Source organism: Perca flavescens, chromosome 19, assembly GCF_004354835.1.
Source record: "Perca flavescens isolate YP-PL-M2 chromosome 19, PFLA_1.0, whole genome shotgun sequence".
Classification (NCBI taxonomy): domain Eukaryota; kingdom Metazoa; phylum Chordata; class Actinopteri; order Perciformes; family Percidae; genus Perca; species Perca flavescens.
In genome coordinates, this window is record NC_041349.1 from 9,465,404 (window position 1) to 9,521,518 (window position 56,115).

Consider the following 56,115-nt stretch of genomic DNA (forward strand, 5'->3'; position numbering starts at 1 on the left):
TATGTTGTATATGGTTTTTAAGCTGCGTACTTAAATTATCCCAAATGTTTTCAACAATGTTCAACCCCTGAGAAACTTGTCGTCAATTTTCACTGACGATTAATCTGTTGATTATTTTATATTAGTTGTTTGGTCTCTCAAATGTCAGAAAATGGTGAAAAATGTGGATCAGTGTTTCCCAAAAAAGCCCCAAGATGACATCCTCAAATGTCTTGTTTTATCCACAATATATTAATATATTATTAATATAATAATATTCAGTTTACTGTCACAGAGGAGCACTAGAACAATATTCACATTTAACAAGCTGGAATTAGGGGACATTTTATTTTTATTTATGTATATTTTATGCCACATTTCTACGGTTTTTAACTCGGGATGAAGGACTTATTGCTGCGTTCCAGACACAATCGTTAGCCCGTAAGTTACGACTTCAAGTCACGACTCACGACTTGGTAGTGTTCCAGGCAAAGCCACGTCAAACCCTTCTAGCTAGCGTTAGCGAGCGGCTACCTAACGTTGACGTTAGCTATCTGCTAGCTGATACTAGCGATTTCCAGTCGGCGACATATTTTGGGCTTCCTTTAATAAACATAACCTGTAGTGGTACACAGTCGTATGGGTATTGTTTTGTTTACAATGTGCAGAATTACTTTACGTTGCCTATTTATGTCTATTTATGCCTATTATTATTATTATTATTATTATTATTATATTTTTTTTAATACAATCATATGATTTATATTTTAATCACAGCCTGATGTACAGATATTCCTCAGCTTTGTTAGTGAAGTTAAAAGGTGCAGAATCAAAATTTAGGACATATAATAATTAAGTTTTTTTTAATGATGCGTTCCAGACACAATTGTTAGCCCGTAAGTTACGACTTCAAGTCACGACTCACGACTTGGTAAGCGCTCCAGGCAAAGTCACGACAAACCCTTCTAGCCAGCGTTAGCGTTAGCAAGCGGCTACTTATCGTTGACGTTAGCTAGCGGCTACCTAACGTTGACGTTAGCTAGCTGCTAGCTGATACTAGTGATTTCTAGTCGGCGACATATTTTGGGCTTCATTGAATAAACATAACCTGTAGTAGTACACAGTGGTATGTGTATTGTTTTGATTACAATATTCGTAATTACTTCACGTTGTCTATTTATGTCTATTTATTTCTATTTCTCACCGTTAATCACCGGCGTCTGTACAGCATCAACAGGGGGCGCCATTGTTGTTTGTGTGTGTGACGTCAAAAACTGTAACTGGGAGTACAACGATCTGTTACGAGTTCACGGGGAGTAAGTTACCGGTTTGACTGCCGTTCCAGGACACTTTCACCGGTAGAAGGTTGTGAAAATACGAGTTACGAGTTGCCTTGAACGCAGCATTAGTCTGGAGGAGACGGGGAAACACACCGCAGAAACCCACAGCTTTTTAATCCAAAATCTCCTTGCACGTTTATGAATGCTGACATTTCTCTCGTTTCCTAGATCTCACCTCGAAAAAACGTCAAATTTGACCCATTTTCAAAAAGTTTTTATATCTATGTATTGAATTTGGGTGTGTTATTCAATTTTATAGCGTTTGAAATAAAAATATGATCACAGAACGTTGGAAAAAAGTAAAAAAAAAAATTTCGTTATTCCTGGGCTCTCTGGATCTTAACTTCTCAGAGAAACAAGCAGAGCAAACGTTAGCGGCAGCTCGGCTCGCAGCCCCTCCACCGACGAGCCCAAGAGAGATTGAAAGAGAAACAGAGATTTAAATTTTTTTTCAACGTGGAACTGATTTATTCAGAGTTTTTACGGTTTTAGTCAGTAGGTCTGTTTGTTTTGGAGAGGAGGAGACCTCCACGGATAAAAAAAAACCTCCTGAAAGATGAACACTGAAGGAATCCTAACCGGGAGTCACTGACTGCAACGAAGACTACAACTCCCACGATCCAAACTCCGCCGATTTGTTATTGTTCAAGGCAGAAAAATACATATTGTGCTTTTAACTTGATTACAAGAAATGCAACAATAAGTGTTTGTTTGTTTTACATTTAAATCCATTTATTTTAGGAATTAAGGTGAGACTTAATTAGCTGCTGAATTAGCCGCAAAGGGTAGATTTAGGGGGATAATTGTAAATGTTAAAACGTCCAAGTGAAGCTGAAGCTACAAAACTCCTGAGTGCACTAAATTGGGCACAAGTCCATTTTAGTTCTTATGAAAGTTTTTCTTCAAATTTCTTCTTTTTTTTTTTGTATTTCACAAGTTTTTGTAGTTCTAAAATGTCAACGCTGGTCTGAAATAGCTCAACAAAGGTTAAATAGTTGAGTTATTCCAAAGCAACAGTTTCTTTGTGTGTTTCTGCCATCCTAACTTGTTTCTTTGTGTGTTTCTCACATCCTAACCTGTTTCCTTATTTTTGTTTTTGTTGACTGATGTGTGTTTCCCAGCGAGGAAGGCTACATCCCAAGTAACTATGTAACCGAGAAGAAATCCGGAAACGTGCAGCAGTTTGTGTGAGTTTGTTAATCATTTGTCACTGTCACGATAAAGTTACAGCACTTTAACAGTTGATATAACAGTGAACAATATATACAGTATCTCACAAAAGTGAGTACACCCCTCACATTTTAGTAAATATTTCATTATATATTAATAACACTGAAGAAATGACACTTTGCTACAATGTAAAGTATTAAGTGTGCAGCTTGTATAACAGTGTAAATGTGCTGTCCCCTCAAAATAACTCAACACACAGCCATTAATGTCTAAACCACTGGCAACAAAAGTCAGTACACCCCTATGTTAAATTCCCATAGAGGCAGGCAGATTTTTTATTTTTAAAGGCCAGTTATTTCATGGATCCAGGATACTATGCATTTAATTTAACATAGGGGTGTACTCACTTTTGTGTCCCATTAAAAGATATAATGAAATATTTACTAAAATGTGAAGGGTGTACTCACTTTTGTGAGATACTGTGTGTGTGAGTGTATACTGTGTGTGTGTGTGTGTGTGTGTATGTATATATATATATATATATATATATATATATATATATATATATATATATATATATATATATATATATATATATATATATATAAACCGTGAATTTATAGTTTTGCACAGCCAGTTAAAACATTTTTTAAAAGCTCAAGCAGGACCGGAGAAAGTCTCATTACACTAAAAGATCATTTTAATGCAGATATGATTATTATTGAGATGTTTTTTTTTAATTATTTCTCTGTTCTAGTTGGTACAGTAAACAAGTGAACAGGAACAAAGCAGAGGAGCTGCTGAGGAAAGAGGTGAGCGTTTGTCTAAGAAAGGTCCCTCTTTACTTCCACATGTCTTTCTTCCCTCCATGTGTATTTACTACTTTTACACTTTTTCTTCATTGTTCTACTACTACTCTCTCCGTGCGTTCTCCATTCTTTTTTTCTTTTCCACATATTTATCTTCCTTTAGTCCCTCTTTGACTTCCTCTACAAGTCGTTGGACACACTGATCCTCTGTTTTTTATATATATGTCATCCTATGGTGCAAAACTATCCAAAACAAAGCCGTACAGAGAATTCTGGCTAAAGAGCTTTGTTGCATCCATTTCCTTCTTCTTTTCCAGTTACCTCTCTACGTAAAGACTTAAAATGCCCCTAACATACTTTAAAGTGCTCATATTATGCTCATTTTCAGGTTCATAATTGTATTTACAGGTTGTACCAGTATAGGTTTACATGGTTTAATTTTCAATAAACATCATATATTTGTCGTACTGCACATTGCTGCAGCTCCTCTTTTCACCCTGTGTGTTGAGCTACTAGCCTACTAGGACTACTAGCCAGTCAGGAGCAGAGTATGAGGGCGTGCCCTGACAGTACCTAGGTAAGGACTACTAGCCAGTCAGAAGCAGAGTATGAGGGCGTGCCCTGACAGTACCTAGGTAAGGACTACTAGCCAGTCAGAAGCAGAGTATGAGGGCGTTCCCTGACAGTACCTAGGTAAGGACTACTAGCCAGTCAGAAGCAGAGTATCAGGGCGTTCCTGTGTGTCTGTGTCGCCCCCTGCAGAACAAAGAAGGCGCCTTCATTGTCAGAGACTCCAGCACTCCAGGAACCTACACCGTCTCCCTCTATGCCAAGTCTGCTGCCGGGTAAAGAAGCCGTGTTGTCCCTTTTGTCTTTATTTGCAAGTTTTAGGTTCTTCATGTCCTATCTTTTAAATGTATTGTTCATAGTTTCAGTTTTTTATATATATATATATATATATATATATATATATATATATATATATATATATATATATATATATATATTTTTTTTTTTTTTTTTCTGTATGTTCTATAAACTTGCTTCAGATAGGACCTATGCATTCATTTTGTAATTGTTAGCTTATTTTGTGTAGTAATGGAGCTGAGAAGTCACATTGTTGTGATGATGTTGTTGTTGTTGTTGTGGTGTGTGCAGGGATGGAAGCCCAGCTATAAAACATTACCACATCAAGGTGAACCAAGGGACGCCTCAACAGTTTTACCTCGCCGAGAAACACTTGTTCAGCTCTATCCCCGACCTGATCGAGTACCACAAACACAACGCAGCAGGTGAACCATTTTGACAAAAATGTGACAATTTGCTCCGTTTCTTGTGTTGACGTAAATGTGCTCGTTCGGTCCAACTGAGAAACTGTGAATTAGGGCTGGGCGATAATGGTGTCTTTTACTAACGCACAGAGTCGTTTGAACTATGCCGGTTAATCACGCCTCTTGTGCAGTAGAAAATACAGAGCAGACTCCCCAGACTATAATGTTCAATCTTAAAAGATTGAGCTTGGTCTAGTGATAGCCAGACTCGGCGCTGGATGAAAAGTCACCAAAGGTTCACCAAAGTTAATAGTCTGGATCACTTAAACTACATTTCTAGGATAAAGCCTAAAATTAGATGGCATTGTGTGTTGCCATTCTCAAAAGTCCCCATACTACAGGAAACGACACAAACTTCGAGCCAGCGAGCTACACGCTGAAAATATCAAGTTTTTAAGAAAATTTGGACCGTGCAACGAGGCAGGTCTGCTTGGTTCTTTCGGGGAAATGATTGTGAAGATTTACAAAGAATGTTTAGGGCATTTCCTCTCTAACTGGGACGTTTTGGGACCGATTGGTGGGATTGCTGTGGGCGAAGTACACACGGAGATACACTTGTATCCAAGTTCCATTTCCATTTCATTAGCTTTGACATTTGCTTTCATGCATACTGTGTGGCTACGCGTGTGAACATTTCTCTCTGTCATTTATCTGTAACTCAGGTCTTGTTGCCAGGTTGAGGTATCCTGTAGGGAAACAGGAAAAGTCTGCTCCGTCCACCGCCGGCTTCAGCTACGGTGAGTCCGTGACAGAAACCCCGCTCAGCTTTTTAAAACCGTCTGCATCCATGAACGCACCTCTCTTACCTTCCTCCTCTCTCCCTGGGTTTCCCTCCGTCCAGAGAAGTGGGAGATCGACCCCAGCGAGCTGACGTTCATGAAGGAGCTGGGCAGCGGCCAGTTCGGTCTGGTGAGGCTCGGCAAGTGGAGGGCTCAGCACCGGGTGGCCATCAAGGCCATCAGAGAGGGAGCCATGTACGAGGAGGACTTCATCGAGGAGGCTAAAGTCATGATGTGAGGAGAGGGGAGGAGGGGGAGGGGGGGAGCTGCTGAAAAGATCAGGTTCATGGTGCTAGGAAAACATAATAAAACAAGTGCAAAAACCAAGCAATCCAATAAGCATCAAAGAAATAATAAAAAAGAAAAAGTTTAAGGAGTAAACCAGTACTGAGTAACTTACCATTTGATTCTCAGTGGAACTTTTCCAGAGTTGACTTCGTAGCAAAACCTCAGCTGTGAGTCAAGTTCGTCTTTTGTGAAAAGCTGACAATAAAAACTAAAGCAAGACAAAAGAAAATAGACGACCGGTGAAACAAAACCGTTCTGATTTCCGTGAGTAAATCGCGGCAGTGTTTCCTTTTAGGATTTCTTTTTTTTAGCAGTGGGGGCAGGTCTGTCCGAACAACAACTGTGAGGAACTGAGCTGACAAGTTGAATGTTGTCCAATTAGAACGGACCCACCGCGGTGACGTTTTTGGTGGAGCAGTTCGTATAATAGTCGACTTGGAAGAAAGCCAACGTTTTGACAATAAACTACATCAACACGACAGTATGTGGAGTTAAACTGGATGGGCCCAATAACCTCTGAATAATTCTACTTGTTGTTAAATTGCAATGTGAGTGGCAGCCAGCAGGGGGTGCGTTATGTCGGCAGGATCATTTAAAGGGTAGCTGCGACTACATTGTGCGTCTGCCCTATTTCCGATTAGCCTTGTGAGACCGTCCTGATCTCACAAGCTCCAGTTTTCCACTCACAGATCAGTCTGTTATCTTGAGATAGAGAAAATTTGGAGCCGTTCGCCAAACGACCGACCAATCAGCGTTGGTTTTGAGGCGGGTTTAGGTGTGACGCAACAAGAAGCGAGATGAGCGTATCTATCGCAGCAAGTTTTCTCTGAATTAGAAAGTATTCCTTCATTGAAAGAAGCGCCAAAAAATCGACACTGGAGGCTTTTCTCTGAAGAAAAGATGTTTTTGTTCTTCTCCCGACTGGTTTCGGCAAGAGTTTGATCTGATTGGTTGATTTGGCCCGTATATCGCCAACTATAGGTGGTGATAGACAGATGGTTTATCCAATCAGCTAACCAGGATTTTCGCCCCTTCCCAAAAGTTCTCCAACGGAAAGTTCCCAGATGGATATGCCGAAAGAAATGCGAAGCATGGCAACAGAAATCTTGCCATGGCGGGCCGCCGCTACAAAATCAACATGCGGGGGCACTATGTGGCCGCTGTGGACAACTGTGTTGATTAAAACAGATCAGTCAGAGTGAAAAACAGTAAAGCAATTGTTACTTCTTCGACTTGCATCACTGTCTATAATGTGTGTGTTTTCTACAGGAGACTGTCTCACCCTAAACTGGTGCAGCTGTACGGAGTGTGCAGCCAGCAGAAGCCCATTTACATCGTCACAGAGTTCATGGAGCAAGGCTGCCTGCTGAACTTCCTCCGGCAGCGCCGGTGCAGCTTCAGCCTGGGGTCCTTGCTGAGTATCTGCCTGGACGTCAGCGAGGGCATGGAGCACCTGGAGGCCAACGGCTTCATCCACAGAGATCTGGTAACCTACACGTTACGCTGGTATTCCAGTCAGTTGTAACTGAGAGTGGGTCTGGGGCAGGTTCCTTCACAGCCCATGTCCATAGGGGCGTCACCAGTGGATGCTGCTCAAATGCCTCAATTGGATAGACCTAAAACCAACAAACAAACATCCCAACCAGCGATGTTGCATCTTGTAAAGCCCGCCTCAACGGTTGTGATTGGTGCCTCGATTTGGAGAAATTGGAAATGGGCTTGAATGCGCTCTTGGCCAGACTGACTTGCAGAGCAAATCTTAAATTTGCCGGAAGTTCGTCAGGGTTTTCCCAGGCTAGGTTTTTTTTTCCATCCTGACTGGATTCTGGGGCCACGTTTTCTACCACAGGGACTTTTTAACCCAAAACGTAGAAACTTATTCAACCACTAACCCCACGTGGAGACATGCTAATACGGCTGGTTTCCACAGCTACTTTGACTAGCATTGCTGCTTGTAGCAAAGTCATGTTTTCCAAGCATGTCCCATACTGAAACAAAAAACAAGTAAATTACCTGAAAATTCAGTGATGTATGAAAGCTTTTTCTTGTTTTAAATCAGTTTAAGGCAAAAATGTGTACATTAGTTAGTAACTTCACCAACCTTTATTGGAGAGGGTCCAGATTGTAGTTTTGGCTCCTTCACCAAAGTTTAAATATTTTTGGTCTGTAAAATGATGTGACATTTGCAAAATTGTTAGATGGATAGTCAGAACTTATTACAATTCATCATAAGGGAAGAATGAATTAAGCGTGTCACGATTCTCGAAAAAAAACACGTTTTGATTCGTCTTTTGATTTTAAGGTCGTGATTCCATTTATTTCAACAATTTCTTTGGTCCGGACATGCGCAAGTGAGCGGGGGTGGAGAGAGGAAAAAAAATATTGGAATTGTACTTTCTGCTTTTGATTCCAATACTCGACATAAATTGACAATTTTTGGTTCAGAAAATCATGACACCTAATTGCAATCCATTTTATAGTTGAGACATTTCACAAAAAAACACGTAAATGTAAACCTCATGGTGGTGCTAGAGGTGAAGTCGGGGTGATTCATTGTCTGTACACCGTAAATGTCTGTACTAAATTTTGTGCCAATCCATCCAAAAGTTTTTGAGATATTTCAGTCTGGGCCGAAGTGGTGGATATTCCTGAAGTTACGCTGCTAGTGTGTACTAGTACAGCAAACTTAGAACTGCTCAATACAATAAGACTTTTTTTCTGTTTCCTTCTCCTCTCTTTTCCCTTCTTCACCTCCTGTGCAGGCTGCCAGAAACTGTCTGGTGAACGACAATCTGGTGGTGAAGGTGTCTGACTTTGGCATGGCCAGGTACAAACTTTATCCCAACACATTTACATGTTTATCTGTCGTCCTTTATCTAGAGTGTCTTAAAACCAAGCGTCAACTTCGGGGTCTGAAAAGTGAAGCCAATGGTGAAGCTCCTTAAGGCTGCATTCTATCTAAATTCCAGCAGGGGGCGACTCCACAACGAAGTCTGTTTCTATAGAAGTCTATGAGAAAATGAGCCTACTTTTTCCTTCATTTATTACCGCAATAAATGAGTTTATGGTCTCAATTGCTAGTTTCAAGTCTTCTTCAATACAGCAGGATGTTAATATTGTAAATTATGGTCCCAGTTATTTTAAAATAGACGCTTCAGGACTTGTCAATCTGGACAGAGGCTTATAGCAATGCTAACCATGCTAACACTGTGGACATTAAAATAGACTTTAACTTGTTTTTGGGTTTTGTCCATGTTTTCATCTTAAACTGTTAACTCTCTCACTGTGTTTTTTTTTTTTTTTTTTCACTGCATCATTGGAACATTTTGCTCATTTAAAAATGTCTTGTTCAGCGTTCGGTAGCACCAAAGCTCGCTAGCGTTAGCTGGTAACTTCAGAAGTGTTAAAAATTAGCGAATTTGCAAGCGCCATTGCAACCATAAACAACACTGGCTTAGCTGCGTCATCCTCTTGTCCAAATATGGTAACTTCTAGCTCCAAAACTCCTGGCTTCAAAACGGCAGTCGACAAACCAGTGGGTGATGCTTATGCTACGGCCATTATTTTTTCAATGTCAATGCCTAAAACAAGGCAGAAAGCACTGTGGCTATTCCTGTCACATTTCAGTGTTGTTGTGTGTTTTGTAGATACGTGTTAGACGACCAGTACACCAGCTCGTCCGGAGCAAAGTTTCCAGTGAAGTGGTCGCCTCCTGAAGTCTTCAACTTCTGCAGATACAGCAGCAAGTCGGACGTCTGGTCCTTTGGTACGCACTCTTTAACATCAATAAATCATTGAGTGTAATCATCACATCTCTATCAGCCTCTTTTTGCACATTTTACAACTTATTTGCAAGAAACTAAAGCCCACTTTAGACCAAAGATCTGCAAGTTGAAACTTGCAACTACGTTCGAAAGCGGTTTCATTGTGAATCTTTAGTGTGAACTGGGAGCTCGATGGTGTTTTAAGCCCCCTGCATTGACTTCAAGGCACCTAACCCTAACCATTGCCTAATCCTAGTGCCTTCCAGGCAGCGCTGCCTGGAAGACGACATTGGGGGCTTAAAACACCAAACCCCGAACTGGGAACACTTGAAAGTTTTAACAATTAAGCTCCCGACTTATTGAAACCTGTGTCGTTTGTGTCTCCAGGTGTGTTGATGTGGGAAGTTTTCACCGAGGGCCGCATGCCTTTCGAACAGAGTCAGAACCACGAGGTGGTAACCTTGGTTACCAAGGGTCACCGCCTCTACAGGCCCAAAATGGCCACGCCCGCCATCTATGACATCATGCAGATCAGTTGGCATGAGGTGAGGACCGTGAGAAACAAAATGCTACTATGTTTTTATTCTAAATACACTGTATGAAGTACTGTTAAATGTGGTTCCTAATCATGTTCCGTCACTAATAATCTTAGTTCATTTTAGTGGCCAGTTGACCAGAATTTTGAATTGAGTTTAAGCTGAAAAAGTATTGTTGGGATGACAGTAAATTTGATCCATTGATAACCAAAAAATTGATTATAATAGTTTTTTTCCTCTTCATTTTCTAAACAAAACTGTCCATCACATTATTTACTAAATCTGTGGATCTGGCCAGAATGCTAATAGCTAATAATGCCTGAACGTGTTGAAGGGCATGATTGTATGGAGAACTATTTATAGCAGATTTGTTAGTTTTTTTCCATTTCTGGTTTTGTCCTTTGACTTCCAGTTGCTAATAAATAGGCTAAATAGGCTTAGGCACAGCGCGCGCACACTATGCAAAAAATTAAAAATTAAAATATTACGGTGCAAATCCTCCATCATAATAGCAATGCTCCAAGGTCCAAACGCGCCTGGGAATGGGAGATGACCCTCTGATTTGACCTAAACAAAGTTCAACCGTTTCACAACGTTAACGTGTTTAAAACTGCGTTGGTTACTTTCTCTGGTTTAGATATGACGAAGGAAAAGGCTCCTACGGTTCGTGTTAGAGGGGAGGAATGAACGACTTGCAAACTTTGGAGGACTTGTTCTCATAGATTACGGTTCAGGGACAGCTTTGAATTAGGGCTGGGCAATATATCAATATTATATCAGCTTTTATACATAATTTATGACTTTTGTTCTCTGTTTCAGAGACCGGAGGAGCGTCCGTCGTTCGCTCAACTCTGCCTGATGATCTCCGACTGTCTCGAGAGTGACACCCCTCCCCCGAACTGATCACCAGACCAATCGGCTGCTTCGGCCACGTTGGCGCCTATTACTCCTGCTCCGTGGAAACCTGCCAATCCTTTTGCGGTGTTTGACAAGTTTCTGTCTTAACGTACACAGCGCAACAACATGGAGAACGTGGTGCGATGGTTCTTACAGCGTCTGGAACTGACCAGTCAGATGGAGAGGATGGAACCAATCGCACCAGCTGGAGTCCCGCTCATCCACCAATCACGTTTTGTTTATCCAATCAAGTCACCGGTATCCGCTCACAACCCCACTTCACAAACTGCTGCTCATGTTGGATTGTGTTTTTGGACAACTGTTCCTGTTTTTGATGACGAGTCCGACACCAACATTGATGGACAGCGATGTAGAAAACACAGAACAGGCTCTTGTTAAAAGGAACTATCAGCTCATTAATCTTCAAACAAATTTCCGTGGGTTTTGCCTCTTAAGTCGGACATTAGGCTAATGGCGCTTACCCACTGAATTTGAAACAGCACATTGTAATTTCTGCATCTATTATCAAAGTATTTATTAGTAATACAGTGGAAATTAGTGGAAATGTGAATATTTGGTTAGCATGTTGATTTACGGTGTGTGCCCCTAAATTTTCTGGTTGCGCCCCTAAAATTTTCAGTAGGGGGCCACTGTGCTCCTAGTGAAAAAAGTTAGTCTGGAGCCCTGAGAAACATTAACAAGTCTATGGCAAATTTGATAACTACAATATAAACAACACTGTTAAATACTTAAGGTACACAGTACCTGTTACAATATCACAACACAAAAAACAAGTTCAAAAAGCTACGATATATAAAATATATAATACAGCGCGATAGGCTCGGCTTTTAATGTTGGCAGACATAATTGTTAATGAGCCAAAATTTTAATTTGCTGGCTAACCTATTTAAAAATGGCGGGTTTGTTCAGGTCACCCCCCGTCTGTTGCTAAGCAATTATGACGGGATGATTAGTGGCAATTCTCTCTCAGTAGTCTGCAGGTTTTCACGTCACCTTTTGGTATCGCCTCAGCTCGCTTGGAACCTCGACGGAGGTGATATTAAAAAAAGTACCTGTTGGCAGTAGGGATGTAACTGTATGGAAATTTAACCTGACGCTTACAGTGACCGAAATGATCACGGTTTTCAGTATTATCGCGGTATTTATTTTAAATATATAGGCAAAACCTTATCAAAAGTGCAACTTTTAACATTAAAGGAACAAGCGTTCAGCATGTAAACAGCTTATTTATCAGGAACATTTCCAGTAGTGCAGGTTTAAATTATACAAATCCAAACATTCAAGCTAAGACATAAAGAACAATGTGTAAACAAATCAAAGAAACCGCCATTATTCCAACTTCAAGAAACGTCGTAGGCTACGCAGTGCGCCCCGCGCGGCAACTTCGGGAGACTCGCATGAAGCTGGGAAGGATTAAACAAACTGTTTCAATTAATGTTCACAATAGATTTTCGCACACCTAGATGTGAGCCAAACCAAAAAGACGGGAAACTGTTTTACAGACTGCAGTTGTGCGACACTCAAAGCAGAATTTGGCAGATTTGCTGAATTTGAGGCTCAAAAATTGCAGAAGAACCAGAGAGTTTACATATTCAGGCTGTGAATGAGGTTGTTGTGAGTCAGGTCATTTGCTAAACTCTGTGATGACTAAGGAACTTTCTTGCTGACTTTTTAGGGCTTTATGTTGACCAAACTGTTAGCAAGAAAGCTATTTGAGACACAAATGATACAGTCGCAGGTATTTTTCAACTTTTCGGTTGAAAGATATCATGTGAAACATGTCCGGCCCTTAATGTGATTCTCATTTTCCAATGTGGCCCTTAGTGAAGTTAAGTTCGACACCCCTGACTTAAAAAAAAACGGTAATTGTTATCGTCAACATTTTTATCGTGGTTTACCGTTACATCTGTAATCGTTGCATCCCTAGTTGGCAGGTACCAGGGACTTTTTTTCACAATGGGAAAACCAATAAAGGTGAGTTGAGTCAAACAGGTACCATGTAATGGAAAAACGCCATAAGTGCTTTGGTGTTTATCTGCCAACGTTAATGAGAGCGCTATCAGATAACAAAAGTACATCAAGCCACAACACACAGTATGAATGACTCGGCTGTGTGAAGTGTTCCTGTAACATTTAAGGAATGACCTCTGTTTCTTTGATTTGTTTTATTCCACTGTCCCACAAATTTACCTTACTCCCATCACATCCTGCACAATAATATTAAAAGTACTGTAAAGGAGTGGAAGTAAATGATTGGGGTGTCATTAAGCGTTTGATAACATCCTCATGGAGAAGAACACTTTGATTATGAGTGGAGTATAAAGTATATAGCATGAAATGGAAATAATCAAGTTTTTTTGTAATACAATTCTTGATGTAAATGTACTTTGATCATTAAGTTGACATGATGACCAACTTTGAAAGCACGCACAGTTATAGGACATAAATAAATGTGTGGTCACAGTGAACAAAAAGTCGTGACCAGGATTTTCTGCTGCAACGGTGGAGGGAAACAGGGGGTATTGGACTGAGGGTGGAAAGGGGACTGAGTACCCAGGGCCCTCATGTGAGAAGGGCCCAAAAAGATGCTCGAGTGAATAGCTGTGGATGTGGGGAGGGGCCCATTGAGAATGCCTTTCTACAGGGCTCAGAATATTTTGCTACGCCCCTGGAGGGAAAGTCAAGTGTACGTCTGCAATCTGGACTTGTGCCACTTAAACTTAAAATAAATATTGCTGGAGCCACACCTCCACTGAAATTAAATCTCAGACCTCTTTCACACAGTTTCAGTTAAATACCAACTTGGATTCTGTTTTGGGCAGATTTCACGAAGCTCGTATCTAAGAAGGTAAGTTCTTCTTGGTTCTCAATTTTTCGATTAATTGTTTTAGGAAAATTAAGCATCGCAGTTTCCCCCACAATTCAAGGTGTCGTGTTCAGGTGTCTTGGCTTGTCTGATTGAAAATGTCCAAAATCAAGAAAAAAGGATATTGAGTTTAAAATTATTATCCAACAAATCCTAACATTGGAGGTGTGGGAACAAACTGATTTGTGGTATTTTTTGCTTGCAATCAGCTTCAATGGTTTCTTTGATTTATGCTTAATTTAAACAAAAACATTTTACAACAATTCTCTTAAATATAAGCGTAACATTATGCATTTTATTTTTATTTTTTTTAAAGATTATCTTTTGGGCATTTTTAGGCCTTTATTTGGACAGGACAGCTTAGACATGAAAGGGGAGAGAGTAGGGGGAATACATGCAGCAAAGCTACTGGCCGCTACGGCCAGGAGTAAGCCTCTATATATGGGCGAACGCTCTACCAGGTAAGCTAACCTGGGGCCCGGACATTATGTATTTAAGAGTATTGTTGTAATCTTTGTTGAAAATACTCATGACGAAGGTCCAGAGGGATCCAAACGTTTAGTTTTTTTAAAACCGTGATGCTGTAGCAAGAACAGAGTGCGGGATATCACTTTTTCTTAAATCTAATTTAATCTAGTTTTAAATTCTCATCTAGTCTTAAATTCTAAGCTTCTTTGTGTAATAAAAAAAACTAAATAATCTAAATTGGCCTACTACTAATAAAAATGTTTATTCTTAGAGCACTTTTCAAAATCCACGTTACAAAGTGCTTCACAAAATAGCTAAACAAAACATAAAAACACCAGGTTTTAAAACTATTTGGTGTATAAAAACCTGTACAGTAGGGCTGGGCGATATGAAGAAAATCAGATATCACGATATTATTGACCAATTACATCGATATCCTTTTTGCGACGATATTGTTGGGTTGACAATTTGTGCATTCACTAAATATTTTTCAAGATGAGATTTTAGATAAATAACCAATGTGGTAAACAGTTTTTCAAATGAAATTACAGAGAAAAAAACAAATCACAATGAGAAAATTAGGTATGTGCTTGTTATCAATATATCTCTATATATGCTTTCATCACGATATGATCCCATTGAAAGACGATAAATCATAATTTTGAATTAATGCCCAGCCCTACTGTAGTGTAGGTCAGAACAGGATACACATTTCTTAAAAAGAACAGAGTTTAGAGGCTCTTTTGTGTTCTTTTTTCACTTGAAGTAAAAGTTAAGTTTGTTAAGTGATTTATATGACCCCTAGGCCTGTGAACATGCACGCAAATATTGATGTAGTTAAATACTCAACATACATAAAACTCTTAGGTTAAAATTAGCCAAAAGAAGCTTCCATTTTACAGGCTTCAAAGATTGTTTTAACATTGTATGTCATCTAGTATATATATATATGTATATGTGTATATATATATATATATATATATAAACACAAGGCCAACCTTTATTGATGAAGTAGACAATAATAATGCACACACCTGTTAGTATATCGACAACACACTTTAACAGAACCACAATCTACATTCTCCAAAATGATCACACAGCTCAGTCAAAATAAGCTAGATGTCCAGCTGGCCTGGTCATACCCAAGTAGGTGTATAGTGTATTGTAGTGTGTGATGTATGTTCTTCATGTTATGTCTGTCGGTGTCTGATGTAGGGACTATTTGTTTGTATGATATGCAGTGTTGTATAAAGTACTAGAAAGCAATACTTGAGTAAAAGTACAAGTATCGTACTAGAAAAAGACCTTGGTAGAAGTGAAAGTTACCTTTTAGAATATCTTTTAAGTAAAAGTCTTAAAGTATTTGATATATACTGTACTTAAGTATCAAAGTAATTTATTTAATGTACGTAAGTATTTAAGAATCCACAGATTAATCCACAATGCAAATAATCATTAGTTGCAACCCTACTCAGAATAACAATGAAACTAAAACTATGGCATGCTACAGAGTAGACAGTAGGCAGACATGTATTTATTAGTATATAGTAGGAAAAGCACAGGTGTATTCAAAACCATTAATGATGGCTGCATTCCACTTAGGAGAGGCCCTGGTATTGGGCATGCTGACTCACTGAAATAGCTTACTGGGACACTTGATGGAATTGAGCCATTGTTAAGGTTATCAATTTCAGCTGTGCTTTTCCTACTATGACAAGTCAAAATGTCTGCTGTGAAGAAGGTCTATTGCTGTTCTTTTACATTCAATTAAAGTGACACCAGTCACAAAGTGCTTCACAATCAAAGCAATGCAATATAATAGTCAAGTAAGCAAAGCAAAGCTTGTTGCTGTGGAGGTCATTAATCCTAAATGAATCAACAAGTAAGTTTTTCCCAGGTTTAATCGTGGCTTCCCTCCAGGAAGGAATGAAGGTCACAGAACATAGATTAGAGTAATCTACTGTACTCCTGCCACTTAAAGAGAGGCAAACATTGTCTGATGTTTCTACTTTTAAGTTACATTATATAGGTAGGGTAGGAATTTGGGGTAAACAGCATTGCTCATCTTAAAGGTGCTCTAAGCCAGGGATTTTCAAACTTTTTGTGTGTGTGTACCACTATTTGTAATTAAGAATTTTCATGGACCACCTCATAATACACATAATAAAATATGTCTACACACAGTCCTACCTGAATTAATCTGCACCTCTTAATAAGCCTACTAGCACTAAAACTATAACTGGTCATCGCATCAGTACAACAGGCTTGTTAAAAGAAAGTTTACTGCACACAACGGCTGCCACATATTTAATTTATTTATTTTACTCAATAGCAATGGAATATTAAATCTATACAGTAATTACAATGTTATATCAATATACATATTCTTAATTTTTATGGGAATTTCCTGGTAACTATTATTTTATATTTTATTTTGCTTTTCCATGGACCACCTGCAGTACCCTCACGGACCACAGTTTGGGAATGACTGCTCTAAGCGATGTCAGGCGTTTTTTAGGCTACAACATTTTAGTCGCATACAGCATACATCTCCTCACTATCTGCTAGCTGCCTGTCCCCTGAACACAAATGTGGTCTCTGTAGACAGCTCAGGCTCCACAAACGGCAACAAAAACAAACCATGCCAACCTGCGCCACCAAACATAACAAACAGCGTTCCAGCCAATAACCGACAAGAAGGAGTTGGTTGAGCCATCACCGCAGCAGCGTTAGCACGTAGGCTACTTCCACAATGCAAGTTCGTGACTGTTCAGGAAGCACAGAAGCAAGGGGGAGGGGACTGGAGGAGGAGGAAGAAGGGGCGAGCTAGCCTCCGTTTAGTTTGACAATACTTTGAAAATCAACAAGAAGTGACCTCACCCAGAATCGCTTAGAGCACCTTTAAAATCTATTTTAGTAGAGTTTACAACAGAACTTTTGCTTTATTGATTTGCCCGAAAAAATGACAAAAGTTGAAGTTATTTTAAAACCCTAAAAGATTTGGGGGTTTTGAGAAAAACATTCAGAAGGCAAGGCCTTCGCTCCACCCCTGGATCTGTTGGTGGTGTGGTCTGTTTAAGATTAAGATTTATTTATTTTGATTAGGACAATGCACATTAATCAACATTTCTGTAAATGCGCCAGTGTTAGCCAGTCGGCAAATTTTCAACTGTAGTCCTAGTTGCATGCATGTCTTTATGGTGGGGAGAAACCGGGAGCACCCGGAGGAAACCCACGCAAGCATGGGGAGAACATGCAAACTCCACACAGAAAGGCCTGGGACAACCTGGTTTCGAAGCCAGAACTTTCTTGCTGTGAGGTAGAAGTGCTAACCACTGAGCCACAGTGCTGCCATGTTCCTGTCCCTACACCTGTGCCCTGTCTCTCCTGCCACCTATGCTTCTTGAAATATAACCCTGTGTGCATCTAAGTACCGTCACCAAATGTCCAAAATAGTTACCTGCCAACAATTAACATACATGGCGTATAGAGTCATTTATTCCCCATTTAGTGTGAGACGAGGCTATTTTAACAGGTTACACAAACTCTAATTCTATGCTATGTTTGACAATTATTTGTGTTTTCCTCTGAGCCAGTACGTGATGATGACTTCACTAAAGAGATGGCATCTCCTGCCCCTCGCTGCCTTCCTCTTCATTTCCATCGATCCTACACTAACTGAAGTGGTGACCTCAATGTCAGACTGTGGCGAGTTTCTTCTTGATGGAACTCTGCCACACATCCCAGGCATTTTTGAGGAAGGAAAAATTGTGAACCCGGAGAGATACAAACCCATTTGCCAGACTTACAAGGACCAGAGACGGTTTGTGACGCTCTACGACACCGAGAACAAGATTCCAGTGTTTTCTGCTTACAAGTACAGAGGACAACAAAACACTGAAAAAACACGCAGACCATCTTCTTGGCAGATAGACCCACAGGTATGTTTTTCTGTCTCTTTAATGAAAATAAAATCATTAATACAACTTTTTTTGTGATCAGTGCTGATCACTAGGATTACCTCTGAAAATTGTTAATTTCCCGTTTAAAAATAAACATACAAATCACTGGAATTTTTACTCAATCTGAACTGTCACATTAAATCAGATAACCGTGGTTTGGGTTACTTTGGGAATAAAAATAAAACTGCAAACAAATACCTTTTCTGGTAGTTTATTTTATCGTACCACTACAATAAGAGTATCACTGACTGAGCCTTTCAACTTTTGCAGCTTGAAGAAAGAAACACCAACAACATGAGGGATGGCACATACCGCTACCAGGCCATTGATGATTATTATGAAATAGAGAAGAACAAAGTCAGAGTTTATAATAGGGGCCATTTATTTCCAAATTCTAATGCATTTGATTTAAATGAACAAACCTCAACATTCACCCCCAACCTGACACCAAGACCTTCATTTCCCGACCCTTCTGAACCCCAACAAACCACCTCCAATCTGACACCACCTTCATTTATCACCACTTCTGAACCCCAACCAACCACCTCCAACCTGACACCACCTTCATTTATCACCACTTCTGAACCCCAACCAACCACCTCCAACCTGACACCACCTTCATTTATCACCACTTCTGAACCCGAACCAACCACCTCCAATCTGACACCACCTTCATTTATCACCACTTCTGAACCCCAACCAACCACCTCCAACCTGGCACCACCTTCATTTATCACCACTTCTGAACCCCAACCAAGCACCTCCAACCTGACACCACCTTCATTTACCACCACTTCTGAACCCCAACCAACCACCTCCAACCTGACACCACCTTCATTTATCACCACTTCTGAACCCCAATCAACCACCTCCAACCTGACACCACCTTCATTTATCACCACTTCTGAACCCCAACCAACCACCCCCAACCTGACACCACCTTCATTTATCACCACTTCTGAACCCCAACCAACCACCTCCAATCTGACACCACCTTCATTTATCACCACTACTGAACCTCAACCAACCACCTCCAACCTGACACCACCTTCATTTATCACCACTTCTGAACCCCAAGCAACCACCTCCAACCTGACACCACCTTCATTTATCACCACTTCTGAACCCCAACCAACCACCTCCAACCTGACACCACCTTCATTTATCACCACTTCTGTACCCCAACCAACCACCCCCAACCTGACACCACCTTCATTTATCACCACTTCTGAACCCCAACCAACCACCTCCAATCTGACACCACCTTCATTTATCACCACTACTGAACCTCAACCAACCACCTCCAACCTGACACCACCTTCATTTATCACCACTTCTGAACCCCAAGCAACCACCTCCAACCTGACACCACCTTCATTTATCACCACTTCTGAACCCCAACCAACCACCTCCAACCTGACACCACCTTCATTTATCACCACTTCTGTACCCCAACCAACCACCCCCAACCTGACAACAACACCTTCATTTCCCACCACTTCCGAACCACAAACAACCACCCCCAACCTGACACCAAGACCTTCATTTCCCGCCCCTTCTGAACCCCAAAGAAGCACCTCCAACCTGACACCATCTTCACTTATCACCACTTCTGAACCCCAAACAACCACCCCCAACCTGACACCAAGACCTTCATTTCCCGCCCCTTCTGAACCCCAAACAAGCACCTCCAACCTGACACCACCTTCATTTATCACCACTTCTGAACCCCAAACAACCACCCCCAACCTGACACCTTCATTTACCTTCTGAACCCCAAACAACCACCCCAACCTGAACCCCAAACCTTCACCTGAACCCCAACCTGACACCCAACCTTCTTCATTTATCACCACTTCTGAACCCCAACCAACCACCTCCAACCTGACACCACCTTCATTTATCACCACTTCTGAACCCCAAACAACCACCCCCAACCTGACACCAAGACCTTCATTTCTCGCCCCTTCTGAACCCCAAACAACCACCTCCAACCTGACACCACCTTCATTTATCACCATTTCTGAACCCCAAACAACCACCCCCAACCTGACACCAAGACCTTCATTTCCTGCCCCTTCTGAACCCCAACCAACCACCTCCAACCTGACACCACCTTCATTTATCACCACTTCTGAACCCCAAGCAACCACCTCCAACCTGACACCACCTTCATTTATCACCACTTCTGAACCCCAACCAACCACCTCCAACCTGACACCACCTTCATTTATCACCACTTCTGTACCCCAACCAACCACCCCCAACCTGACAACAACACCTTCATTTCCCACCACTTCCGAACCACAAACAACCACCCCCAACCTGACACCAAGACCTTCATTTCCCGCCCCTTCTGAACCCCAAAGAAGCACCTCCAACCTGACACCATCTTCATTTATCACCACTTCTGAACCCCAAACAACCACCCCCAACCTGACACCAAGACCTTCATTTCCCGCCCCTTCTGAACCCCAAACAAGCACCTCCAACCTGACACCACCTTCATTTATCACCACTTCTGAACCCCAAACAACCACCCCCAACCTGACACCAAGACCTTCATTTCCCGCCCGTTCTGAACCCCAAACAAGCACCTCCAACCTGACACCACCTTCATTTATCACCACTTCTGAACCCCAACCAACCACCTCCAACCTGACACCACCTTCATTTATCACCACTTCTGAACCCCAAACAACCACCCCCAACCTGACACCAAGACCTTCATTTCTCGCCCCTTCTGAACCCCAAACAACCACCTCCAACCTGACACCACCTTCATTTATCACCATTTCTGAACCCCAAACAACCACCCCCAACCTGACACCAAGACCTTCATTTCCTGCCCCTTCTGAACCCCAACCAACCACCTCCAACCTGACACCACCTTCATTTATCACCACTTCTGAACCCCAAACAAGCACCTCCAACCTGACACCACCTTCATTTATCACCACTTCTGAACCCCAACCAACCACCTCCAACCTGACACCACCTTCATTTATCACCACTTCTGAACCCCAAACAACCACCCCCAACCTGACACCAAGACCTTCATTTCCCGCCCCTTCTGAACCCCAAACAAGCACCTCCAACCTGACACCACTTTCATTTATCACCACTTCTGAACCCCAACCAACCACCTCCAACCTGACACCACCTTCATTTATCACCACTTCTGTACCCCAACCAACCACCCCCAACCTGACACCAAGACCTTCATTTCCCACCACTTCTGAACCGCAAACAACCACCCCCAACCTGACACCAAGACCTTCATTTCCCGCCCCTTCTGAACCCCAAAGAAGCACCTCCAACCTGACACCATCTTCATTTATCACCACTTCTGAACCCCAAACAACCACCCCCAACCTGACACCAAGACCTTCATTTCCCGCCCCTTCTGAACCCCAAACAAGCACCTCCAACCTGACACCACCTTCATTTATCACCACTTCTGAACCCCAAACAACCACCCCCAACCTGACACCAAGACCTTCATTTCCCGCCCGTTCTGAACCCCAAACAACCACCCCCAACCTGACACCAAGACCTTCATTTCCCGCCCCTTCTGAACCCCAAAGAAGCACCTCCAACCTGACACCATCTTCATTTATCACCACTTCTGAACCCCAAACAACCACCCCCAACCTGACACCAAGACCTTCATTTCCCGCCCCTTCTGAACCCCAAAGAAGCACCTCCAACCTGACACCATCTTCATTTATCACCACTTCTGAACCCCAAACAACCACCCCCAACCTGACACCAAGACCTTCATTTCCCGCCCCTTCTGAACCCCAAACAAGCACCCCCAACCTGACACCACCTTCATTTATCACCACTTCTGAACCCCAAACAACCACCCCCAACCTGACACCAAGACCTTCATTTCCCGCCCCTTCTGAACCCCAAACAAGAACCTCCAACCTGACACCACCTTCATTTATCACCACTTCTGAACCCCAAACAACCACCCCCAACCTGACACCAAGACCTTCATTTCCCAGCCCTTCTGAACCCCAAACAACCACCCCCAACCTGACACCAAGACCTTCATTTCTCGCCCCTTCTGAACCCCAAACAACCACCTCCAACCTGACACCACCTTCATTTATCACCACTTCTGTACCCCAACCAACCACCCCCAACCTGACAACAACACCTTCATTTCCCACCCCTTCTGAACCCCAAACAACCACCCCCAACCAGACATCAATGGCCTTCATTCCAACTTCAGAACCTGAATCACCCCCAATCAGACATCAACGATCTTCAGTTCTTCAGCTTCTGAACCCAAAACAAACCCCCCCCAATCAGACACCAACAACCTTCATTCCCACAACTTCTGAACCACAAAAAACAGCCCCAACCAGACACCAACAACCTTCATTCCCGCAACTTCTGAACCCCAAACTAACACCTCCGACCAGACATCAATGGCCTTCATTCCTGCAACTTCTGAACCCCAAACTAACACCTCCGACCAGACATCAATGGCCTTCATTCCTGCAACTTCTGAACCTGAATCACCCCCAATCAGACACCAACAACCTTCATTCCTGCAACTTCTGAACCCTTCTGAACTTCACATGGTGAAATTGCATTAAAATGTATTTAAATATCATAGCTTTTAACCCTCCAAAATGTTGTAATTTAATGTCATTTTTGAAGAATTGTAATCCTGTCTTAATTTTTTTAAAACTGTTCTACAATTGCTTTGCATCTTATACGTAAAATCAATTTATTTTTTTGTTTTTTTTATCAACAGAATTGTATTGGTTTTTAACCCAGGTTTTTTTTTTTCATTGCCCCAAATCGCAAATATGTCTCAAAGGGCTTTAGAATCTGTACAGCAGACACCCAATGAGAAAAAAATGGAGTCAATGATTGGTTGAATTGCTGTTTAGCTTTTTATTTGTGCAATTTATTTTTCAATATTCATTGATTGTACTTTTTTGTTCAAAGATTGTTTTCTATTTGACTTCATGGAGTGTACTTTGTAGGTGGTATGTTTTTAGATGTGATTAAGAATTTCAAATCATTAGAAAACTTTATCTGGGACCAAAGAGAGCCCAGGGAAGTGAGAACAACTAACAATTATGTTGTTTTGGGTAAACTATTCCTTTATGAATACTGCATGACTGAAAGTTAGCACATCCATCATAAACTGCTGAGTTAACAGTATTTTGTAATACATATTTGAGGAAGTCTGTCTGGTTTCTGGTGCTCTATAAACACTATATAGACACGGTTTGGATGATTTCTGCAAAGCTGGTCCATAAGCTGGTAAGTTTTTCTTGGAGTTTATTGCCCTGTTTATACTTAAATTGTATACATTTTCTTACATTGGGCTTAGAAAACATTGAAAATTCTGATTTGCAGAAGCACAGCTATAATTTGTATATTTATGTGAATTAAATGTTTGTTTTGTGTTTGTTGTGAGTGTATTCAAAAATGTTTTTTTTTGTTTTTGAAAACACAGAAAACTTTCACTCCAAATGTTTGGCTTCCTTATTGTTTTGAGTATCATAAATATCACCATAAATATTATGACTCCAAGCTTTAATTTGGACATATTTGAAGTAAACTAAAGTTAACTCAACAAAATAGATACACAGACTAGACTAGATCAGCAATTTAAAGTTTAAAAATGTTTATTTGGGTAATTTGTTTAATCAGTTTTGACATCTTTTTCTAGCACGTTCATGAAGAATACTTTTTTTTATGTACATATGTTTTCCCTGCTTTAGATTAACTGAATAAGAATGTGTTGAAACCTGTTTTATTATCCATCTGTGGTTGAAACCACAGACCCCAGAAAGTGAGTCAGGCTTTGAAGCAAATTGAACATAGCAGGCAAACGGTGGAATTTTAGCGTCACGTGATGCCCTCTGGCCTAAAAAAACTTTTCTTATGGACTTACATGGTACACTCACCTAAAGGATTATTAGGAACACCTGTTAAATTTGTCATTAATGCAATTATCTAATCAACCAATCACATGGCAGCTGCTTCAATGCATTTAGGGGTGTGGTCCTGGTCAAGACAATCTCCTGAACTCCAAACTGAATGTCAGAATGAGAAAGAAAGGTGATCTAAGCAATTTTGAGGTTGGCATGGTTGTTGGTGCCGGACGGGCTGGTCTGACTGTCAGTGTGCCTGCTCTATGGGCTGCACAGTGTCATATAATGTTTGTCTCCATGATGGCTTCATGCCCCACTGAGCAACTCAAAATAAGGTAGCAAAATGTTTAATTGGAGTAAAACGCTGGTGCGTTTGAACAATCTCTGACACACCCACCAAACAAGAAACAACACCTCAATGCCCGTTCCACACCGTCTCTCTCCTCTGTGACAGTAAACTGAATATCTTTGAGTTGTGGACAAAACAAGACATTTGAGGACGTCATCTTGGGCTTTTGGGGAATCACTGATCCACATTTTCACCATTTTCTAACATTTCATAGGCCAAACTAGCCTGGGGAAAACCCTGACGAACATTCGGCAAATTTGAGATTTGCTCTGCAAGTCTGTCTGGCCAAGAGCCCATTCAAGCCCATTTCCAATTTTTTCCAAATCGAGGCACCAATCACAACCGTCGAGGCTGGCTTTACACGATGACAATAGCTCGACGGGCTCCGCACCATGCTTGCTGGTGAAGAGCGATGTGACAGTTATCCAGACTTCGTATCACTTTTTCATCCAAAGCCAACTCCCTTCATGCCTTCCCCTCGATAACCCTCGCTTCTATTATGCCTTCTTCTACCGTACAGCAACACCAGTCACTGTCAGCAGAGGGGTTGGTTTGGTCTATATTAAAAGGAGTTATTTCAGATACTTCCCTGCTCTTTGGTTTATCAGAGAGACACACATGCCCGTATTAAAGGGCACTCGCCCGGGTCAGGGAACCCAGGAGCAAGGCAAGAGGCTTCGATTACCACCCTAGATGTCCCGTACTAACTGTGTATGAAAAGCACTGCCCAAGGGAATCTTTATAACCAAATGATTTTTCTCAAGTACTCACGGTTTTAAGGCCGCTCCTCTCAGGATCACCGAAGGTCCCTTCCTTCCAAAGGACGCCCGCTAGCCTTCCTGGCCGCCGCGTCGAGAGAGGCCAAGCACTCGGGGCTCTGACCAGCCGAGCGGGTAGGGAAAAGCACTCCGCTGAGAGATAACAGGAGGGCTGACTGTCAAGATCAGTCCCCGCTGGGCTATGACTTGCCACAGGCGGTTAAAGAGGAGTCTGAGTTGTCCTCAAATAGGGTGTCCCCTGCCTGTACGTCAGGTGTGGAGGAAAAAAGAGAAAATCTTTCAAAAAAGGTAAAATAATTCTGATGTTTTTGGTTACCTACCTCAACACAAGCTCAGGTATTTTTATTTTATATGTAGCAAGGAAAACAAAATACAAACTAGAACTGCAAGCAGTTATGAACGGGGCCCAAGCCTCCGACGCCGCCCGCCTCCGATGCCGCCCGCCTCCGACGCTGCCAGCCTCCTAAAGCCGCTCGCCTCCGACGCCGCTCGCCTCCGACGCCGCTCGCCTCCGACGCCGCTCGCCTCCGACGCCGTTCGCCTCCGATGCCGGTCGTCCGCGACGCCCACGGGAGCCGCGCCAGTCGCACCCGAAGAAGCGCGAAGAAGCGCGAAGCTGCGCCGATGCGGGACCCGAAGCATTAAGTAGTGGGGGCACACGTCTGTGAATATCGAGAGGTTTGATGCACGAGGTCTACTCTGCTTTTCACGTCGTTTAAAAAAAGGAAAGTAGTCAAAAGTTGTTCGCATTTCAGAACCTTAGGAAATGGCCGGCCGACCGACCACACCGCAGCGCCTATTAAGTCGATAATAAAGCCGTAAAGTAGGCTTTCAACTCAGTAGGCTTTCAACTCACGGTGTATCAATCTTGGATATAACAGTATGGATCAATTTAAAAATAACCGAAAAACTCTGGACTTCAAGGCTGGACGCAAAACCTTCTGTAAGGGCTAGGAAGACAAAGAAAACACCAGCAGAAAAGGGCAACTGTTAGCTTTTAGCTCCAAAAGACCCTACGCTTCGACTATTTATGATTATGAAGTTATGAAGTTAGTATTAAGAAGTGCCGTTTGGCGTTGCATACGACATGCTCGACCTCTGAAGGGATTAAAAGGCCCAAAGTGGTATACGCAAACATATGTTGACTATAGCGCCCCCTAATGGCCGAACTTCGCCAAATTTGGTACAGCGCCTCACAACGCTATCCCGAAAGAGCACCACAAATTGTGTGTTGATTGCTTTTACTGTGGCAGAGATATTGCAATAGCAAATTTCCCATTGAAATGTATTGAGAAAATTGGCGGGAAAACAAATAAACGTTGCTTATAGCGCCCCCTAAAGGCCGATCTTCGCCAAATTTGGTACACAGTATTGTAGTGGAATGTTGAACAAGGATCTCAAGTCATTTGGTGATAACTTTAAATTTAACCGAGATATGATATGATACGTGTTTCGTAGCTAACTAGGACAATTTGTTTGGTTGTCAAATTGGCATACTTCAACGTAGCAAAACGATATCCATAACTTTTTGTCAGTTCCATCTGGAGATGCTAACTACCAAGTTTCGTGCAGATCGGTCGCACGGCCTAGGACTAGTTCGCAAAAGTTCGTTTTGCACGTTGCGCGATACTGCGAAAAAACGTTTGTGCGGAAATGTGCGGGGCCTATATCAGGCAATTCAGCATGATTCAAGGAACACGTGGATGTAAGAATTTCTAATGTGTGATGTGTATTGTGGGAGTTAATGACAAAAAACCATTACAGCGCCACCTAGTGGTCCACATGTGTAATTTTTGGTAGGTGTGATCTACGGCCCATTGTCCATCTACCCTGTAAATTTAAAGTTGTTCACATTAGTGTAAGTGGTGAATCTAGAGTTGGGTCACATTGGGTCCCATAGGCCACGCCCACTTTGACCCCTCGGTACTCCATTCTAGGGATGGCCTCAGGATTGGCCACAGATGGTACGCATCAAATTTCGTATAAATCGGATGAGCCGTTCATGAGATATAAACTTTTTGTAGTTGTAGCGCCCCCTAGTGACCAATTTTCGTAAAACGCATGGGGTCCCTCCAGAGGGTCATGGCAAAGAATAATCTAAAGTTTTGGGTTGATAGCATTTATTTTGGCTGAGATATGGCAAAGTTGGTGTTTTCATAGTTAGCTACGCAAATTTGTTTGTGCGTTATATGCGCAATTTTTATCGTATAAAATTTCTTTCCATAACTTTTAGTCAGGTCAGTCTGGAGATGCTACGGTTCAAGTTTCGTGCATATCGGTCGCACGGTTTAGGAGGAGTTTGAAAAAGTAGGTTTTTGATAAATCGCGATTTGTAAGACATAAAAGTCTAGGCGGAAATGGGAGTGGCCTATATCACGTGATTCAGTTGGATCCAGGGAACGCGTAAATGTATTGTTTTTGAATGTCGGGTGTACGATGTGGGAGTTATAGGGCCAAACGCGTTTTTGTCTGCTATAGCGCCACCTAGTGGTGGAAATGGGTTAATTTTTGCGCCTGAGGTTCTTGCGGGGTTTTGGACCAGTCCTGAAAATGGCAACTCCCCACTATGTACGGTTTAGGCTGCAGTCGGAGTTTTAGGCGGAGAAGAAGAATAATGAAAATCCTTAGAAAAACAATAGGGTTCCACAGCCCTGCTGTGCGAACGGCGTAGCTATTGCTACCGCCGGTTCTTCCAGACTTGGACCCCTAATAAGCAGAGTTGATCGAAAATGAAAAATTATCAAAGTCCCAAACCTAGTAGATTCAGTGAGTAACTTCTCTAAATGCTGAAGTACTGAAACCTTCGCGTCCAAAGAGCAAGGTGCCCTAATCACACAAGAGGGATTTTGCTGGCAAAACTCACTTATTTATGAAAAAATGTTTGTGGTTCACTCCCCCAAAAGGCAGCAAGGTTTGTTTCACCAATCGTTATGCCCATGTAGGGTAACATAAGCCAATACAAATACACAGGCATAAAGGTCATATAGAAGAATATGCTAATGCAGATATGAGCCAAAAGTCAAGTAGACAAGAGGCAGATGGCACAGACAGGAAACTTCACTTTTGAGCATGTTCCTTCTCTATATGTTACACAGGCTACATGATCAATGACCATCACATCAACTTCCCCTTTTTCTACAGCAGTGTCCTACTCTCTTTCATTTGAAAGCACACAATCAAATAGTACAATACATACCAGTACTTTTATAGCAGTAATTTAGGTTTTTAGCTGTTTTTGGGGTTAATACATTTCTGAGCAGTAATATATATTTTTAGCTGTTTTGGGGTTTTCAACTGAACCCTCGTTCAACACTGGTTGAGATGTTTTTCTGTCGCTCTGCATACGTCATCTCCTTCATCGCTCTGATTGGTTGAAGGTCTATCCAATTGCGCCCAGAGGCATTTGAGCGGCATCCGTTGGTTACGCCCCGTTGGAAATGGGCTGTGAATGAACCTTCCCCAGACCCACTCTCAGTTACAACTGAGGAGGGTCTGGTGTCAACCAGGCTAAGGCCAAACAACAAATCGATTAATCGAGAAAATTACCGTTTTTTTAAATCAATATATTGGAACAATATGGACAGATGACAATAATCGTTAGTTGCAGCCCTAATAACAACAGATAACTCTCCTGCTGTGGTTGAAACTGGATAAAACAAACTGTATGTGTGATTGCAACCTAACTCAACTATATTGTTTTTGTTCTCCCGTCCACTTAATGATACACAGTGTTTGACGATGACGTCACCGAATACGTGGTATCCCCTCGCTGCGTCCTTCTTTCTGTCCATTGTTCCCACAGTGGCTGAAGTGGTAAAGTCGTTGTCAGACTGTGACCAGTTTCTCCTCGAGGGAACTCAGCCACAGGTCCCGGGCATCTTGGAGGGCGGGAGAATCCTGAACCAGAACCGATACAAACCCATTTGCCAGACTTTTGACAACGAGAGACGGTTCGTGACTCTCTACGACACCGAGAACAGGATCCCAGTGTTTTCTGCTTACAAGTACAGAGGTGGAGTAGGAAAGAGACCCGCAAACGACTGGAAGATAGAGCCCCAGGTGAGTTTAGCAAACAGGAGAAAATTTTATATTTGTTACTATTTCAGCTGAAGAGTATAGTACACGTTTGGTTATTTAGTGAATAGGCGTAGTTTACAGGGGGGATGGGGCGTTACAACCCCAATAATCAAAACTGACCAGTGCGTTCCCCCCAAATAAACCTATTATGATTTCATTTAAATACTTAAAGACATTTGCACCATACATTGATGCAGAACAATTTACCAGAATGCAGAAAATGAAGTGTTTTCTTGCTCACAATTTCAATTCAGCTGAAGATCTCAACCTTCCCCCCCAATGTTGAACCCAAAGTAACGCCCTTGAGTTAGTGAGTAATTACGACACGGAATATACTGTATGTGGGATTGGGTCAAAATAAACTAGTGTGTGTTCATAGTAATGAAATTTGGATTGTAACACAGACTAGGGCTGCGCAATTAATCAAATTGTGACCGCGATTTCAATCTCACTCAATGGTGTTTTAAGCCCCCAACGTCTCCTTCCAGGCAGCCCTGCAACCGTTGACTTCAAGGCACCTTAACCCTAACCATAACCATAACCATAACCATTGCCTAATCCTAGTGCCTTCCAGGCAGCGCTGCCTGGAAGGAGACGTTGGGAGATTAAAACACTGATAAACTTCAATCTCTGCTCCTAACGATCACAAAAACAATGTAATCGAGACAATTATTTAGCAAATTACGTTTGCAAGTAAACTCTTACTTTGTCTTGTGTTCAGGATTAATAACACAAATATATTTTGATGTATTTTATTTATTACCGGTACTTGTTTTCAATAGATTGTGAAAATGCACTGCAAGGGTTGATCCTATTTTGTGTTTTTTTATTTAATAATATTAAAACATTTGAATATATTTTTATGTTATTTATTACATTACAAGGGGTATTCAAAAAGTTCACTTAAGGTAAAGTTCACAGTTCAATAAATGCAACATCTTTCCAAAAACTCAATCAGTAATCGTGGTGATTAATCGCAATTTCAATATTGACCACAATAAATGTGATTTATGATTTTGTCTATAGTCCTAATTTAGACTTTAACTCTTACAGCTTGAGGACGAAGATGACAAGAACATGAAGCTCGGAGACAAAAACAAGACCTACAACCACCAGGCTGGGAACATGGACTACAGGCGCAATAGAGTGTTTGACAGGGGCCACATATTTCCGAGCTCTCATGCTTTCAACGGGTCCGACAAAATGGCCACCTTCACCCTGACCAACGTCGTCCCACAAGCAGCCAGATTCAACCAGGGAAGCTGGAACAGAATGGAGACGTGCGTCAAATGTGTCATGGACAAATACTGCAACGGCAACAATGGCGTTATCGAAGGCTTTGTGGTAACCGGAGCCCAGCCAAGCAGCAACAACATCCTCAGAAACAGGATAAATATTCCCTCCATGCTCTGGTCAGCGTTCTGCTGCTACAGCGCCAACATGAAGATGTGGCTAGCGAGCGCACACTGGGCCGACAATGTTCCCCCTGAAAACAAATATCTGCAGACTAAGACTTTGGAAGAACTCCATAAAGAGCTGAGGGGAGACGACGCTGAATTTAAAGTGTTTCCTGGAACGCAGTGTCCGCTCCACACAACTGTTACTGAGTTTTACCCAAAAATTGTAAACTGCAGTTGCCCCCCATCCATTTCACCCACTTCTGGCCCTCACACTTCAACTTCTGCCCATCACACTTCAATATCTGTCCCTCGCACTTCAACTTCTGCCCCTCACACTTCAACTTCTGGCCCTCGCACTTCAACTTCTGCCTCTCTTAATTCAACATCTGCCCCATGCACTTTAACTACTTCAACATCTGCCGGTCACACTTCAACTTCTGGCTCTCCCTCTTCAACTTCTGGCCTTCTCACTCTAACGCTGGCCCTCTTACGTCAACTTCTGCCCCTTTTACTTCAACTTCTGGGCCTTCCTTAGGCCATTTTATGCTTCTGCATCGAATTGACAGCATACCCCCGCAGACCCCTCTGCGTCTATATTCGGACCCTACGCCGTAGCCTGACGTGCACCTCTCGAAAAATGTAACTACACGTCGCAGCGACGCACGCCGCTCAGCCGTGGCTTGGTAGCATTGCATTTTACTCCAACTTATTTCCTGGTTCTCCTTCTCCATAAACATGTGATCAAGGAGAGAGTTAACTTTTCCTGCTAAAGATCTCTCATAGTTCTGAAATGTATTTACAATACTTTGAATTACTTTTTTGCATTTATACTTGGAAATGCTAATTAAAATGTATTCATTATCTACATATACTGTATGCAAATACCCTCCTCGGGATTAACCATGTTTTATTGATGAAGAGGTAACAGCTTGCAGGTCAATCTGCATCAGAATTAGCTAAAACGTTTGGTGTTTATTCAATATAACAATATAATATAACAAAAACTAACTAAAACAATGCTCCTCTATGCCATAAAAGTGCTGCCACTAAAATTGGGATCTGACAGAACCTTGTTATTCATTAAGTATCATCAATGAGTCTTCTGAATCAAAACTCTGCCTGTCTCATCCTGACCCCTGATTTATTTTGTGCCATTGACGTGGACAACTATATCTGTAATGTCTTCTTCTATTTTGAGTGTTAAAATTAGACAAATGTAGTCACAGTCCTGTTTTGTGGTGGAAAGTGTTGTTCTAAAGTTGGACCACCAGGAGGCGGCAATGGGAAGGTGGTTGTACAAACTGTAACTGCCACTGATCTAACTATTAAACCCCAAACTAACTCAACTACCCAGACATCAAGAACCTTCATTCCTGCAACTTCTGAACCCCAAACTAACACAACAGCTCAGCACCTTAAATGTCTACTTATAGCGCTGTTTTCTTCAGCTCCTTCTTCAACTTCTTATGTATTATGTACAGTGCTGCTCATAAGTATTCATACCCATGCTAAAGTTGATTAAAAAGAGGAATAAAAAAATCATCTTTTGGAAATTGATCTTAATGCCTTAATTAAAAAAATGAGGAAAATCCGACTTTTTAAGGACACCAATTGTTTTTGTCAATGAATATTGTATTGTAAATAAATAAATGTTCTTCCTTAAAATACAGGGGCCATAATTATTCATACCCTATAATTAAATTCATAGAGGAAGGCAGATTTTTATTTTTATCTCACGATTGGCATGGTTTTATTTCAGTTAGCCTAATAGCTGGTTTGATTTGCATTGATATGGATCTTATCTCAGTTAGGTATTAGGCTAACTGTAATAAAACCATGCCAATCTCTAGGTATGGCGAAGGGTATGTGATGATGTGGGGCTATTTTAATTCCAAAGACCAAGGGAACTTTATCAGGATGCATAGTATCCTGGATCCATGAAATAACTGGCCTTTAAAAATAAAAATTCCTCTTTTTAGTCAACTTTAGCATGGGTATGAATACTTATGAGCAGCACTGTACATGCATATTTTGTATATTGTTTTGCTGACACATGATGAACAGCTAGACAGGTACAATCATACTGGACGATGCCAATGTCCAGAGTCAGTATAAGGACTAGCTGCATTTCTAAATGAACATGTAATCTTGACAACAATTTATCTTAACCAAGTAGTGTGATTTGCCTAAATTTGACCCTAATTCTGTGGTGGCAAAATGTTGAAATTGCATGCATTTAAAAACATCTTAGCTTTTTTCATGTTTGAAGAACTGTAATCCTGACTTTTTTTCCACAATTGCTTTGCAACTTAGACGTAATAAAATCAATTGAAATCATGTTTCTTTATACTAAATTGTTTTGGTTTTCAACAGACAGCATGGCAAATCATTCAGTTAATTGTACATTTTATTTACATAGGCCAAAATCACAAATATGTCTCGAAAGGCTTTAAAATCTGAAAAGTAGACACTTACTTAGAAAAAAACTGCGGAGTCAATGCATTGCTGACTAATTTCCAAAATTCATGGATCGTCTTTAAACGTCTTTATTTCACATTACTTCTCCAGATAATATGCTGGAAACTCCGGCAGTGCTCGAGTAGGAAAACTTAGACACATTTGTAGTTTTTCCTCTACTACATGTTCAGATCCTTGAGAAGCTCATTGACGTCAGCGTAGCCGTCTTTGTCAGACAGGATCTTAGCGTGAAGTTTTGGCTTGATGAGGTGAGGAGGAACACCCATCTGCAGAGCCTCCTTCACCACCGGGCTCTTCATCATCAGGGCCTCCTCCAGCTGGTCTGTTTCCATGGGAACCTCCTGGTTCTCCCTGGCGCAGAACCACATTATGATTGCTTATTGATTGATTTTTTCCAACATGGTGTCAACACATTGGTGTCTAAGTGACTAATGCCAACATAAATTAAAATTGAGTGGGTGAAGTGGGTGAATATTTGAGTGGCTTTTCAGAGGTGGCGTGAGCTCCGGGTAACATAATTACCATGAATGATTTATCTTTCACTTGGTTATTAGTAGTCAAAAGCCCACAAAGCTAGGTTGGTGAGGATAATAGTAACGTTTGCACAGTGGTCGGTCAGATATGATGCTGAAATGGCTAACAGTAGCCTGCTAGTTAGCATCATTTTATTGTTGGTGAGTAAAGTTAACCTTGTGTTAGTGTTTAGTTGTTGAAAATGTTGTCTGACATGCCGGCAGTTCTGTCAAACTCCCTTGTGTGGGAGGGGCTTAGGAGACGGTTTGGACTTCAGCAGAAAGGGAGGAGGGACTGAGAAGTTGTCGATGTTCAAATTTGTTGGCAAAGTCAAAAAAAATATAAATAAATAAATATAAAATTAAAAAAACAATAAGTCACCTAATTGACTTAGAGGGGGCATCCCTAGTTTTTTTTGTATTTACAGTGTTTAAAATTGTGCATAAAAACAGGAAGACAAAAACACACTTTGTGACTTTGAGGAGGATGCATTGACTTCTTTCTCTGTTCTTCAGGCTTCAGTCTGAACACCATTTTGCATGTGCCTCATGGAAAATATACCACTTTCACTTTTGATTTAACCCACAAGAAAAATAACACGCTTTTATTTGTAGTCAAAAGTTAAAGGAAACCACTTTCTTACCCCTGTGTGGTACCTGAAGGTTGTTGTGTTGAGCTCTGTTGGTGGGAACCCTACAGATGAAGGACCACAGAGAGGAAAAATAAGTTCTCATAACTTCTACCAGCTAAAAGCAATGTTAAGGTTATTTAAGATGCAGTTCCTCTAAATGGCCACCAGATGCCGCCTCTCATGAATCTGTTTTCTGACTGACACTTTTGGCGTTTTTCCATTACATGGTACCTGCTCGCCTCGACTCTACTCGACTCTACTCGCCTCGACTCGCTGTGCGTCCGTTTTCCATTGCAGATTTTAGTATCACCTCAGCGTGGCTGGTCGTCATAGCGACTGCCCTGGGCGTGGCTTAGTAGCTTGCTTTCCCATTGACATATCCCCGACGTATTTCCTGGTTCTCCGTCTCCGTAAACAACATGATATCAAAGAGATAGTTAACGTTTACTGCTCCAGATTTCCCACCGTGGTCACATATATATGACTCTAGAGTCGCTACTACCTGTTAGCAGGTACCAGGTACTTTTTTTCGTAATGGAAAACCAAAAAAGGCGAGTAGAGTCGAGGCGAGGCGAGTAGGTACCATGTAATGGAAAAGCGCCATTAGGTTCCTTTGATTGACAGGTGAATCAGCCTCACACTAACACATGGTTGCCAACTTTTCAATTTGATTCAATTTGGACTTCCTGGCATCACATGTGAATTTCTCCTCCAGTTGTGACTGAATATGATCTGAATACCAGAGTCTTCTCACCAATGGAGTGTTGATCAGGCCTCCTGATTTCATGGTAACGTTTGAAGCCATCAAGCTGCAGAACAACTGTGGAAAACCAATCGACAACAAAAGTGTTAATCTTCATCTTAAAAAACAGGAAGTGGTAAAACACATATACTTAGTCACCCAAGCTCTAACCACTGTGTGCAAGTGACAATAACTGACTTTTTAAATTTTATTTGCACCATATGTATTCCTAATTTAATTTCCTTTTTGAAATGGAAGATCATTTTAAGAACTGTAAACTGCACAGCTCCCCCCCCTTTTTAAACCATATAGGTTAAAGTCTAGAAAATCCTCAGTAGAAGTACAATACAGTCAAAGTTTCAAAGTACCTCAACTTAAGTACTGTACTTAGGAACAATTTGAGGTACTTTACTTGAGTATTTCCATTTTCTGCAACTTTATACTTCTCCTTCACAACATCTCAGAGGGGAATATTGTACTTTTTGCTGCACTACATTTCTCTGACAGCTTTAGTTTCTTAACAGAGTCGGATTTTACAAACAAAATATCAACTTTTAAAACATGAGACTGTGCTAAAGATTAAACTCTCCAACAGTAAATCTGCTCCACCTCCATCAGCTGTAGCATGAACATACTGCTTACATGTTCAATCATTAGTAATAATATTCCAATAATAAGATATAAACATAATAATATAACTCTGAAAGGTTCAACTGCGCTCTTTGCTGCATGTCAATCCCCCCCTCTCTCTCTTTCATGTCTAAGCTGTCCTGTCAAATAATGGCCTATTTTTATTAACAACTTCTTTTTCCGCCATGGCGATAGAAAAAGAATATATACAATAGACATTTTTATATCAGTTTGATAATTTATATCATATTGCCTAGCCCCAATCTAAATTATAATAACAGGATAATCTTTTATTGATCCTAAGAGGGGACCATCAGTGTAACTACCAAGTTTAACAGATTTCTAATAATGAACATTACAGTTTTTTCTGATTGCTAAACGACAGTGGGCACAACTGGAGTCACATGTGCAGAATTGAGAGAAGTTATTAGTGTTGTGTGAGCTCTGTGTTGTTGACATTAATTTATTTTTGTTTGAGGAAGCATGTCTCTTGTCAAGGCATGTTTTTTTTTTGTCAATTACTGTTACCAATCTCATTCATATGAGTCACACCTTACATTCTACTCGGTTATTCTCGATTATTTTGTAATTTCCTGTTGCATCGTCGTCTGTATGTTGACCTTTGTCCTTTTCCAAACTTGTCCATGCTCTATAGTCCTTATAATAATTTAGAGTCCTCAGATTTCTGCATGACTCTTTCAGAGGTAAAACAAAGTCCTTTAAAAGTTTATATGATTCATGGAAAGTGTGCAAGAATTATTTATACTAAACTAGGCATGTGCATAAATTTAGGCACCACAAAAGAATAATTAACTCAATATTTTGTGCATTCTTCTTTTGCATAAATAACAGCCTCTAAATTCCAATTAGAGTCTGGATTCTGGCGGAAATTGTGCAATGCAAAACAGGCTCATTGCAGCTACTAATGCAGGGAGAATAGACCTGTCTTGCCAAATGGATTTCTCTTCTTTTCTTTTTTATAACAGATTGCAAAGTGGCACTTTTATTTATTTTCTATTTTTGAACTTGATACAAATTTTGACACAGCTGCACTTTTATTTTCTTTATTTTTGAACTTGCTGTTATTTGATGTAGATAGTTGTTGCTTCAATAAATTGGAACATTTTAAGCTTGTTGCGTATTTCATTAGCATTGTGTTGGGGCGATGGGGGCAGGTGGGGCTTGAAAATTCCCCCTTGTCCAAAGTGGGGAATGACCGAAAAAGTCTTTTTTCAGTCTGAGTTTGCTGACTGCTTTACATCCTGTTCCAGTGACGTGAAGATGGCCTCTCAGGCCTGACTGTGGTTTTTCAGGAAGAACATACGTTCAATATACAGCATATATATAGTCACAGTCACAGTCAACACATTTCGAGATGCGTGTTTACGGAAGACCCTTTCAGGACAAATGCTTTACTGATTATTCATGAAATGGTGAAACTGAATGCAGAATGTACTGAAAGAGATACTACAGTGCTCATGGATGAGGTTTGTCTGAAACTTTTATGAACTTGAAAACTTGAAGTGTTATTATTTTGAACATACTGCTTGGCCCTGGCTGACATAGTGTATTTTTTACACAACACAGAAAATTATATCTTTTTGACTGTTTTGACTTTACAGATTCTTCACAGCTCATCTTCTTTTTGGGAAAGATACATGATCCAAAGCACTGCCCAGATAGTAATGTGACTGATGCCAAAATGCTTGAAGGCTTAAAGGACATCTACCCTCGGCCTTTTGACCACTATTCCTCTCAACTGCCCAAGCGGAGTCCATTCTCATGTGTGCTAGACATGGTAAGATGAAAGCTTGTCAAAAGACAATATAATTGTTCTTTGTAAATTTGTACAGGACTGCTACTTCTCCTTAACATTCTCAAATATTACAGTATAGTTTAAAATGATTTGATGAATTTGTGGGAATAACAGCAGCAGCTTGTGGTTGCTTGCAGATTGTCCTCCTGACTGGAGAAGAGAATGAAGAGGAACTAAAGAAGAAGGTGCGAGAGATCACCAAACAACTGAGTAGTACGGGTAAAACAAGTCCTCTTATCTCCTCCACCATCTGTGTCTCTCAGATCCCAAATTCACACAGGTACTATGGTGTCTCCATGTCCACTGCTGTGTGTGACCCTGGTAGAATCATGATTGCTGCGTCCTGTCTTAGCTACAGGGACAGTTATGTGTCTGGTGTAGTGATGACCTTCGATCCAAATAATGCCATGAAACAATATTTTGATGGGACCATCAAACTGCCAGAGAATGTCAGGTGTGAGGCGTTTAACATCCTTCAAGGAGAAGAACTGCCTGCTTGCAGATCATTTGTTTGGTTTAAAAACAGATGAAACAAAAGAGTGGCCCTACAGTAACTTCTAATTTGAAATTATATTAAATATTGTGAGCAGAATTCATATAGTGCTCTATTATATCTTGACCAGAGAGGTTTCTTTTGATAAGAGTATTAACTGTAACATTAACGATGCAAATACATTTATGGAGAAGATTATAAACCAAAAAGTGTGTCAGCTGTTTAAATGAAGCAATCTGAAGATGATGTATTAAAGGTGTCATTCATAATAAAATGACACTGGTGTTAACTCATATGCATGATTTATTTGTATTTCATGTACTGAAACCTGAAAGAAATCCGCATTTGTCAAAAAGATGATGATTAAAAGCACCAGGACGGATCATAACAGAAGAAGAACATTTTTGATTCATGTGTGAGTTTATAAATATCAGATGTATGCTAATTCACTTTTGCACACATTTTGATATATGAAGCCAACATGTTTAAAATGTGTCCAGTAGCTGTACAGGTTTGTGGCAAATCTATGTCAAAAGAATGCCACTTAAAAGTGGTATTATTACAATTTGGTTAATACAGGATTAAAGAAAAAATTCAGACACAGTTTGGTCTCTACCAAAACAGTTTTATGTTTGGAGAGTCTAGTAAAAGTTTGAAAGAACCTCGTCTTCTGGTGTGTGTGTGTGTGTGTGTGTGTGTGTGTGTGTGTGTGTGTGTGTGTGTGTGTGTGTGTGTGTGTGTTTGGTGGGTCAAAAAAAGTGAAATTTCATAGACCGATTTTGGGGGACATGTAATCCTACCCCTCAACACAGGCTTGCATAATGACATGCAGTTGTAGTTCTTTTATCTTGAACAATAAAAAAAAACATTTTTGTTTTTCTTCTTACGTAGCAACGGCGACAGACACACAGGATATTAAACCTGTAATTGTCCTCTGTCACTAACAGACAAGTTCACAAACTCTAACTTGAAGCAGTAAAATTGATAAAAAAAAAATAAATACATTTATTGTAATTTGTAGGGGGTCTGAGAAAATATTTAAGGGGGCTAAAAATGGGTCTAAAATCACCCATGCAACAAATAATAGACCCATTTTTACCAGCTTAACATTACACAAATATTTTTGGCACAAAAATACTTCCACAGTCTTCAAAGTGCATTCAACCATTATTAAGGTGCAAGAATCACAAAGAAGAAGAAAATTAGCTTCAAAGGTGCAATCCTGCGGGCGAAAAAGTAAACTATACTAATCCCATTGTGAGGCTGGAGCATCATGATCATTTACAGAACTGTAATGTATAATCATTTATTTCTTTTTAATGGCTCTACTGTCCAGGGAACACTAAAAAACCTTTAAAAAACGTTTTGGAGCGAGTCACAGTTTTCTGATTGCTCTACATGTGGCTTTACTATTACAGTATGATCCCCTACACTGTTGTAAAGAAAACTGCTGTTTGCAAAAAACGTAATGCGACACAAAGAATCTGCTGGGATGTTAAAGCCGGTCCACGATGGTTGATGTTAGTGATATGAGGATGGATAAGGTATCTACATATCTAATGGACTGTGATAAAAAAATACCTTTCAGATCGGTTATGTAGAAATGAAAATACATCTATAGTCGGGACTCAATATCGATGTAAACTCTCTGTGAATTAATACAGCTTTTTCATCAATGGGATCGTCGACAAAAGGACATGACATGTTTGAGAAAAAAACGTTTTATAATCTGCCTAATATAAACCAATACGTTTTTTTATTCATGCAGATAAAACTGCATTAAAATGCACCTGGTAGGCTACAGACTGAATGAATGAATGAGGAAATGAGTTTCTCCTCCCTCTCTTTCTTGAAAAAAACCTTCTCCCGACGAGGTTAGGTTCACAGACTCAGTTACCATAGTAACTGACTCCGAGGTTAAGTTCCCTCTCTTTCTGGAACGAAAAATCCAGAGTTTCCCTCATCTCAGGGTTAACAAACTCAGAGTTTTCACTAAACCCGCTTTCTGGAACGGGCCTCTGGTTATAGTAAATTAATGTTAGTGTTAGTAAACAGAAACAAAATTAAAACGTTACTATATGTCAACTAATATAGATCAGAGCATATGTCAATTGTCTAGTTTATTTGCACGATATATAAAGTATACAATAGATTTAAAAAAAAAATATTTCACAGTATATATATACACACTCTATATATATATATATATATATATATATATATATATATATATATATATATATATATATTAGGGCTGTCAGCATTAACGCGTTAATCGCGTTGCGATTAAGGGCCAAGCATAACGTGTTCATTTTTTTAATCGCATTAATAGCATAGTACAGTTAACGTGACTCACGCTGTCTCATCAACCGGTGATCACTGAGTCAGATCAGTGAGTAATCAAAACTATTTAGAAGTTACTGCACACTATATTGACTCTGGTAAGTAGGTTTGGTACCGAAAAGTGCCGACCTAAACAGTAGTAATGAGACTGAATAAGAACGAAAATGTCGGTGCCTGACTTTACACTACACCTGACAGCAGGTAACGTTAGCCTACCTTTAGCTAGCAGCTGGATTAAACAGGGTTAGAATGCTGACAGCTAACGTTAAACAGTGTAAAGTGTGACTGTATTTCACTGTGGAGGATTCCAACACCAGGACGTAACAGTCTGCTCTGCAGCGCAGCAGCTGCCGTTGTCGGAATTAAACAACACAGACGGTGCTGTTGTGGTTGGGGTTTTTGTTTCCAGTTTTCTAGTTCTTTTTTGTGTGTTTCTCTGTTGGTCCTGTGTCTCCTGTGTCTTCCCTCCTCCTGCCTGCTACTGCCAGCTGACTACGCACACCTGTTCCTCATTCCACCATCACCGCTCTCCCGCCACACACACACACACACACACCTGCCAGCCATCTACAATCAAGCTCAGTACTTCAACTCTGGCTCCACTCGCCATCTTTGCTGGATCGTGACACTGACTGGTGACACTCGCTACATGCTCGGGCTGCAAACTGTTGGAAACTTACCTGTCAGTATCCTGTGCCTATCGTTACCTCTCCTTGTGTTTCTCCACACCTCATTTCTGCCTCCAGTCAGCTGGCTTCACCCTCCTCACGGCTCCCCACTTCATCCTGCCTTCGCTCCCGCTTCCAGCCTTCCCTTCTTGGACTCCCCCTGTTCCCCGGACTCCAGTGCTTCCTCCTCGGTTCCCTCGGCCCCGGTTTACCCGCACTCCCCGAGCTCCCTCGTCATCCTATCCCAGTAAGTTCCCTCGCCATCCTACCTCAGCCCTCTGAACCCTAGCTACCCCAGTCCTCAAGTCCCTCGCCATCCTTCCCTAGACCACGTGTCTCCGTTCCTGGCATCCTCCTCCCCTCCCCTCCTTCCCAATTTTGTCCAATAAACCTTTTTGTTGTTGAACTTTGCATTTGGGTCTGTTCTGTCCTTCCACATAACAGATGCGTTCACTTAAAACAGGTAGCCTCGTTTACAGTAATTGTAAAATACCATTTTCCCATCTGGTGGTTGTTTTTGTTGTTCAACAGCAATTTACTGGTGAAATAAGTTAGTTAATACATTATTATTAAATCTTTAATTTTGACCATGGCCTTAACAATAAACAAGTTCCTGACTGTTGTTTAGTACTTTTTTTTTTTTTTTTTTTTTTTTTTGTTTACAGTAAATAATAAACAAATACAAATCTTAAAGGTGCAATATGTAATATTGTGTGTAATACTGGCAGCTAGCGGTTAAAATAGTTACTGCACTACCAATTCAAAATACTGGAGAGTCGTCTCCCCCGCCCCCTCCTGCCCAGACTCGAAGTTCACGGAGGTTGCCAGGCTGAGACTGCAGCATTCACAACAATGTAGCTGGACGCTTTTCTCACATAGCCAGTTATTATTCCACAGCACAGCGGAGTAGCTAACGTTAGATGCTAGTCTCACATAGCCAGACATTACTCCACAGCACAGCCGAGTAGCTAACGTTAGATGCTGGCTATATTGACAGTCATAAAGCCCGTGCTCACGTGGAGCTCTGTAACCAACTAACAGACACACTTTTTCGGCTTAAAATTACAGTATGAACCGCTAAAAACACAACAACCTCACTGTCCTCTCCACACGCCAGTCAGGCACACTTCCTCGGCTTAGAATTACAATAGGAAACGCTAAAAATACCACTAGCTACCTTGCCGACGGAACACACTTCATTGGCTTAGAATTACGGCAACAATCGCTAAACACACTGCAAACTCACAGTCCCCTCTTTCCGATTTACAGCCCCCCTCTCGTGGCTTAAAATAACTGACCGTTGTCGGCTCCAGCCGCTGAAGAGGCTACACGCTGTAAACAGCCATGGGCTGCATGCCTGGTCCTACGGGTAATGTTAACAGTTAGCAGGGTTAGCATGGCGGCGTTAGCCAGGAACCGGTCGGGATCACTTTACTGGCTATGTCTCAATTGTTTTTGCGAGTAACCAACTGGGTTACTCTAGCTATATAATTCAATGTGAGTACACAAATGTTGAAATGACAAAAAATGCCCATCCCTAGTAGCTGTAATAAATTAGCCTGAAGCTAATGTTTACCGGTTCAGGAGAAAATAAGCCAACTCTGCGTCCTTTTGGGCTCTAAGCTGTCTCCATCTTTCAAATACATCTCCAATATTTACCAGGGGGTTGTTACGTCTCTGGTCACGCAACTGTTTTTTTATGTCATGTAGAATCTATCTCCGTTGATCCTGTTCGTTTGTTTGCTGCTTTCATGGCTGTACTACTGTTACAGCTGTAGCGCGCTGGGTTTACGTTTTTACAGGTATATCTGGCAACCCGGCCTGCCTGTCAAACTGGGCCGTTGATAACAAAACACAGACCAAAACAATAAACAGACATTACGTCACGGAATGTAAATTTCAAAAAGAAAAAATACTGAAATTAGCATTGTTGTCAGAAAAGATAGTATTTCAGTTTAACATGTTTCCTTAATATCTGATGAGGCATTGGTGTCATTTTTGGATTCATTACAGTACAAATATTACATATTGGACCTTTAAAGTCAAGTTCATAAAGTAACTTTCTTTGCATTCATTTGATTCCCAATCAAGATACACTGGCAGGAATTGCTTTCCACTGTTAATATGTACTTAAACAGTTCTGAAATGCAAAATAATAGAATTTTAATCACGTGATAAAACATGCTATTAATCGCGATTAACTAAAGAAATTCAGCAATTAATTGCAATTAAAGATTAATCGTTTGACAGCGCACACACACACAGTATATATGTATATAGAGTGTGTGTGTGTGTGTGTATATACGTTTGATTAGGACAATGCACATTAATCAACGTTTCTGTAAATGTGCCAGTGTCAGCCAGTCGGCTAATTTTCAACTGTAGTCTTACCCAGCATGCATGTCTTTATGGTGGAAGAAAAGCGGAGCACCCAGAGGAAACCCACACAATCACGGGGAGAACACGCACACTCCACAGAGAAAGGCCCGGAAAGACCTGGATTCAAACCCAGAACCTTCTTGCTGTGAGGCAGAAGTGCTAACCACTGAGCACCATGCTGCCTACGTATATACACACAGTATATGCAGATATACAAACAGGCAAATAGAAATCCTTCTTTTGCCAAGTTAGAATAGAATGTGAGTGGATACAAAAAATGAATAAATAAATAAATGCCCGTCTTTTAGCCTACTGTATTGCAATTTTAACATATTCCAAGATGAACTTGAAAGACAAAAACCCAGTGTCTGAAATCGAGCAACTTATACAAACGATACAACAACGCCATCAAGTGACGACATTAGAGAACAGCAACACATACCGAATCCTTCAACCAGCACAAATAAACAAGAACACTTACACGAGAAAATAGATAAATACATGGATTGGTTGGGGAGAGGTTCACAGATAGTCTTTATCACAAGGAAACTAAAAATAATATCTTTCAGGGAGAAGTCTTGATGAACATTTACTCTGAAGGTTAAAATATTACAAATGTTCCAGCTGTGGAAGTTGTGTAAGAACATGTGTAAGATGTTTAAAATGTTAAAACTCATTGTTTTGCGTCTATAATCAGCCCAAGAGCTTTCATTATATGACTTAATATAACGTAGTTATGTTTACAATTATATATTGGGGGGGAAGAAGAGGTCCAGACCAGTGGTGTAGTCTATGTGATATGCAGGTATACGCAGTATACCCACTAAGAAAGCTCCAGGATTTCCATATACCCACTTAAAAATGCCCAATGACACACAACAACATACTTTCCATTATATTTTTGATATATATTGAATTGTCATCTGTGTTTTTTCTTTTTAGCATACACCAAATAAAGGTATTTCCACCATAAATTGGTGCAAAAAAGTGTATCCGAGTACAGGAAATAAAGTCTGTGACGCTCAAAATCTCCCTGGGGGAGGACACCCAGACCCCCCCACTATGACATGTCCATTCTGGTCCATATATTTATATAGTACAGTATACACGCTAAAATACATTAGACTACACCACTGGTCCAGACCATGCTGCACACACAAAATATTCAAAAAATATTTAATTCAAAAAACTCTTTAGAATAGAATAGAACTTTATCGTCATTGTACATGCTTGTGTACAACGAACTTAGCTGCGCCCTACCTGAATACAAAAGTACTATATAACAATAACTGATGAATACAGAAACGACTAAAACAACTTTTGAACGTACACGTTCCACCAAAACAAGTTCCTTCCCGAGGCTATTTTGTAGCGGCACCGTGGCTCCGCCCAAGAAGATTGTGATTGGTTTAAAGAAGTGCCAATAAACCAGAGCAAGTTTTCCTCCCACCCCAGAATGCTGTGAGGACTAGCCAGACCTTCATCCGCAGCGCTGTGGAGGAAGGAGCAAGACTACGTCATAAATAAATGACTAACTATTTTAAAAGCATGGAAACAGTATTGGGTGGGTTGTTTTATTGCACATGTAGTTCATGACTCCAAGGTGGTGAAATGTTTGATTTAGTTCAGTAATGGATGAAAACTGTCCTTCAGTCTGGAAGCTCTGAGTGCTCTGTAGCGCCTCCTGGAGGGTAATACACAAGACATGTGATGACAGGTGTGTGTGTGAGTGTGAGTGTATGTGGTGTTTGGCCCATTTATCGCATACCAGGGATCATGGATCAGTTTCAAAAGCGGCAGCTAAATGACATGTAATGTAATAATGTCAGTGAGGATTGTTTGTAGTGTTTGGCTGCATTGAGCCTGTTTTGAGACGTGTGTTAAGAGTGGTGTTGCTTTGAATGAGTTTTGCAGGAGATGAACTGTTTAGCTCAGGTGACTGTTGGTAGTTTGAGTTTTGAGCATGTGGCTTCAGTTGTGCCCACTGTCGTTTAGCAATCGAAAAAAAACTGTATTAGTGTTGGATTCCTAAATTATGGAGGACAGAGAGTGAAAGCTTGCTCACACTACTAAGAAGTGGCTCACTGTGACTGAGCTGATGTAATGTTCAGCTTACTGGTTACAGCAAAGGCAGAGGGAGATGTTTCCAGGAAACATGGCTGCTGGCTCCGTGTACTTGGCGGCCAACGGATTTTCGTTTTGAAAGGAAAAAAACAAAAACGAAAAAACGGCCAGTTTCCCAATTACCATTAGTAAATAGGAAAGCAAAAAACGGAAAACAACCCATTATTCGTTTTTTGTTTTGATATGAAAAAACGGAAAACGAAAAACTATCTCGTTATCCGATTGTCTTCAATGTGTTTGTAGATGGAACTCGGAAATTAAAATGTGTGTATAAATCTTATTCCTCGTTCATTTTTTTCGTGACCCGGAAGCGATCGTAGACTTGGAGTCTGTGGAGTGGAGTCTGGTGTGCGGGAGTCATCACAATCAACCTCCGCTACATATACCCGGTTATACCGCCACTCTGTGTCAGATCATAGTTAAGATTAGGGATGTAACGGTATGAAAATTTAACCTCATGGTTATAGTGATGGTTTTCGGTATTTTCGCGGTATTTTTTAAAAGTGTGTTCAATATGTTCAGAAAGCACTGATAGGCCTTTAGCAGCAACTTTTTTCCTGCATGTTCTGCAGACAGGATAACTATCTTCAATCAACTGTCTTTGGGCATTCTTATAATAACCAAAATATGCCCATGCTTCAGACTTAGTCCTCTTAGAGGGGCTGATAAATGTCCTGGGCACTGTCATCTCCTCCTTTCACCGATGATTCCAACTTCAAGAAACGCACGTTGTAGGCTACGCAGTGCGCCATGCGCGGCAACTTCAGGAGACTCTGATGAAGCTGGGAAGGATTAAACACACGGTTTCCACACTGTGGCAATCCAACATGATATAATTATATTTTAAATGAATTCTTATCGTCAACATTTTTGTCGTGGTTTACAGTTAGTCTCGCTCCTGACAAACCTTGCTACCTGTTTTTTTCCCATTTGTATGTATGCCTGTCCTGATCCTTTGTCTTTTGCCTCAGCTGTCATTGGAACCTGACTCCTGCTACCACTTCACTCCTGCCAACTGCATTACTCTGACGGACTCACTCCTGCCCGGAATCCACTGGAACCTGGACTTGCTTTTCTCCTCCCGGAAACCTGGACTTGTTTCTTAAGTACTTCAGTCAAACCTAACACTCTGTGGCGCCGCAGACAGTTTACATTGGCTGATTAATCCACATTTGGTGCTTGAGTATTGAGACAAAATAAACTACAGTGTGTCTGTGTTCATGTGACATCACCCAGTGCAACAGTTGCCTCATTGATACGTTTACTTTTTTTTAAGGGAGCTCTATGAAGGAAGAAGTTATTACAAGACTTTATACATAAGATTCTATAGAAAGCTGAAATCCCTGATGTTCTCAAGAAAAACCGCCATGTTGGCTATGTGTGCGATGAGGAGGTGAAGCCTTCAAAAAGTGAAAATACTACAGGTAAAAGTCCTGCATTTGGAACCTTAAATAAAACTTACATTAGTTAAAGTATAATTAAGCCTATGTATAGTTAAATTGCATAAAGTATAAGTGTGTATGATGCAGTAAAATGTTTTCCTGTCAGTGTTTTCCTCTTCTGTCTCATGTTTCTGGATTAATATTCCTGCTGCACAACCGGGTCTCACGGCACATCGTGAAATGGTCACGTTATTTGTATCTATTGATTTGAGTACAGGGACACGATTTTCTCGTTTATTTCGTGGCGGTCACCACGAAATGGGAACGAAACCATTTCACGAACTGGCGTGACACTGGGCTGCGTGATCTCTGGTCTCCAGGGTGAAAGTCCTGTGTGGTTTGACCCATTCACCACTCCGACCAACCTCCTTATGCGGATTTTCGGCTTTTCAATACTACTGGCTACCGTAATCGTGCCGTTATCACGAAAGATGCTTCCCATTGACATACGTTAGTTTAAAATTCGTGCTCACCACCATGAAAAAAACGACACGAACGTGTCCCTGTACACAAATCAATAGATTAAATAACGTGACCATTTCACAAACTGCCGTGAGACTGGGCTGTGCTGCATTAATGTGTATGTTGCATTTTCCTGCTGTAGATGTGTCAGGTTGTGCTCATTTTAACTCTTTTGTATTCAGTTGGGTACATAGACTGTATATTAATGGACAGAGCATTTGTGACGTCACCCATTAGTTCGTGGAGATCTGCTATGAGTCGTCGACTTTGCCATTACGGGCGCAGCCATCCTGGTTGCGGATGTGACGATTTTAGAGCTGCTTACACTCTATGTTACGTTACACACTTTCACTGGTAATCACATCATAGCCACGCCCTAAAACTCCCCCCTGCTTTATCGCCGATTTTAAAATCAACGAGACCATAATCAGAGGTGGGTAGTAACGAGTTACATTTACTCCGTTACATTTACTTGAGTAAGTTTTTGAAAAAATTATACTTCTAAGAGTAGTTTTAAATCACTATACTTTTTACTTTTACTTGAGTAGATTTGTGAAGAAAAAACTGTACTCTTACTCCGCTACATTAGGCTACAATGAGCTCGTTACTTTTCTTTTTACCTCTTTGGTATTCTACGCGTCATTGTTTTTATCACCCCAGCATACGCCTCATTTTAATGTTTTATTTTGAAAGAGAGAGAGAGAGAGACTTCCGCCAAAGGCTCTGCCACGTAGTCTCGTCAGCTGGCAACAAAAAATAGGCGACGCTGATGCGTAAATCAACGCTTATCAATATCACTTCCCCATCAGTCAGGACCAAGATCTGACCAGAATTACACTTATCCTTTCCATAAACTGCCGTTGCTTTAGCCTATTATTTCAGTTGCAATCCTGCCAGTGGAAGCGATCGTGAGAGCAAATAAAAAATATAAAAAATAATATAAATTATAAATAATTCAAACCGCTGTGCGCATTGGCTCAAGAAGCAGAGAAATAGCAGATATGTAATTCCCTCCCATTCCAATCTATATATTTCATAAATATACCCATCAGGGAATGTTTACAGCGTTGTCGGTCTCTAAATGTTTTTTATCTCTTATGAGCACACTCTTCCCCTCTCTCTCTCTCTCTCTCTCTCTCTCTCTCTCTCTCCGCACCGAGCTCCGCCTGATCTTCTATAAGAACTGTGACGCCGTTATCAATCGAGTAGGCCTATTGATTGGTCAGTAGGCGGAGCTTTAACACCGGTTGATCTCTGATCTCCAACATAACCTGCTCCCGACCAGGTTAGGCGTCCAGCATAAGTTACCACGGCGATTGAACCCGGTATCAAGTGATCCACCCTCGTGATACAGAAAACCCTGGGTTGAGCCTGAAGTTAGCTCGCTAACGCCAAATCTTGCTTCGTAGTCCAGGCCTCTGGCCTCATAATGAAAGCATGTTTACCTTAGTAAAAATCCCAAACAGCCGCTCCATTACCTTGTTCTAGTTCTGCCTGCAGAGCCTGGTAAAAAAAAGTAGGTTTGGAAATTTGTGTTACTTGTGCTTATTTATTTTTATGTATTATTATTTTATGGATTTTATTTTTTAAGTACTTGAATTTACCTGGATTATTTTAATTTAAGCTATTTTGTAACTAATTAATTTTTATTTATTTTATTGATTGGATGAACTATAATTTGCCTAAAGATGATTATTTAGTATTTTTGTCTGTCTGATTGAATGCTTATGTTAAAAAATAAATCAGACGTTACAAAACAGTTACTCAGTACTTGAGTACTTTTTTACTCTTACTCAAGTAATTATTTGGATGACTACTTTTTACCTTTACCTGAGTCATATTATTCTAAAGTAACAATACTTTTACTTGAGTACAATTTTTGGCTATTGCGGATGCGTTGTCCATTAACATACAGTCTATGGTTGGGTAGTTGAATCTACAGCAATGAATCATGGTTTATAAGATCATCATATGTTTGTTGTATCGCTGTCCTGTGAGAACCACTTATCTCTAATTTCAGCTTTGTGACGATACATTTTCCAGCTGATTCCAAGAGGCTTTTTAAAGACTTTATTTAGCTTAAAGAAGGAGGAGAATTATCTTAAAAAACATAAACGGAGCACTTGATCCTTCAGTTCATCCTAAACATTCAATTTCAACACATCTGGAGATACGAGGCTTTCACTAGACAGGAAGGGGAGGATAAACGGTCGTCTGAAAAGTAACTAAAGCTGTCAGACAAATGTAGGCTATGTAATTTAAATACGTTTTAGTAAATGTACAAAGACTCATTCCACCACTGTCTGAAACCATCTTCAACTCAACACGATAAGAAACTCTGAGAGCAATAGGACATAAATAAAAATGTAGTCACAGTGAACTGAAAGTTGCAACACTGGTTGTTTTTGCTGGAACGTTGGAGGGAAAGTCAGGGGAAGTCCAAAGTGTACCTCTGCAACCAGGACTGATGTGTCACTATCAAAATATTTAAAATTTAAGATAAATATTGCTGGAGCCACACCTCCACTGAAATAAATCTCCTTCACACAGTTTCAGTTAAATACTGACTTGGGTTCTGTTTTGGGAGATTTCACGAAGCTCTTATCTAAGAAGGTAAGCTCATATTGGTTTATTTGCTATGGCTGCACATAACCATTAACGTCTATCATTTAACCTTCTGATTGTTTTTGTAATAAATTGATCAGTTGTAAGTTCCCAGAGCTTAAGGTGATATCTTCAAATGTCTTTTTTTGTCTGATTAAAAGGATATTCAGTTCGCAATAATATCAAACAGACCCTAACATTGGAGGGCTAGAAGCTTCCATATTTTGATTTATGCTTAATTTTATGAAAGATTTTTGTAATTAAATCAAAAGACGATGGTTCAGCAAAATCTAAAAGATTATTTTCATGTTCATGAGGAGTTTCTGTTGTTATATTCCTTATGTTGATAGAAATGTGGTAGAAAATAAAAATGCCAACACTTTTTAAATATTATATCGCACCGGTTCAACAATACCACAAACTACAAACTCCAAATTGAACACACTGACAGGGGGAAATATTGGGCAAAATAATGAATGGATGGTTCTCAACAATGCTCTTCGCAAGTAAAATGAATGATCACTACTTTCATTGAATTTGGGGTATTTTATTAAATTTTATAGCATAGCAACTTATATTTCTGCAGACAGCTTCACTCTGAGTTACATTCACTCTGAAATATTCAATAAAAAAAAGAGAGAGACAGACAGGGAGAGGTAGAGGGACGGACAGAGAGAGTGAGAGCAAGAGACAGAGAGAGACAGAATAATATTGGGCCTCATTCACCAATATCTTAAGTTTTCTCTGAAATTTGTTCTTAAGAAAGTCCCTAAGAAAAGTCTATGTTTGATTCATGACATGTTCTTAAACCGCAGAATTGTTCGCAGGTGTGTTCTTAGAATGATGAATCCCAATGTCTTTGTAATTTGAAAGCTCGTGCCCGTTGCTCCTATTTAGCATAGGTAAACACCCCATTAATTCCCATAAAAGGGCATGAGATGGCAGGGCCGTGTGCACACTTAGAGAAATGTCCGAAAGATTTGGGAAAGACGGTGGAGGCCTCGACTCCAAAAGAAAGAAGAACTTTAGTCATTCTGAAGTGGAGGTACTGCTGCAAGAAAAAGGAAAAATGAGACATCATATTTAGTAGCGTCAGCAGTGGATACTAAGCAGCAAATAAAACCAATGCATGGAGTGTAGTTTCTCATGCAATGAACGCTGTAGAAAAGTAGAAAAGAAATGGTTTGATCTGAAATCTGAGGCAAACAAAATGTATTTCAATAGAGGATAGTCTTGGTGAATTAATAGCGTGATCAATCACTTATTATTGCATGGCAGGGTTCCCTGTTAACATAATTGATATGAATTGAAGGCAAAGCAAGGTAAGTTTATTTATACAGGCACAATTCATACACAATGGCAATTCAAAGTGCTTTACAAATGAGCAGTAGTGGGTATTTATTAAAACAAACAAACGTACAATTATGTGTAAAATAATGAAACTAATTAGTTACAAAATTTGAACAAACATGTCAGCTCTAAATTGTGCGTAAGAGTTCTCTTGAGTGTCCGTAGATTCTGTTCTAAGAAAAAGCCCAAATAAGAAAATCTCCATGAAGACTGCGTAAGTGGGTTTAAGAACAAATGAGTTCTTAAGAACATTTGGTGAATGAGACCCAGTGTCCCTGTGAGAGTTTGTGTCAGAGAAAACCGTTAGCAGGTCCTGGTCTCATATATGTAGACAGAAGGAGCAGATTAACATGGTGTTATCACTTACAGTAGCTAGCTCTCTGTCTGTCTTCTGAATCAGGAGGAATGTTTTTTTTTTGATACTCATGCCAGCGTTTGGTATTAAACAATATCATAATAAGACGTTAGGCTATGACATAAATAACCATATAGATAAGTGCAGTAAAATATCTAATTGAACCAATAGACCCACATTGTGAGAGAATGTAAGATAGGCTAACTAGTCCGATGATCAATTAATCGGTTTGAGTCATTTTTTATGAAAAAGTAAAACTTCTCTGATGTCAGCTTGTTAAATTTGAATATGTTCTAGTTCCTTCTCTCCTCTGTGACAGGAAACTGAATATCTTTGAGTTGAGGACAAAACAAGACATTTGAGGAAATCATCTTGGGCTTTTTGGGAAACACTAATCGACATTAACCATTTTCTGACATTTTTAGAGACCAAACAACTAATCCATTCATCCAGAAAATAATCAACAGATTAATCGACTATAGTCAAAAATTATTCGGGGCTTTTAAGAAACTATTCGGGGCTGGAGCCCCAGGAGCCACCTCCCGGCTCCGCCCCTGAATCTGTTGTTGGTGTGGTCTGTTCCTCTCTTTGGTCTCCCTCTACCTGTGCCCTGTCTCTCCTGCCACCTATGCTTCTAGATATACAACCCTGTGTGCATCTAAGTACTGCCACCAAGTGTCCAAAATATGACATGCCTACAATAAACATACATGGCTCCTATAGTCATTAACATAATAATTTGTGAGACCAGGCTGATTAACAGGTTACACAAGCTCTAATGTACATGTAATTCTTTGTGTTTTCCTCTGGCCAAAACAATACACCGCAGGTAATGATGACATCACTAAAGAGATGGCATCTCCTGCCCCTCGCTGCCTTCCTCTTCATGTCCATCAATCCTACACTAACTGAAGTGGTGAACTCAACGTCACACTGTAACGAGTTTCTTCTTGATGGAACTCCGCCACACATCCCAGGCATTTTGGAGGATGGCAACATTGTGAACCGAGAGAGATACAAACCCATTTGCCAAACTTACAAGGATCAGAGACGGTTTGTGACACTCTACGACACCGAGAACAAGATCCCAGTGTTTTCTGCTTACAAGTACAGAAGAGAACAAAATATTGAAAAAACACGCAGACCGTCTCCTTGGCAGATAGAGCCACAGGTAGGTTTTTCTGTCTCTTTAATGAAAATACAATCATTAATGAAACTATTTTTGTGATCAGTGCTGATCACCTCTCAAAGTTGTTATAATCAATTACACATTGTATTTTTCTATAGAAAATGTCAAATGAGAATTGTTAATTTCCCGTTTTGAAATTATAAATAACATTAAAATCACTGGAATTTACTAAATCTGAACTGAACTGTCACATTAAATCAAGGAGAACAAGATTCCAGTGTTTTCTGCTTACAAGTACAGTGGAGTACAAATACATGGACTCAGACCTGACACTTGGATGACAGAGATACAGGTATGTTTTTCTTTTTTTTTAAATAAGATTATAATCATTAATTAAACCTGCAGGCAGCGATTGACGGGCCCTCGCATCTCCCTACGCGTCGGGGTTACCAGCAGGTCGACTCAGCCATGCAGTTGTGCGACTGTTGGATGCTGCGCACACGAGTTAGACTTTTATTCTTTTAATTTATTATGCGGATCACTAAGATTACCTCTCAAAGTTGTTTTAATCGATCATTATTTTTTTTTTTACAGAAAATGTCCAATGAGAATTGTTAATTTCCTGTTTTTTAAATTACAATAATACATCACTAGAATTCACGAAATCTGAAATGTCAGGTTAAATCAGAGTAGTTTGGGTTACTTTGGAATTGTTAAAATCGCGGGTATTTTGTTTTATCATACCAATACAATGAGTACCACTTCCATCTTTTGCAGCTTGAAGAAAGAAACACCAACAACATGTGGGATGGCACATACTGCAACCAGGCCATTGAAAAGGATTATATAAACAATAACAGAGGCTATAATAAGGGCCATTTATTTCCAAATTCTCATGCATTTGATATAAATGAAAAAACCTCAACGTTCACCCTGACAAACATCGTTCCACAAGCAGAGTCTTTCAACAATGGCAGCTGGAAAAAAATGGAGACGTGCACCAAATGCATCCTGGAAAAGTACTGCATCAACAGTAATGGTGCCAACGAAGCCTTTTTAGTGACCGGGGCACAGCCCAGCAAGGACAACAAACTTAAAAACAGGGTTAATATACCTTCCATGCTCTGGTCAGCATTCTGCTGTTACAGTAAGAACAAGAATAAGTGGCTAGCAAGTGCACACTGGGGCGACAATGTTGAGGAAAATAAAACTGAATATCTGCAAACAAAAACTTTGGCTGAACTCCAGCAAAATCTGAGCACAGTGAACTCAAGGTTTGAGGTGTTTCCCGGAACAGAGTGTCCTCTCGACACAACTGTTGCTGAGTTTTACTCAAAAATTGGCAAAAAATGCGAATGCCCACCCCAAGCCTCAACCACATCGGCCCCTCCCACTACCACAACTAGCGTTACAACAACTACTGCTTCTCCAAGTAGCACCACTGTACCTACCACTACAACAACTACAACTACAAAGAAGACAGATAACAATTCAGAAAATGATGACGGTGAAGGAGGAAAAGTGGGACGTGGTGGTGAAGGTGGAATAACTGGTGTTATCAGTGTAATAGCTGGTGCTATCGGTAGTTTAATCAGTGGAATAGTTGGTGCTGTTGCTGGTGGTCCAACAATATCATCTGGACCCCAAACAACCTCCAACCAGACATCAATGGCCTTCATTCTTGCAACTTCTGAACCCCAAACTTACACCTCCGACCAGACATCAATGGCCTTCATTCCTGAAACTTCTGAACCCCAAACAGATGGCTCCGACCAGACATCAATGGCCTTCATTCCTGAAACTTCTGAACCCCAAACAGATGGCTCCGACCAGACATCAATGGCCTTCATTCCTGAAACTTCTGAACCCCAAACAGATGGCTCCGACCAGACATCAATGGCCTTCATTCCTGAAACTTCTGAACCCCAAACAGATGGCTCCGACCAGACATCAATGGCCTTCATTCCTGAAACTTCTGAACCCCAAAAACCCCCTACCAGACATCAGTGACCTTCATTCCTGAACCCCAAACTAACACAACAGATCAGCACCTTAACATCTCCACTTATAGCGCTGCTTTCTTTAGCTCCTTCTTCAACCTCTTACGTATTATGTACTGCATGCATATTTTGAATATTGTTTTTCTGATAACTGATTAATAGCTAGACATGTACAATCATACTGGACGATTGAAATATCCAGAGCCAGTAGAACAAGGGCTAGATGCATTTTCTTAATTAAAATGTAACCTTGATGTTTGGTTTAATCTTAAAAAAGTAGTTTGATTTCCCTAATCTTGACCATAATTCTGTGGTTGCCACCTGGTGAAATTGCATTAAAATGTATTATTATTAAATATCGTGGCTTCTAACCCTCCAAAATGTTGTAATTTAATATCATTTTTGAAGAATTGTAATCCTGTCTTGATTTTTTTAAATCGTTCTACAATTGCTTTGCATCTTATACATAAAATCAATTTAAATTGTTTTTCTTTTATAAACAGAATTGTATTGGTTTTCAACAGAAAGCACAGCAAACATGTTTGTTAATTGTACTTTTTTTCCTTCATTGCCCGAAATCACAAATATCTCTCAAAGGGCTTTAAAATCTGTACAGCAGACAATCTTTGAAAAAAAAGTATAATCAATGAATATTGAAAAATAAATTGCACAAATAAAAAGCTAAACAGCAATTCAACAATGCATTGACTCCATTTTTTCTTATTGGGTGGCTTCAGATGGCAATTAAGAATGTCAAATACTCTATATTCAAACAATATAAATTAAATAAATTACACAAAACCTGTCAATAGAAGTTTTTTTAAATCACCAATACCAATGCACACAGTGTTCATCAACAAGCTCATCAGGTCAGCAGTGCTTGAGTAGGAAAACTTTTAAATACATACATTTGTAGTTTTTCCTCTACAATATCTTCAGATCCGTGAGAAGCTCACAGACTTCAGCGTAGCCGTCTTTGTCGGACAAGATCTTAGTGTGAACCTTTGGCTTGATGAGGTGCGGAGGAACACCCATCTGCAGAGCCTCCTTCGGCCAACACAGTGCCTTGCAAAAGGGGCTAAAATCACCCATGCTCCTGGTTCTCCCTGGCGCAGAACCACAATACGATTGCTTATTGATTGCAAGTATTGTAAGGGTTGTACATAGTGCATTGGTGTCCCAGTGACTAATGTGAACAAAAATATTTTAAATTGGTCCAGTATTGGGCAAGA

General features: G+C 40.6%; 3 protein-coding genes across 5 annotated transcripts in view; 2 read left to right on the forward strand and 1 right to left on the reverse strand.

Annotated features, from left to right (window-relative positions):
- The window catches only part of LOC114546220 (tyrosine-protein kinase Tec-like), a 33,735-nt gene extending 22,301 nt beyond the window's left edge, over positions 1-11,434 (forward strand). Inside the window, exons 7-17 of the mRNA XM_028564908.1 lie at positions 2,441-2,506; positions 3,247-3,301; positions 4,061-4,143; positions 4,457-4,590; positions 5,292-5,366; positions 5,471-5,642; positions 6,966-7,182; positions 8,459-8,523; positions 9,344-9,462; positions 9,848-10,005; positions 10,816-11,434. Coding sequence (XP_028420709.1) covers positions 2,441-2,506; positions 3,247-3,301; positions 4,061-4,143; positions 4,457-4,590; positions 5,292-5,366; positions 5,471-5,642; positions 6,966-7,182; positions 8,459-8,523; positions 9,344-9,462; positions 9,848-10,005; positions 10,816-10,899 — 1,228 coding nt within the window. The 3' untranslated portion in view covers positions 10,900-11,434. The remainder of the gene's footprint in view (positions 1-2,440; positions 2,507-3,246; positions 3,302-4,060; positions 4,144-4,456; positions 4,591-5,291; positions 5,367-5,470; positions 5,643-6,965; positions 7,183-8,458; positions 8,524-9,343; positions 9,463-9,847; positions 10,006-10,815) is intronic.
- A 12,008-nt stretch (positions 11,435-23,442) lies between these two features.
- On the forward strand, positions 23,443-31,335 carry LOC114545583 (endonuclease domain-containing 1 protein). 3 transcript variants are annotated; one of them, XM_028563963.1, is made up of 3 exons: positions 23,443-23,502; positions 28,977-29,306; positions 30,378-31,335. In XM_028563963.1, the coding sequence occupies exons 1-3, from the start codon at positions 23,473-23,475 to the stop codon at positions 31,257-31,259; spliced, it is 1,242 nt and encodes a 413-aa protein (XP_028419764.1). In that variant the 5' UTR covers positions 23,443-23,472; the 3' UTR covers positions 31,260-31,335. The 3 variants fall into 3 exon arrangements, with proteins under 3 accessions (XP_028419764.1, XP_028419766.1, XP_028419765.1); XM_028563965.1 differs by lacking the exon at positions 23,443-23,502 and adding an exon at positions 26,781-26,952 and having other exon boundaries at positions 29,050-29,306; XM_028563964.1 differs by lacking the exon at positions 23,443-23,502 and adding an exon at positions 27,447-27,554.
- Positions 31,336-33,254: 1,919 nt separating this feature from the next.
- On the reverse strand, positions 33,255-41,209 carry LOC114545584 (baculoviral IAP repeat-containing protein 2-like). Its single transcript, XM_028563966.1, has 4 exons — positions 41,051-41,209; positions 35,101-35,166; positions 34,359-34,408; positions 33,255-33,553 (listed from the first exon to the last, which is right to left on the reverse strand). The coding sequence occupies exons 2-4, from the start codon at positions 35,149-35,151 to the stop codon at positions 33,361-33,363; spliced, it is 294 nt and encodes a 97-aa protein (XP_028419767.1). The 5' UTR covers positions 35,152-35,166; positions 41,051-41,209; the 3' UTR covers positions 33,255-33,360.
- Between the last annotated feature and the right edge of the window lie 14,906 nt (positions 41,210-56,115).

Excerpts from the sequence above, each read along its gene's own strand:
- LOC114545584 (XM_028563966.1), bottom strand. The coding sequence starts at position 35,151 with ATGGCTTCAAACGTTACCATGAAATCAGGAGGCCTGATCAACACTCCA. Across the intron at positions 34,409-35,100 it reads GCCTGATCAACACTCCATTG|GGTTCCCACCAACAGAGCTC; the intron begins GTGAGAAGACTC and ends CTTCATCTGTAG. Across the intron at positions 33,554-34,358 it reads CCTTCAGGTACCACACAGGG|GGAGAACCAGGAGGTTCCCA; the intron begins GTAAGAAAGTGG and ends GTTCTGCGCCAG.
- LOC114545583 (XM_028563963.1), top strand. The coding sequence starts at position 23,473 with ATGATTTCTGCAAAGCTGGTCCATAAGCTG. Across the intron at positions 23,503-28,976 it reads CAAAGCTGGTCCATAAGCTG|TGTTTGACGATGACGTCACC; the intron begins GTAAGTTTTTCT and ends AATGATACACAG. Across the intron at positions 29,307-30,377 it reads ACTGGAAGATAGAGCCCCAG|CTTGAGGACGAAGATGACAA; the intron begins GTGAGTTTAGCA and ends TAACTCTTACAG.